Genomic DNA, 72,089 nt, shown 5'->3' on the forward strand with positions numbered 1-72,089 from the left:
CACAGCCACAAAGGGTCAGCCAGCAGTGGGTTTTTCGTCGCAGACGTCAACCCAACACAAAATGACCCATGGAGGCGGCATATCTTTGGTTAATCAGGCTTCACAGGCGCCACCGCTGATCTGGGCAGTTGATGATACAGTGGTTCACCCACCTCCTCCTGATCCAAGATATATAAGGAGAGAGGAGGTAGAAGCAATGATCAGGGCCGCGAACCAGAGGCCTAACCTGGAGGAGGCCTACCAGGGGCCCTTCCCACCGCATATTACACAGACACCTTATCCTAGGGGATATAAGAACATTACGTTCTCTACTTTCTCGGGAGAGGAAGTCGAAAATGCCGCGGCCCATTTGGTTAGGTTTCGAGTACAGTGTGGCCAATACCAGAACGATGACAATCTGAAGTGTAACATCTTCGCTACTTCTTTATCGGGGTCTGCCTTCACCTGGTTCACTAAGCTGCAACCGGGATCAGTTGCAAGTTGGCCCGCGATGGAGAAGCTGTTCAAGGAAACCTTCGGGACTATCGAGCCGGAAGTAGATCTGGCTTCACTCACTCAGATGGCTCAGCAGCCAACTGAATCCGCTGTCATGTACCTTCAGCGCTTTCAGATCCAGAAAGGAAAGTTGAACGTGATTCTACCGGAGAAAGAACTGGTAAAGTTGGCAATCAAAGGCTTAGAGCCCCGCCAACGCAAAAAACAGCATGGAAGCATGTTCAACTCTATGGGGGAACTGATCACAGAAGTAGAGAGCTTTGAGCATCTCCTCAGGGAAATGGACGCCATGAGAAACTCATCCAAAGGAACATACATGCCTGGGAAGCATAGAACTGTGGCTACGCTCAGCCATCAATCAAGTTCCTATGATCCTTACTATAGGAGCGAGGAATCCGGCCTGGCAGAGGCTGACGAGTCTGAAGAAGACGAGATAGCTGCGCTGGAACTCACCGGGAAAAAGGCTTCAACGTTAAAGCAACTGAAACTGTGCAAAGAGCCGGTGAAGCTCAAGTCGGTGGTTTTCACCAAACCAGAGTTTGCAAGTTATACTTACGACGCGAACAAAGCGCATGAAATCTTGGATGAAATGATCGCCGCAAGGATGGTGAAAACTGACTTCGGCCCATTTCCCAAACCAGAGCAGCTAAGGGGGAAGAAATACTGCAAACTCCATAATATGTGGAATCATAATACAGCCGATTGTGTTAAGCTGAAGGATCAGATCCAAATCTGGTTAAATAATGGTAGTTTGCAAGTAGAGGCACCGAAAACAGCAGCAGCGTTGGTGGACCTAGATCCCTTCCCAGATACCGGCATCAACATGGTGGACGTGGCATGGGGTGAAAAAGATCAGCAGAATCAAAGTCCAGACAATGCGGCTAAGGATTTGAAAAGGGTTGGAGACAAAGTCATGAAGCGGGAATCCAAGACTCGTTTACCCATCGTCCTATGCTCTCGGTGCAAGGAAGAATGTGACACTCAAGCCCTAGATGAGGAAACATCCCAGACTGTCCGCTTTGGATCTCTGCCGCTAATACGGTTAGTATCATCCTCTAGAAACTTCCAACCATGCAGCCCAAGAGTATACAGTGGTTCAGAAACTCTTTCTCCAAGGGACTCAAACTTATTCAAAAAGTTGAAGACCGCGAGGGAAGAAGAGCAAGTAGATAAGCGGCAAGGGGTTTTAACCAGACCTTACATTCCGCCAGTGTCGACGTCCTCCATCAAAGAAGGGAGATGGTATACACAGAAGAAGGGCAAGGCGGTGGAGATGAGCTCTTCAAGGAAGAGAAAACTCCAGCGAAGGTTTGGAGAAGCAAAGCGAACCTTGGAAGCACTAGATCAAGGACTGATCAAACCATCGCAATTACTAAAATCTCCAGAAGAGTATCAGAGACAATTGGAGACACTGGCCTCCAAGAGATTCGTTTCCCCGCGAGTTCAGAAACAGCAGCCCAAAGTATCGCGTGAAGAGCGAAAGCCACGGGCCCCCAAGAGCAGCGCTCAGGAGAAGTCCCTGGTTCCCGCAAGGCGGGAACCGCCGCCAGCTCGTAAAGTCAATGTTTGGCGGAGAATATCTCACGAAGGAAGAAATAGCGAGCCTTCAATCTTTGACAGGCTGGGGGGCAAAGACAATCGGTCCGCAACTGTGCAGTGGAGGCCTAAGAAAGTTCAAAGTTTGGTGGTCGCTCTCCCAGAGGAAGTGCCAACGGCGAAACAAATTTCAGAGTCGTTGAACCAGATTCCCATGGTACAGGAGCACGAACAAGCCAAGGCGGTAATCCCCGCAGAGGAATCATTGGTTGCTTTCATGGCTAAACAGTTCAACACCGAAATCTCAGCAGATAAACCCAAGCTCAATCTTGATGATGACATGGACGAGACAGAAATGGTGGATACCTCTTGCAATATGGTTTATGTGCTCCCTGCTAAATATGCTTTACCAGTCGCTGCGCAGGAATGTTTAGAAACTGACGCGATTGGAGAACAACAGTTGCAGATCACTTCAGCCGCAACAACGCAGGTGAAAAAAGCAGTGTTCCTTGAGACTGAAGATGCTAACAACAAGGGTTTGTTCATGAGCTTCACAAGACCCACACCTGCCATGGTGCAACACATGCGACCTTTGTATATCACAGCAGAAATGAATGGGACTAAGGTCAATAAGATAATGGTTGATACCGGCGCGGCTGTGAATGTCATTACTACCAGAACCATGCATCTACTAGGGATCAAGAAAGAGAAGATCCAATCCACTTCCCTTACGCTAAAGAACTTCGCGGGGACTGTGACCAAAACATTGGGTTTGATTTTCCTACGAGTCAAGGTGGGTCCAGCAGAAGGGGTTTACGCTTTCTTTGTTACAGATTGCTATGCGGCATATAGCGCAATTATGGGCCGCGACTGGATCCACAGGAGTTATTGTGTCCCATCCACCCTTCATCAGGAGCTGATCATATGGGACAGAGTCGCGGACAAGGCAGAAATTGTTAAAGCAGACCCGCGCCCTTTTTCGGTGTCCGCCAACTACTTGGACGCAAGGTATTACCTAGAACCAATCTCTCCTTTACAAGTCGTTGGTATTGATGATAAGGGCCGCCCCACAGGGGTGACGACCTCTGAATTGGCACAATGGGGGCTCGCGGTCGCAAAAAACGACCTCGAAAGGCCTGGATATGCGGTGCCATCTCCAAGTGCTGATTAATGGATCACAAACTCATGGAGGAAGAGTTGGAGGCCGTCCATTCCTTGTATGAGAGGCTATCCTCATACTTGTTGGAAAAAGAGGCCTTTGATCGAGTCGCGACTTTAGAAATTGTTAATGAAGAGTTCACGGACCAAGAAGAGGAGGAAGAAGAGATTCAGCTTGCTCCAGCGGCATTGGATGACACACCTCCGAAGGTTAGGGACCCTACTGAAAAGGTCAATCTGGGAACAACTGATGAGCCTATAGAAGTGGCTATCAGCACTTACTTAGAGCCTAGCGAGAAACAGAGGCTCGTCGAATTATTGCTGGAATTCAAGGACTGTTTCGCGGAAAAATACGAGGACATGCCAGGCCTATCACCAGACTTGGTATGCCACCAACTACCAACGCTGCCTGATAAGAGGCCTGTGAAGCAAGAGCCGCGAAGAATGAACTCGGAGACCCAAGTTCTGGTCAAAGAGGAAGTCGAAAAGATGTACAAGTCGGGCATTATTAGGGTAGCTAAGTACAATAAGTGGCTGTCCAATATAGTGCCTGTTCGCAAGAAGAATGGCAAGATGAGGATCTGCGTAGATTACAGAGATCTTAATTTGGCTACACCTAAAGACGTCTACCCCATGCCTGTTGCGGACATGTTGGTAGATGCAGTTGCAGGGCATGAACTATTGTCTTTCATGGATGGTACAGCGGGATATCACCAGATTCCGGTCATGGAAGAAGATAGACACAAGACCGCATTCCGCTGCCCTGGGTTTACAGGAGTTTTTGAATATGTGGTCATGCCTTTTGGACTGAAGAATGCGGGAGCAACATATCAGAGAGCCATGAACTTGATCTTCCACGACATACTTGGAAAGATCTTAGAGGTTTACATTGATGACGTCGTCGTCAAGTCTAAGAAAAGTGGAGATCATTTCACGGATCTCAGAAAAGTTTTCGAGCACATGCAGCTACACAAGCTCAAGATGAATCCCGCCAAGTGCGTTTTTGGAGTTCAGGCAGGAGATTTCCTGGGATTCATTGTCCATCAAAGAGGCATTGAGGTCCCTGAGGATAAAGCAAACGCGGTCATCAATGCATCTCCCCGGCGAACGAAGAAAGAGTTACAGCGACTACTGGGTAGGATCAACTTTTTGCGACGATTCATTTCTAACTCTTCAGGCAAAATCCATCCGTTTTCACCACTGTTGAAGTTGCAAGGACAGAATGAGTTTGTGTGGGAACCTAAACATCAAGAGGCTTTCGACAAAATCAAGGCCTATCTGGTGAGCCCGCCAGTGCTTGTTCCTCCTAGAGCAAGATTTCCATTAAAGTTGTATGTTTCAGCAGCTGAGGCTTCTATTGGCAGCCTCCTCGCTCAGGATGATGCAAATGGTGTTGAACATGCCATCTTTTACCTCAGTAGGACACTCACAGATTGCGAAACAAGGTACACTCCAATGGAAAAGCTGTGTCTTACATTATACTTCTCAGCATGCAAGTTGCGGCATTACATGTTGTCCTTTACTACTTGCATCATTGCTCAAACCGATCTAGTCAAGTATATGCTATCGCGACCTATCCTGAGAGGCCGTATTGGCAAGTGGGTGCTCGCCTTATCAGAATTCTCACTACAGTATGTCCCACAGAAAGCAGTAAAGGGGCAAGCCATCGCGGACTTTCTGGCACATCACCCTATGCTGGATGTCCCCGCGGTTAGAGATTTAGAGGTCGCTGCCACAACTTTAGATCGCCCAGATTTGGCGTGCGTACCAGAGTACGCTGTACTGCATCAAGGCACAGTCTCACTCCAGCCCTGGTTGTTATATTTTGACGGGTCAAGAACAGATACGCTAGCAGGAGCAGGGGTTGTCTTGGAAAACCCGGCCGGCGATCGATTTTCCTACTCTTTCCAGTTGGAGTTCCAGTGTACCAATAACCAAGCAGAGTATGAGGCCCTCATTATAGGCCTAGAAGTACTACTGGAAATGGGAATCGGAGATGTACAAATACTTGGCGATTCTCTCTTGGTTATCAATCAGTTGTGTAACGAGTTCAGATGCAATAGCTTCACGTTGGTTCCTTATTGGAATAGGGCATTAGACCTGTTGGACCAGTTTGATAACATACATCTTGAGCACATTCCTCGCGAGCGAAATTTTGCAGCGAACGAGTTGGCCCAGCTGGCAACAGGGGTAACATTGAGACATGGCGTGCGGGAGAGAATCCTTAAAGTCGAGCGTCGCACGCTTCCTTCATGGATGGCGAGAAGAGATCCTCCAGATCATACCTCAGTCGCGACCTTGGAATCCATTGACGTGGATTGGCGCATCCCTTTGATCAATTATCTCAAGCATCTTGATCAGGCCACGGATAGAAGGATTCGCTATCTTGCCCTCAACTACTTCCTCAGAGGTGATGAACTTCGCAGACGAGGAGAAGATAGCATGGATTTCAGATGTGTTTATGGCCACGAAGCGAAACAACTCATGCGTGAAGTTCATTCTGGCATTTGTGGCGCCCACCAAGCAGGTCCAAAGATGCGATGGTTGCTCAGACGACACGGATATTTTTGGCCCAGTATTTTGAAGGATTGTATCGCGTTCGCTAAAGGTTGTTTGGACTGCCAAGCTCATGGGCCGGTCCAGCATGTTCCTAATATTCCAATGCAGCCCATTATACAGCCTTGGCCCGCAAGAGGATGGGCGCTGGATTTAATTGGGATGATTCACCCACATTCGTCACTTCAACACAAGTTCATCATCGTCGCGACTGATTTCTTTACAAAGTGGGTTGAAGCAGAACCTTTGAAGGAAGCATCTGGTGGCACGTTGCGACAATTCCTATTCAGAAACATCATCTGCAGATTTGGGATCCCAGAAGTTTTTGTTTCGGACCGGGGGGCAGCTTTCATGGGTGGTGAAGTTGATAAACTGGCAAGAGAATGGGGAATACAGTTCATCCATTCCAGTCCATATTATGCTCAGTCTAACGGTCAAGCAGAGGCCAGCAACAAGATCATTATCAATTTGCTGAAGAAAATGTTGGAAGTTAATCCACGACAGTGGCATGAGACACTTTATGAAACTCTTTGGGCCTACCGCACCTCTAAGCGGAATCCCACCGCGACAACACCTTATGCTTTGATGTTTGGCCATGATGCAGTTCTGCCGTTGGAAGTCAACGTCCAATCATTACGAGTTCAAGAGCAACATCATCTCATTGGAGAAGACTACGTTCAGGCTATGTGGCAGGAACATGAAGACCTTAGCGAAAAGCGCTTGGAGGCTTTAGATAATTTGGTCATGGAAAAGCAACGAGTCACTCGCGCCTATGACAAACGGACGCAGGGAAGGAGTTACAGCGAAGGAGAGTTGGTTTGGAAAGCAGTTCTCCCGCTTGGCGAAAAATTAGATGGTCGCGGCAAATGGACTCCAAGATGGGAAGGCCCGTACATCATCTATAAAATCTTAGAGAAAGGAGCTTTTCATCTCAAGGACCTGGATGGAGATGTCCATCATAACCCTATCAATGGGAGATACTTGAAGAAATACTTTCCTAATGTCTGGGACTCGGAGGAGTCGTAGACAGTTTATTCGCATAAGACATGGGGGACAATTCTAGTGTTCCTACACTCGTAAAGCCCATTCATGAAGGCCTGTTTTTGAGGCCCATAATCATTTCTTCACTATGCCTACAACCTGCCCAAGTTTTGCCAGATCCATGGGGGGCAATAAAGTTGGCAAAGGAAGCGTCAGTTCATGACAAAGGCAATTCAATAGTAGCATTCAAGCTTTATGGCCTATTTAGAGGCCTATATGGAAACAGTCAAGCCAATACAAGTGGCTTTGGAACAACGACTTTGAAGCAACGACATTATAAGAGGAGTGCTGATTCAAGACCTCTTCAGTCAAGACGAGGACCTTTGACTTCGAGGTCTGGGGGGCAATGTTTGGACCCAAAATGAACATTTTGGCCTGATAAGGCACGTCTTGGAGAAATTGAGCCAATGTCAATGTCAGTGGCTCAAGCTATATATTGTCGACAAGCTCGAAATATATATTTAGAGGCTAAATAAAGCCTACTATGGAAGTATGACAAGTCAACTTTAGCATATTTTCCTACTTCGGCTAGAAAAAACCGAGCTAGACAAGGAAGGAGGGGTGGCAGACTGACCAAATGAACTTGAAATGATCTGAAACTCTGCAGATCCATTCTAGACAGCCCAAGGATAATTTCTTATGAAGAGTGCCAGAGATGTTTTTGAGTGGAAGGCCTTCAAACAATCAGTCCAATCTTTTGCAGAAGCAAAACTGGAAAACTGGACCTGTAAGAGGTCCAGCAGCGTTTTCGGCCCAACCACTATACCAAAAATTCTGAAATTTTGCCAGGGTGATCTACACTCATAATGGAACATTTCTTGTGAAGAGGTCATAGTGAAATTAGGAATGCTTGTTAGAGAAATAATTGAAGGAATAAAGGGGCAGAAACTGACCTAAAAACAGCTCAATATTCACATGTTCATGTTTCCTACCCACATGAAGAAAGCTAGATGCTTTTCTTCTTTTCCTTGGATATATTTTTCAAGACAATCTCTTTAATAGATCATCATCACTTCCATGTTGTTGCACCTTCATGCCTTGCTTTCATTTCATCATTTCTCTATCTTTTCCATATTTTACAAATCACTTTCATATTCCACTTTCATTATTTTTCTTCCACTCATCATTTCACTCTTCTTTTTCTTCCCTATATAAACACCTTCTCTTCTCATTCTAAAACACCCATTCACAACACAACAACAACATCTCTAAGATGATCTAAGTTCTCTCTAGAGCAAACCTCTCTAAGAGCAACTCCTCTCCCTCTCTTTCTCTTTCTCTTAGCGGTGATCACACTCCTAGTCCTAGTCTTCTCAGAAGCCGACTTTCAGTGCCACCAAACCCTCTGTCAACGTGCTTCGGTCCTAGTCTCCTCGGGAGCCGACGGTAGTGCCGCGACCACAACGGTTACAGAACCAGCCAAGCAAGGGTAACGCCCTAGCAACCCAGCCAAGCTAAAGTCACGCTTTAGCAAGATCTCAACATTTCCCGGTGATGTCGCTCTGCTTGATCTACAATATTGAGTATCGATTGTGTTAACAAGAAGAAAGCTCAGCAAAAGTCCTCGCCACGAGGCACAAAGAATCCCACGACGAGGTTGGTGCTCTCCTCGTCCACAATTGCTTGAAAGAAGTCAGGTCAAGGGACATCCCCGACGACCGCACCCGAACGGTGCTGGCACGCCCGCGCAACAAAAGAGACTGTTGACCAGCTGCAACAAAATTGGAGCCAAACACTTGGGGTCACCAAATCCTTCTTTACAAATTTCAAAGCCACTGACTGGCCTTGAAACATATATGAAGACCTTCAAATTGAATTGATTAATGAAGCCACAGATTGGCTTTTCAAGACCAAAACGTAATTGATAATCAAGTGGCCCATACCTTAATTGGTAATTAAGTGGACCACACTCTTGACCCTCTGCATGATGAGGACGTCCAGCAACCATATAACAACTTAATTCATAATTAAGTTGGTTGTGGCTTTGATTACCTTGGTCATGATGACGTCCAGTAGCAGAGTCATAAATAAATTGATTATGCACCTGCTTTTGGTTATCAAGGGGGTGAACCTGGGCAATATCTTGCCCCCCATGCATCTGATCAGTAGCCACATATTTGGCCTGATCAGTGGAGAAATCAAATATTTGTTCAGAGACAATTTTCTTGTCAGAAGAACACTCTTGTGGGCCATCTTCTCCATGCACAGCCTCTGTATAAGGCTTTGATTCACCAGTGAGGCATTTAGGTTTATCGCCACCTGTAGGCAATTCAACCTCAGAAACGACCTCTTTGCTTGCAGCTTCTTGATGTCCCAATTCGCCTTGATGCAACCTGACTTGAGCAGTCTTGTTTTGGCTTGCGATGGCCTCCACGACCTGCTTTTGTTGGTGAGTATGCTCCTCAGCGATTCTTCTGGCTTGCGCTCTAGACTCAATCGCTTCCTTTTTCGACTCGTCGGCCAGTTGGGCCATACGCTGGTTTATTTCGCGTAAGATCTTGTCAGTTTTCGCGTTTTCCCTTTCCAGATCAGCAGCCATCTTCTTGCGATGGTTTTCGATATTTTCCGAGATGACCGCGAATGCGACCTCGACGGTCGCTCCCTCTGGAATAGGCTTCTCAACGAAAGCCTCTCTTTCTGGACGTAATTGTTTGGACCCAAAATGAACATTTTGGCCTGACAAGGCACGTCTTGGAGAAATTGAGCCAATATCAGTGGCTCAAGCTATATATTGTCGACAAGCTCGAAATATATATTTAGAGGCTAAATAAAGCCTACTATGGAAGTATGACAAGTCAACTTTAGCATATTTTCCTACTTCGGCTAGGAAAAACCGAGCTAGACAAGGAATGAGGGGTGGCAGACTAACCAAATGAAATCGAAATGTGCTGAAACTTTCCAGATCCATTCTAGACAGCCCAATGATCATTTCTTATGAAGAGTGCAAGAGATTTTTTTGAGTGGAAGGCCTTCAAACAATCAGCCCAATTGTCTACAGAAGCAAAACTGGAAAACTGGACCTGTAAGAGGTCCAGCAGCATTTTCGGCCCAACCACATGGAATAAAAATCTGAAAATTTGTCAGGATGATCTACACTCATAGTGGAACATTTCATATGAAGAAGTCGAAGGAATATAATGAAGTATTGTTGGAGAAATAATTGAAGGAATAAAGGGGCAGAAACTGACCTAAAACCAGCTCAATATTCACATGTTCATGTTTCCTACCCACATGAAGAAAGCTAGATGCTTTTCTCTTTTTCCTTGGATATATTTTTCTTCTACAATCTCTTTAATAGATCATCACCACTTCCATGTTGCTGCACCTTCATGCTTTGCTTTCATTTGATCTTTTCTCTATCTTTTCCATATTTTACAAATCACTTTCATATTCCACTTTCATTATTTTTCTTCCACTCATCATTTCACTCTTCTTTTTCTTCCCTATATAAACACCTTCTCTTCTCATTCACAAACACACATTCACATTCAACAACAACATCTCTAAGATGATCTAAGTTCTCTCTAGAGCAAACTTCTCTAAGAGCAACTCCTCTCCCTCTCCTTCTCTTTCTCTTAGCGGTGATCTCACTCCTAGTCCTAGTCTTCTCAGAAGCCGACTTTCAGTGCCACCAAACCCTCTGTCAACGTGCTTCGGTCCTAGTCTCCTCGGGAGCCGACGGTAGTGCCGCGACCACAACGGTTACAGAACCAGCCAAGCAAGGGTAACGCCCTAGCAACCCAGCCAAGCTAAAGTCACGCTTTAGCAAGTTCTCCTCACTTCCCGGTGGTTCTCGCTCTGCTCGATCTACAACATCGAGTATCGATTTGGTAATTTTCAAGAAGCTCAGCAAAAGTCCTCGCCACGAGGCACAAAGAATCCCACGACGAGGTTGGTGCTCTCCTCGTCTACAATCGCTTGATAGAAGTCAGGTCAAGGGACACCCCCGACGACCGCACCCGAACGGTGCTGGCAAGCCCACGCAAGAAAAGAGACTGTTGACCAGCTGCAGCAAAATTGGAGCCAAACATTTTGGCACGCCCAGTGGGACAAGGTTAGAATTTTTTTTCTCTTGAAGACATTCAACCACCGGGCTTCAAAACAAACATTTTGGCACGCCCAGTGGGACTAAACTAGAGTCTTTTTGTATTCACCATCATTGGGATGCCAGAGGAAAATCTTTACCAAAAGAAATTCCTGAAATCATGCCTGTCTTCGTGCGCATACCTGTCCCGGAGAATGCGAGCATAGAGGAGCGACTTGCTATCTTTCAACAGAACACTGCTTCGTATTATGCGAATTTGAAAAAGGTCCTGGCGGCACAGCAGAAGAGGATGGATGAACTTTTCCAATCGGCCCAACAAGGGCCGTGGCAGACTTGGGAGCAGCTGGCCGACGTGACCCAACCAGCCCAAGAAAACCACCAACAGTCGATGAATGTCGTCGCGACCCAGCACAAACAGACCTCATCAGAGTCCGCGACCATGCACAAGAATGACGCCAATCTGACTGCAACTCATGTGGATTAACAACATGGGGAGGTTGACGCCATCAACACAAAGCAAGAGAGCTCCTTGAAAAGTCAAGAAGCGGCGCGCGAAGATGGTGTTACCAAAATTGAATTTCCTATAAGAGGCGATCAATTTAAAAGCAAAAACCTTCCTCTCGACCAGCCCGTCGCAGAAGAAGAAAGTAGCTTGCCCATTGTTGAATCACAGCCTTACATAGAGGCTGCTTATGGAGAAGATGGTCCACAAGATTGTTCTTCTGACAAGAAAATTGTCTCTGAACAAATATGTGATTTCTCCACTGATCAAGCCAAATACGTGGCCACTGATCAGATGCATGGGGGGCAAGATATGGCCCATGAGCATCCCTTTGATCAAAAGAAGCAAGTTCATGATCATTTTAATTGTGACTCTGCTACTGGACGTCATGGGGAAGGTGATCAAAATCAGGACCAACTTAATTATCAATTAAGTTGTGGCCTACAGAAGCCAATCTATGGCTTTATTAATCAATTCAACTTGAAGTTCTTCATATATTCTTCAAGGCCAAGCGGTGGCTTTGATATATGTGGAGGGCACATCTACAACCCACGTTGCATGAATGGCCAGAACAATTATTCTAGTGGCCAAGTTGTCCTTCGCAACTGTAAGTTTGAGTATCATCAATACAAGTTAACTCTTGTTTATAATTATCCAACAAGTGAAGCTCTTGATGTGGAGAATTCAGACCAGCAAGTGGTCGTCTATAATGGCCAATCTGTGGCTAATCCTGAAGACACCATGTTCTATGACATGGTAGTTGGCGACAAAGCCGATCTTGGGACACCGTCATCTTCCAAATTACAATTGGAGATCATGTCTCGTCAACCAACAAAGATACTTGGGGGGCAAGATTACCCCTCTCTCGAGCCAAATTCCTCCAAATTCTTCAAGGAGAAGTATCTTTGTTCTTTTCCTACAAGCTCTCACAAGAGGGATTTTTACCCTACAAATTTTGATACATCGGAGCTTGGAGTGAAGCATAGATGGCTTTCCCCGTAGCCTTCTGGAGGTTAGCCAAATATAGTGCTGCTAACTTCTTTCTTTGTTTTTAAATTTCCTGTCAATTTTCAGTTTTCATTTTTATTTTCGTCATTTGTGAATCATAACGGAATAGGTGAAGTCTCTTTTGTTAATATTGGCCTAAACTCCTTATTGGTGCCTAGTTCAGGTCCCTTAAGGTTAAGGGCGGCTTTTATTAACACTTGTTGAACTGTCTTCACACTTATGACCTTTCTCATCTTAGTAAGTATAGCCTATGTGAAATGGTGTCTAGAAAGGGGACAACGTTCATGACAGGTTCTTGAATCCAGAAGTGCGTGCAAATGGGCCTAAACCACTATGTGGGAGTAGCTCATGCCAAAATGGATTCTGCCTCTCTTGTTCGCCCTCCCCCACCTGGCCATTTCAGTAAGGTTGCCCAAAGGATTTGAAAGAAAATTTGTGTCTAGACGACTATACTTGGGCCGCATGTCTAAACCTTGATTCACAATGTCTTATTAAAATTTAAAAAAAAAAAAAAAAAAAATACAAAAATACAAAAAGAGTTTCAAATTTGTGCGTCGCGGAGGATGCAAAAAATTGTGTTCTTGCCTAATAGTGGCTGGAACTTGCTAATATACTTAAGAGGTCATTGGTATTGGTCTGGGCACATATACAAGAGGCATTTAATATGCCTAGTATGGTGTTAGCAGTGGAGGAGGTCAAATCAATATTTTTGCCAATAATTGTGGCGAAAGCTGGGTTACGAATTGTTGGCAGCAAAGTGGTTTTAATTACATGGTCTCGCAAAGGATGGTTCGCGAAGGAAGACTGGCGATTAATATATGTATGCTCACTATGTATAATTAAGAGGGAGAGAGGCTACTGTTCAAGTAATTTTAGTCAAGCCAATACAAGTGGCTTTGGAGCAACGACATTATAAGAGCAGTGCTGATTCAAGACCTCTTCAGTCAAGACGAAGACCTTTTGACTTCGAGATCTGGAGGGCAATGTTTGGACCCAAAATGAACATTTTGGCCTGACAAGGCACGTCTTGGAGAAATTGAGCCAATATCAGTGGCTCAAGCTATATATTGTCGACAAGCTCGAAATATATATTTAGAGGCTAAATAAAGCCTACTATGGAAGTATGACAAGTCAACTTTAGCATATTTTCCTACTTCGGCTAGGAAAAACCGAGCTAGACAAGGAATGAGGGGTGGCAGACTAACCAAATGAAATCGAAATGTGCTGAAACTTTCCAGATCCATTCTAGACAGCCCAATGATCATTTCTTATGAAGAGTGCAAGAGATTTTTTTGAGTGGAAGGCCTTCAAACAATCAGCCCAATTGTCTACAGAAGCAAAACTGGAAAACTGGACCTGTAAGAGGTCCAGCAGCATTTTCGGCCCAACCACATGGAATAAAAATCTGAAAATTTGTCAGGATGATCTACACTCATAGTGGAACATTTCATATGAAGAAGTCGAAGGAATATAATGAAGTATTGTTGGAGAAATAATTGAAGGAACAAAGGGGCAGAAACTGACCTAAAACCAGCTCAATATTCACATGTTCATGTTTCCTACCCACATGAAGAAAGCTAGATGCTTTTCTCTTTTTCCTTGGATATATTTTTCTTCTACAATCTCTTTAATAGATCATCACCACTTCCATGTTGCTGCACCTTCATGCTTTGCTTTCATTTCATCTTTTCTCTATCTTTTCCATATTTTACAAGTGAACTTAGATCTACTTTCATTATTTTTTTTCCACTCATCATTTCACTCTTCTTTTTCTTCCCTATATAAACACCTTCTCTTCTCATTCACAAACACACATTCACATTCAACAACAACATCTCTAAGATGATCTAAGTTCTCTCTAGAGCAAACCTCTCTAAGAGCAACTCCTCTCCCTCTCCTTCTCTTTCTCTTAGCGGTGATCTCACTCCTAGTCCTAGTCTTCTCAGAAGCCGACTTTCAGTGCCACCAAACCCTCTGTCAACGTGCTTCGGTCCTAGTCTCCTCGGGAGCCGACGGTAGTGCCGCGACCACAACGGTTACAGAACCAGCCAAGCAAGGGTAACGCCCTAGCAACCCAGCCAAGCTAAAGTCACGCTTTAGCAAGTTCTCCTCACTTCCCGGTGGTTCTCGCTCTGCTCGATCTACAACATCGAGTATTGATTTGGTGATTTTCAAGAAGCTCAGCAAAAGTCCTCGCCACGAGGCACAAAGAATCCCACGACGAGGTTGGTGCTCTCCTCGTCCACAATCGCTCAACAGAAGTCAGGTCAAGGGACACCCCCGACGACCGCACCCGATCGGTGCTGGCACGCCCGCGCAGAAAAGAGACTGTTGACCAGCTGCAGCAAAATTGGAGCCAAACAGTAATCTTTCTCTTGGTCGCGAGCTATTGGATATGCATGTATATATATTCATATATATCTTCGCGAGGTATCTTCGTGAGGACTCCCGTAGCTTGCGGCATGCAATTACATCACCCCTTATTTACTGCAATTAAGCATGATTGCATGCTTCTTGAATTGTACCACGTCCATGAATCCTTATTTGCATGAAAAGCATTGATTGCTTGCTTGCATGCATATGTATATATGTAGCCCACGTAATGAGCCATGCAGCTTGCATAGTTAACTTGTACATATACATATCTTCTGTTGATTGCCATCAAGAATGATTATGCCCCTCCTTAATTGCTCCACCGCAAGACATTGCATGGGCAATTATATTATATATATATATATATATATATATATCTCCCTTGATATTTGCGATTAAGGTGGTTGAATACTTCCCAAACTTGTTTGCGTCCTTGCAGAGTCTTGATAATCAAGCAAACAATTACCATTAACTATCAAATACTTGATAATTAATAATAAATCAATGAATATCCAGATTTGCTTCAAGATTGTTTGGCCTCCAAGTAGGCTTTATTTAACCTCTAAACAATATATTCCGAACTTGTCGAAAATATATAGCCTGGGCCACGGATATTGGCCCGGTTTCCTTCGAATCCCCTTTGTCGGGAAAAAATGTTATTTTGGGTTCAAACAACTATACAACTTTTGGACTCTTAAATGATGCGACAACATTTCATTTATAACAAGCCGCCATTTTTACGTGCCACATCAGTTAGCATCCAAAAGTTTGGATAAGAGTCGATGCCTGCAAGGGTACCAACTCAAAATAGGACGCAAATGTATAGTAACCAAGAATTTCATTATTCGTAAAGTGTTTCAAGAACTGTCTTGAAGCGCCTGATAAAATCACCAGCTAGCTCCTCTACCTTTTCCCCATTTTGATAGAAATGAAACATTGGCTGCAAAGAAAACATGCACGCAAAAATTAAACAAATCTTCTATTTTCCAGACGAAAGCAAAAGCTAAAATATACTCAGCTTGAACAAGCTAGTTTTCACCCGTTAAGTATAGGTAGGTTAGCTTTTCTGAATTAAAATTGGTGCAATATACAGGTAAATTTTTTATTGTATCATAAAACCAAAGATTAAGCAAAAAGAGCACTTGGTTATGACATTGCATCCAAAAAAGAAAAAAGAAAAAAAGTCTTTTACCAGACTTGAAATGTTCAACACTGTCATTGTGAAATCATCAGATAAATCCTACAGAGAGAGCAAAAATATTGTTAAATATTGAAAAGAAAGAATATCATAACTCTTCTGCAAGCAGGCAGTGTGGGAGATAGCAACTGAAGCACTAATGAAGAGTACATGCATTTACCAACTACACCGAGTTATCTTATTCATAACACAGTTTTATCAACTAAACCAATAAGTTATCTTACAGTTATCTCATTCATAACACACAGTTTTACCCATAAGTTATCCCTTCCCTGGAACATATCTAAACAAAACATTGGGTTCCCTGATACTCCAACTTATACCTAAGTACTAGTTTCAAATCAAAGACAGAAGGAAGTTTAACACAAATTTAATGAACTGTTCTGAACATTTACTCTCGATCCCTAAATTGTCATTATAATACTACAAATCAGTGAATCAGACAGTACACTTTTCTGGCTCCAAGGAAAAAGTAGAAGATAAAAACAATTAAAAAAAAAAAAAAAAGAATACGTAATTGACTATTCTTAAGACTCACTGTTTTCAACTTAATCTTAAGATGTGTTACTGAAAATTTACAACGAATGGGTTCCAAGTTCCAACAATGATCCAAAGTAACAAAAGATGAGATTACAATGCCATACCTCATCATTGTCTTCAATGACAAAATGAAATGCTTTTACAGAAGGGAATTGGTCCACCAGCCTTTGAATGATTGGAGGTGCGTACCTAGTGCCTGCAGAAGAAGAGAACCAGATATAAACAAGGTTTATAATATCATGCATGTAAAGTTATGATTACTTACTAAAGCCACTCGTGCCATAGAAGCAGCAGACTGCTTGCAAAGATGTATCTATCCAAAGAATCACAACAATGTAGTCAAAAGCAGATCATGTTTTATCATTTCATCAAACAACTGCAAGTAATTTTAGTAAATTTCCGTGGACTAGAGCAGTCCATAATCTAAACTGAGAATATTACTTCGAATTTTATCGAATGTCAAATCCCCTGAATGTCCGTAAATGGGTTGCAATGGAATCAATGAGGCGAGGCGCCTCAAATCCTTGGCTCTAGAATCTCGGCCAGCGACGGCTAAAGTGCGGAGGGGTCTGTAAGATGATTGGGAGGTTGGGATTGAAGTTCCAGCAAGCAGCTTACGAATGCCAACCAAAACCCTCGAGGCCATTTGCGTCTCTCTCGCTTCTCTTCCCGTCCGTCGCCTCTAGTTTTAAGGGAATTACGAAATGGGCCGATTCAATCATTGGGCCTGCTAAGTAATTTTCAACAACTTACCAACAACCATCATTTGACATAAAATCTGAAGGTTCCTCCTCCTCCTCATTTTTTTGTTTTTTTTTCCTTTCTTGAAAGGAGGGTTCCTTCTTAATTACTGCCAAGTGAACATTATTATTCATGTTTAATGCGTGAATAGCAGGGTGCGTGTGTTTGGAGGGTTATGGCTTTCAAATTTTTTTTTTTCCTTCTCTTTTTCTTTTTGAATTGGGGTTTGGAACCGCTCTTTTTGAATTGGAGTTTGGAACCACTTCAAGTTGAGAGGCTCAACCTAATGAGAGCAATATTTGCTATTTTTTTAATGTTATACTCTCTACATTTTACTTAATTATTTCCTTAAGAGTATCATTTCTAACTTAGTTTTCGTTTTTAGGTATTTTTGAGTCTATAAATGGAAGGCAAGGAGTTACAAGCGTAGAAATGACAAGAAATGAATAAATAAAGTTTTCCCAATCCTACTAGGAAAAGGAATCCCAGCTGAAGTAGGAATCCTGAGTCAACTAGGACTCTAGGAGTGAGCTCGTGAACCGGGTTCTTCTGTATCATGGCTGTCTCTCCGCTGAATTCTAATGCACTAGAAATTAGTTGCTTCTTGCAGATGAGAGAGGTGACGCGGGGGGCATGTTCATACAAATACGAAGCACCATATCATGAACACTCCCCGTGTGATTAATTTAGCTCCCAGATGTATTTTCAGGTTCATTGTCTTGGTTATTTACTTATTATTGTCACAACTCTACTGGGTATTTTGAATGATTCATGTATCAATGGCCTTCTATAGAAGGGCTATTATATAAGCATTGACGAATGAGTTCTGAATGTTGGTGGAAATTCTTTGTTCACATTGATTCTTTTGTCCTGCGTATGCTTAGTAGTTTATCTCGTTATATGACGTGCAACCAGGAGCGGATCCAGGATTCAATTGTTGTCTAGGCTAATTAGAAGTGCACAATTTTTTTTTTTTTGAGGTTTGGAACCCAGTGGGAGGCTCATCCTCACGCCTTTATTATTTTCAATCAAAACATATAACGGAGGGGACATAAAACCAAACCCCGTAAATTACAAACTACAAGTATACATTTGTTGTAAAACAACAATAAATTAACTAAATCATACCCTCCGAGGCCCACTCACTTCAAACATTTACAAAAGCTCATTCACTTATTGTTTCTTGATTTTTTCTTCTTTTATTTTAGCCAGTAATTTATCATCAAAGACATCAGTCATTCTGCATTCAGTGATTTCAGTCGGTAATTCTAACTAAAAATCAACATGCCCGAAAATGGGATGCCAAAACAGAATATAAGGATTACAAAACCAGTTTGAGTTCAGGACCACTGCTGATATCATCTAAGCCAGCTGTCGCATATAGAACTACTGGATCCTGCTTTGGGCTACTCGTTCTACATTCAATTGGGCTAACAAAGTAAAAAGGTCTAGCTAGGATTGGGATTAATCCTATCATGCTCAATGCGAGATTGTTGTTTTACGGTTTTGATCCCCACGATTCCTAATTGAAAGAAGCAAGTGCAGAAAATCTCTACTGTTACTTGGTCAAGATTTATCACTAAAGTTTACAACAGAATCTGTGACTTTTCTCTGTCTCTGATGACATCTTCTGGCACCTCTTGCTCTTGTTTGTGTCCTAGAAATAGACTAGAAGAGCAACAAGTTTGCATTTCAGTTGGTCCAAATACTAATAAATAATAAGTAATAACCAAAGTTTGAATTTTCTCTGTATATATAATTATATATCAGCAAAAAAGGCCTATGTTGTATGAAACTAGAATTCAAGCTTTTCAACCGCACACACTTTAGTTTTGGAGCAGAAACTGAGTTACCGAAATTCCGAGACCGACCAGGCGACCATGATCAAGAATTCAAGATCCTCACTTCCTCAGTTCGGCAGTTCCTCACTCCTCAGCGGCTCAGCTAACATGGAATCTTTGTCTCTCTGTCTCTGTCTTTGTCTCTCTCCGCCACTGGTAGCACCGTAACAAACAGAATCGGCGACGGCGAGACTCTCAATCTGGGCTGACTGGGCAAGACTGCGAGAGGAGATCTGGGAATCTGGGAAAAACAGAGCAGGAAGAACTAAGAAGAACAGACTCACAGAGATGTTAAGATGTATCAAAAATTCAAGCCCAAGAGAGATCGATAGAGCTTCATACCTCGTTTACGAGAAGGAGAAAGGTGTGAGCTGCTGTGACTGTGAGTCAGTGAGTGTGACTGTGTGAGGCACTGAGGCTGCGAGCGGTGAGGAGCTGCTGTGATGGATAATTTTTTTTTTTCTTTGGGCTGGGTATGGGCTGAAAGGTATATATATATACCTAAGGGTTTTTAGCCCAAAATCTTGTCTAGGCTCAAGCCCATAGAGCCTTCCATGTTAGTCCGCCCCTGCGTGCAACAGTTTTTGCCTTTTTCTTTTAGGGTTAGTTACATATAAGTGCATATTTGAATGTTCTTTTAGCCATAAGGCCACCAACTAGTTTTTTTCCCTCATAAGGCCACTTGATTAAAAAATGTGTTATATTTTGGATATTAAAAACCAATATATTTACATAAATGCCACTAGAGTACAAAATCAACATTTATTCTCTCTCTCCTCTCCGGCGAGGTCTCCGGACAACTCTGGCAGGTCTTTGGCCGACCTCCGGCGAACTCCGGCCAACTTCCGGCGGGTCTCCGGCGACCACAAAAGCTAGTGTCACTGACACCAAAAGGTACTGTGGCTAGCAACAAAAGCTACTCTGATGAGATTTCCGGCAACCTCCGGCGAGGTCACAAAAGCTACTATCACTGGCATCACTGGCAATAAAAGCTACTATCACTAGCAACAAAAGCTACGCTGGTGAGATTTCTGGCGAGGTCACAAATAAAAGCTAAGCCGGTGAGATTTCCAACGAAAAGCTACTGTCACCAGTAACAAAAACTACTGTCACCAATAAAAGATACGCTCTCAAAAATCAAAAGCTACTGTCTCTAGCAACAAAAGCTATAGAAATGTAAAGAATACAACCAAAGTAAAAATACTACTGCAATAGAGAAAATAAAACATATTAGATGATACAAAAAGTATGCAGGGTTTAACAATGATATAATTATGTAAAAAGCTACTTTCATAATTGTAAAAAGTCAGTACCATAGTTATGAAAATTTATTACAATAGTTGAATAATGCTACTGTCATTTTTCAATCCTCACACTCTAAACCGATGGGCATAATTTTGCCACCTTCAACACGAGACTTCATTTCAACATTTCTTGGTAGCTGAATGATCTGTTGGTCAATGAAGGCTTCAATATCCAAATTCACATGATTTTCAAAATCTACTACTACAAATGCAAAAGGGAAGAATTCTGCAAGAACAAAGATACAACAAAATATTAGTATTTAAAATGAAAACTAAAAATAGCAATGTACAATAAAAAAACAAGCAATCTAAAATACTACTGACATAGGTATAAAAATCTACTATAACACACGTACAAAATTACAGAATTAGTAATAAAAAACTACTGACATAGGTACAAAAAACTACTATAAAACATGTACAAAGCTATTGGACCAATAATAAAAAATATTGACATAGGTCTATAAAGTTACTGTAACACATGTACAAAATTACTAAACCAGTAATAAAATGCTACTGACATAGGTACATAAAACTACTATAACACATGTACAAAGCTACTTGACCAGTAATAAAAAGCTACTGACATAAATACTGATTGCACAAAACCAACTAATTATACATGTTGATAGTGTAACACAAATTCCAACAAGAAATGCTAGAGATACGAAATCACAATAAGAACTAGGTTCAAAATATGTAAACTACATAGAACATATTGTCATAATTATCGAAAAGTTTAAAGCAATCTTAAAACCTATTGCTAATGTTGTAAAAAAGTACTACTGATAGTGTATAAAGGTACTACCAAAAATGTAGAAAACTACTGTAGAAGCTATGAAAGAAAAACCTACTGTCGATAATTCCAAATGATTTGAAAAGCTACACTCAATGTTGTAAAAAGCTACTTCAACTTCTGTAAAAAGATACTTCAACTTCTGTAAAAAGATACTCCGATTGTTGAACTGCTATTGTCAATTTTCAGATCGGTGTCGTATATGTTTTCTTGTTGTGATGCCTCACCTCACCACAATGATCACACTTGATAGGAATGGTCTTTCCATCGCCACCAGCAAACTTCATTCAAATACTTATTGGCCTGCCAAATGGCCTCATGGTCAATGGAGGCTTCACAATAGGAGTTGAACTTAACAGATACTTATAGTATTTAGATGGAAACAGCAACATGCCGCTGCACCGTGAACTTACCACTCTATCAACTAGAAAATAGAAAACACGACCTTATATGTCAAAATGCAAAAGATAATGACAATAGCTTCAAAAGCTACTGAGATAGTTATGATAAGCTACTATGGCAGTTATATAAAGTATAGTTAGTTAGTTACTGACTGCAATAAAAAAACACACCTTGAATTATAGAGAAAAAATGATTAGCTCACAAATAATGCAAAGTATATATGTTTGCTTAACAGCTATAGTAGCTTTATTGAAGTGTGGTGTAAACTTTTCTAAATACATGAGTAGCTTTCTCTAAACTATATCAGTTGTCCACAAACCAATATAAGCTTCGATTGAAAGTTGTATAGCATTGAATTTTGTTTCAGAGACAGACCCAAAACAAAATGAAAACACACTTTAGTTTCCATTAGCACAAATTAAACATGTATTCATCAAACTTTCTCTTCAAATGAGCAACATCTGTAAGTGAATAATGAAACTTGTGCCATACTATTGCAGCACGAAGCAACCAATCTATTCAGTAATGTCATTGTTCTTACCAGCTGGGCGATGGCAACAACACTGAGTAATAGTAGTCCAGGGCGTTCTAAAAAGGACCAGCTTCGTGACCGAGTGACAAAAATAAGAGTCTGGCTCACAATTTTGACAGGTACAAGGCAACCATTAGATCCTCATGACCATCTCTTATAGATCTGAAACCAAAATCTTCCTACAGAAAAAGCATATTGCCAATATTAAACAACACTGAAGAAAAGTTTCTGCACAATATAAGTACTCATAAACATAGCAACCTGTAATTTACATCAACCATGATTAACGATCATCAATGCCAAATAACCTACGAGCACAATCCCAGTAGCAAATATCTCTTTCAATTTCCAGCCACCAGCTATCCCACATATTCCTGTAAACCCATCACTAATCCCATAATTACAAATCCAAACTAACATAATCTTCAAGTAATAACTCCATGACTCCATCACAAATTCACTTAAATCTTGAACATCAAACTTAACTATTCCAATCACTCTAAACAATTTGTAATCATGTAGAGGTTTCTCAATTCTTACAGCAGATCAAACTCAAGAAATTCGGAATCCAAATACTCAGTAAATCAAACTTAAGAATTCCATAAGCTCCGAATGTTCAAAAATCAAATAATCCTAGGCTGAATTAGCTCGGAGATGTGATCTGGAAACATAAGGTAAACCTGAAGCTCGACGACGATGACGAATTAGGGCCGATTGTGCTCGGGCCCGACGACGAAGAACGCGATCTAGAATCCGCTCAGGCTGAATTAGAGGACATCGACGACCTCGTATCTCGACGAGGAGCGTAAGGTCGCCGGAGTTGAGCGACGCGGGGGTATCGAAGACGCCGATCAGACTAGATCAGCTTCACCTTCATCCTTCTCGCCTTGCACTGCGGGATCGTGAGATAGCCGGATTGGTGTTAGAGGCGGTGGATTTAGGGACCTCGATGACCCATTTTCTGACGACGTTGTCCTCGTGCGCGGAGATGGTGAGAATCTACTCCGGCTCTTCTCCGTTCGGGTCCGCTTTGACTGAGAAAGGTAATGGAGATGGAATCGGCGATGGCGTTGAGGAAGGGTGCCGCCGGAGCCGAGCGAGATGGTGAGGAAAGGAGCTGTCGGAGCTGAGCAAGATGGTGAGGAAGGGTTTTCTAGTCGGGGAGAGAGAGAGAGAGAGAGAGAGAATTTCTTTCGTTTTGGCGAGAGACTGATCAATGGAGTCAGTTTTCTTCCACGAAGGGCAAAATCGTCAGGAAGGAAATAACTTTAAGATAAAAGTGGCCTTATGTACTTTAGTCGCCTTATGGCTAATTTAAGTTTCAAAATGACACTTGTGTGTAATTTTCTATTTCTTTTAAGCGGAAATGACAGTTTCATTAGTGGAGCACATAAACTACTCAGTGGTTAGAGCACCCACTACCTATGTACGAAGTCATGGGTTCGAGTCATCATGGAGGCAGGAGTGAAATCCTTTGATCCTCTTTTAGGAGTGAAATCAATAGGTAAAAGCCGAGTCTTGAATGAGACATGACCACAACTGACCAGCCAAGTGAGCCAGTGAACAGCACACTCAACCTGAATAACCCGGATCCCACAGCATTTGCTGCTAGCAATGGAACATATTATTTGAGAAAGATGAAGGACGCAGTCCTGTCTCTTTGCCCAGTAAAGATGAAGATCCTATATCTATTTGAAGAAGATGAAGCGTTTCAATAGGTGAGGACCAATTGAAAGAAGCTGGATATTTAAAGTTTTAAACAGATGAAAAAATCCAAAAACAAAGCATACAACCATCATGCAATACAAACACAAGGTAACTATATTTTAGATCCAAAACCAAAGAGTTTAAAACATAATACCTACAACGTCATGCAGAGTCCATTTCAGTTTTTAATACAAGCTTGAGGACCAAATCTTTCACATTAAGAGCCTATTTCTGGTCAATTTAATCTCACACAACATACTTGCAGATCACCACAATTCGCAACCAGGCTGAAGCCGAAGTATTAGTCCACCAGGCCAATCATTTGTTCCTCCTTGTTCCTTCCTCCAACAATGCCTTCACTCATCACATTTTCCTTGGCTTTTGTGCCAACTTTTTTAGGGCTACAAAATGCGAAATATACGATAAGGATCAGTACACAATGTAGCATTATTTCTTATTAACTATAGGGGTCCTAGACCCTTATACAATTAGTCCATATATCAAAAGGAATTTAAAGAACAAATAAAAAAAAATTTAAAAAAAAAGTACATATAATTTATGTTCCTAACCATACAACTTTTGGAAAAAAAATGAGTACATATAATTATGTTCCTAATTATACAACTTTTGGACTCTTAAATGATGCGACAACATTTCATTTATAACAAGAAGCCGCCATTTTTATGTGCCACATCAGTTAGCATCCAAAAGTTTGGATAAGAGTCGATGCCTGCAAGGATACCAACTCAAAATAGGACGCAAATGTAAAGTAACCAAGAATTTAATTACTTGTAAAGTTTTTCAAGAACTGTTTTGAAGCGCCTGATAAAATCACCAGCTAGCTCCTCTACCTTTTCCCCATTTTGATAGAAATGAAACATTGGCTGCGAAGAAAACATGCACGCAAAAATTAAACAAATCTTCTATTTTCCAGACGAAAGCAAAAGCTAAAATATACTAAGCTTGAACAAGCTAGTTTTTACCCGTTAAGTATAGGTATGTTAGCTTTTCTGAATTAAAATTGGTGCAATATACGGGTAAAATTTTTATTGTATCGTAAAACCAAAGATTAAGCAAAAGAGCACTTGGTTATGACATTGCATAAAAAAAAAAAATCTTTTACCAGACTTGAAATGTTCAACGCTGTCATTGTGAAATCATCAGATAAATCCTACAGAGAGAGCAAAAATATTGTTAAATATTGAAAAGAAAGAATATCATAACTCTTCTGCGAGCAGGCAGTGTGGGAGATAGCAACTGAAGCAGAAATGAAGAGTACATTAACCAACTACACCGAGTTATCTTATTAATAACACAGTTTTATCAACTAAACCAATAAGTTATCTTCACTGAGTTATCTCATTCATAACACACAGTTTTATCTACTGAACCCATAAGTTATCCTTACCCTGGAACATATCTAAACAAAAGCAGAAGGAGATGTTAAAATCAGAAGGAGATTATATCATGTTTTAGCATTTCATCAAACAACTACAAGTAAATTGGAGATGTTAACCCTGATACTCCAACTTATACCTAAGTACTAGTTTCAAATCAAAGACAGAACGAAGTTTAACACAAATTTAATGAACTGTTCTGAACATTTACTCTCGATCCCTAAATTGTCATTATAATACTACAAATCAGTGAATCAGACAGTACACTTTTCTGGCTCCAAGGAAAAAGTAGAAGATAAAAACAATTAAAGAAAGAAAAAAACCAAAAAAAAAAGAAAAAAGAATACGTAATTGACTATTCTTAAGACTCATTGTTTTCAACTTAATCTTAAGATGTGTTACTGAAAATTTACAACGAATGGGTTCCAAGTTCCAACAATGATCCAAAGTAATAAAAGATGAGATTACAATGCCATACCTCATCATTGTCGTCTTCAATGACAAAATGAAATGCTTTTACAGGAGGGAATTGGTCCACTAGCCTTTGAATGATTGGAGGTGCGTACCTATACCCTGCAGAAGAAGAGAAGCAGATATAAACAAGGTTTATAATATCATGCATGTAAAGTTATGAGTACTTACTAAAGTCATTCGCGCTATAGAAGCAGCAGACTGCTTGCAAAGATGTATCTATCCAAAGAATCAAAACAATGTAGTCAAAAGTCAAAAGCAGAAGGAGATTATATCATGTTTTAGCATTTCATCAAACAACTACAAGTAATTTTAGGGATGGGAAAGGTAGAATATTTCGGTGGACTAGAGCAGTCCATAATCTAGTCCAGAAAATAAGGGCCCATAATCTGAACTGAGAATATTACCTCGAATTTTACGGAATGTCAAATCCCCTGAATGTCCGTAAATGGGTTGCAATGGAACCATTGAGGAGAGGCGCCTCAAATCCTTGGTTGTAGAAGCTCCGCTATCGACGGCTAAAGTGGAGAAGGGTCTGTACGATGATTGGGAGGTTGGGATTGAAGTTCCAGCAAGCAGCTTACGAATGCCAACCAAAACCCTCGAGGCCATTTGTGTCTCTCTCTCTCTCGCTTCTCTTCCCGTCCGTCGCCTCTAGTTTTAAGGGAATTACGAAATGGGCCGATTCAATCATTGGCCCTGCTAATCCATCCATTTATCATAGTTACCAATAACCATCATTTGACCAATAGATTTTAATATCCGAAGGTTCCTCCTCCTCCTCATTTATTTATTTATCGTTTCTTTTTTCCTTTCTCGAAAGGAGGGGTTCCTTCTTAATTACTGCCAAGTGAACATTATTATTCATGTTTAATGTGTGAATAGTAGGGTGCGTGTGTTTGGAGGGTTAGCAATACTGGCTTTCAAATTTTTTTTTCCTTCTCTTTTTCTTTTTGAACCACTTCAAGTTGAGAAGCTCAACCTGATGAGAGCAATATTTGCCATTTTTTTAATGTTATACTCTCTACATTTTACTTAGTTATTTCCTTAACAGTATCATTTCTAACTTAGTTTTCATTTTTAGGTATTTTTGAGTCTATAAATGGAAGGCAAGGAGTTACAAGCGCAGAAATGACAAGAAATGGAGAAATGAAGTTTTCCCAATCCAACTAGGAAAAGGAATCTCAGCCGAAGTAGGAATCCTGAGTCAACTAGGAGTAAGCTCGTGGAAATGATGATCAAAAATGAGAAATAACAGAGTCCCAGTTGGACTAGAAAACCTGTTTGCATTAGGACTCCTGATGATACTAGGATACCTGAGAAGGCTAGGAGATGTTGTGGCTTCAAGATGACTCAAGAATGTTCTAGAAGACCAAAAATGCCGTCACATTTAAAGATGGGCTTCGAAATTGTCCAATTTGAGAAGTCTGGCCCAAAGATTAAAGCATGTGACTCGCACATGAGTTTCTAGAACGATCATTGACATCAAGAGGAGTTTGCGTCCCATAAATATTGCTTGTTGACATGTAAAATAAAATGATATATTTAGAAGATTTCGGCAATGTATCAAAAATGGAGAGTTTTGGAGAATATCTACTTCGTGTGAATTATGGAAAAGAAAATAAAGAGAATAAATATTGATTAATTTAGGCTTCCTGATTTCATACGAGTTGAATGAAGACCATTTTGAGGGAAGATACGTAGTAATTTCAGCAAAGAAGATATTCATGAAGATTCAAGATTGTTCTCTACTTCTCAAGGAATATTTTGATTGGTTGAATGACATCATTGAAGTATATTGTTTGGACCCAAAATGAACATTTTGGCCTGACAAGGCGTGTCTTGAAAAAATTGAGCCAATGTTAGTGGCTCAAGCTATATATTGTCGACAAGCTCGAAATATATATTTAGAGGCTAAATAAAGCCTACTATGGAAGTATGACAAGTCAACTTTAGCATATTTTCCTACTTCGGCTAGGAAAAACCGAGCTAGACAAGGAAGGAGGGGTGGCAGACTAACCAAATGAAATCGAAATGTGCTGAAACTTTCCGGATCCATTCTAGACAGCCCAAGGATCATTTCTTATGAAGAGTGCAAGAGCTTTTTTTGAGTGGAAGGCCTTCAAACAATCAGCCCAATTTTCTACAGAAGCAAAACTGGAAAACTGGACCTGTAAGAGATCCAGCAGCATTTTCGGCCCAACCACATGGAAGAAAGCTCTGAAATTTGGTCAGCATGATCTAGATTCATAGTGGAACATTTTTTATGAAGACATCATGGCCAGAATCTGAATTTCTGATGGAGATATACATGAAGGAATAAAGGAGCCGAAAGTGCTTCCTTATCTCCCAAATTCATCATTCCTATTAGTGCTCCACCTCATCTCCACCTCCCTTATCTCCCAAATTCATCATTCCTATTAGTGCTCCACCTACACCTCCACCTCCCTTATCTCCAATTAGTGCTCCACTTTCATTTGTTTAATGCCAAAGTAGTTGGCATGGTAGCCTATAAATAGAGGTTACATTGAAACACAATAGACACATTCACATTCAACAACAACATCTCTAAGATGATCTAAGTTCTCTCTAGAGCAAACCTCTCTAAGAGCAACTCCTCTCCCTCTCCTTCTCTTTCTCTTAGCGGTGATCTCACTCCTAGTCCTAGTCTTCTCAGAAGCCGACTTTCAGTGCCACCAAACCCTCTGTCAACGTGCTTCGGTCCTAGTCTCCTCGGGAGCCGACGGTAGTACCGCGACCACAACGGTTACAGAACCAGCCAAGCAAGGGTAACGCCCTAGCAACCCAGCCAAGCTAAAGTCACGCTTTAGCAAGATCTCAACATTTCCTGGTGATGTCGCTCTGCTCGATCTACAATATTGAGTATCGATTGTGTTAATAAGAAGCTCAGCAAAAGTCCTCGCCACGAGGCACAAAGAATCCCACGACGAGGTTGGTGCTCTCCTCGTCCACAATTGCTTGAAAGAAGTCAGGTCAAGGGACACCCCCGACGACCGCACCCGAACGGTGCTGGCACGCCCGCGCAGAAAAGAGACTGTTGACCAGCTGCAACAAAATTGGAGCCAAACATATATTTCGACCTTGATACCTAAGGTAGCCTTACATTATATATAGGGAGGCTTTGTGAAGACGTAAAACACACCACAAAATTCAGAATCAAAACACACAAACTCGTCCCCTTCTCCTCTCATAGTTTCGGCAACTTCATCAATCTTCAAAGTTCAAGATAGTGAAACATCTCCATCTCCATTCAAGCATCCTTGCCGTGATCCTCATCCATGCCACCACCTCTGAAGCTTTTTGCATCCTTAAAGAATTCAAAAGTGTAACCATGAACACCTTATTTTGTTTTCTGTTTTACTTTGTAAAACAATTTGGATTTCAAACCCTAAATCAATTTCGATCTCGACTCTTGTAATTGTTTGATGATTTGTGATTTCATGTTAGGATGAAGTGTTGATTTTAGATATGTAGTTTTTGAATCCTATGAAGCATGTTTTTGGTTTTAGGTTTTCAAGGTTGTTAATTGCGATTCTAAAGTGTTTAAGCATGTTTGTTAATTTTGTGCTTCAATCCCACCGTTTATGTGTTAATTGATCTTAAGATGCATACTTAGATTGATGAGCATGTAATCGAATCTATATTAAGATTGCTAGCGTTCTAGGCCTTAATAATTAAAGTGGAAAACCTACAATTCCTTAGGTAAATTAACAATGATTCTTGCATGCTTGATTAGCGTTCTAACTTGTGCTCTTGGCTTGAATTGATCAAACTTCCATTGTGCTTAATTCGTTGATTGTGTTCTTGTTAGTGGTTAGCTGCCACTAGTAATTGCATGCTTAATAGGGTTAACTATGGTGCGTTCATCTAGTTAATTTAATCAAGGGAAGTAAAAAGGACTTTGTATGCGTTCATCTTTGTTCTTGATCGATTCCTTGCTATAACATATTTTGATTTGTGATTGATACTTTGAAACCTTGCCAACGTGTTAATAGTAGCTAACTCAATCTATTTTCGTTCCATTCATATAAATCTATTTGATTCTGTGTTTTGATGTGTCACATGTATATAATTAATTAGTTGTTAATTTAGAATTAAAATCCAAAAACCACCAATCATTGTAATTTTCATAAATAGTGTATATAATCTTTGTTTTGTTATGTCTAACGTTTTATTTTGCAGGAATTAATAAGTTTCTAATCCCCGGTTGAGAACAATCCCTGCTTATTCTTACTACATTGATAGGGTTTTAAATTGAGCACTAACTTTTTTGTAGGTCAATTTTTGGTGCCGTTGCCGGGGATTAAATTCTTATTTATTTCTTGTAAATGGCGTTGGAAACTGTGAATTGTATATAAAATATTTTTTGTAATTTGTGTTTGACTGTGATTTGTGGGAGTTTGAGTTGAATTATGAGTTTGAAATTATAACGGAATAGGTGAAGGATTCTCTTATTAACGTTGGCTTCCCCCTCATTTTTCTTTCAAGTAGGCGCACCTTAGTATCACATGGTGTCTAGGTTGATTGGATATGAGAAGTGTTAGCAAAGGGTCTCATCCCCTGCTAAACAAGTGAGCTGAGCTCCACCAAAATCATTCCTCTACTACCTGGCCATATGTGAAAAGAGTTATCAAAAGATTGAGAAAGGCGTCTGATGTTAATACTAGAACCCTTGGGCGGAAAATTCTAAACCTTGATGAAGACTTGTGGTTGAATTTGAATTCTTATAAGTTGCTTGATTCACACTTTACACCCTAAAAAAAAATATAAAAACACGTTTTATACATACACCCTATACTTGTACAATTTTCATTGTACACTTATACATGGCGTCATATTCTTTTTATACTTATACAAATATAGTTGTGTTTCTTGTCTGAAAAACTTTACCTTATACTTGTATATATATTAACTTGTATTTCGTTTATTGTATAGTTTACTGACTTAGTTTAATTTTCGATTTCTTTAGGAACTTATGAATGTCCGAGCCTTCTAAGATCCCTAGTGCACAAGAGATCCAAGCATGACTTGAACATTTAAAGAATCCTCCAAAACTCGAGCATAGAAGACCTTCTTCTCATTTGAAGTTTAAACCGTACACATTCAACACTCAAGGGAAGATGATCTTGAACGAATAAGAGGAATCCACATCACCTACACCAACTGTTGAAACGGAAAAAATTCACGTGCCCAATTACAACGAGGCTCGTCCACCATAGGAAAATGTGAGTGCTTTATTTAAAATTAAAAGCCTCTAATTTAAAAGAAAAAGAAAAGAAAGAATGGACGAGATTGATAGCTATTGGAACTCTAAGCAAAAGAAAAAGCTTAGAGTCATCAAGCTGGCCTATATTGGGTTTTACAAAAAACGTGTTAAGACTCCTAGCTTTGTCAAGAGTCTAGATAAAAATGCAATTGCAAAGATAAGAGTTGTAGCCTTCACGGGTTCTTGGAACACAAGTTCCCAAACTACTTCAATTTGAGTGGAATTCCAAAACCCTCCAAGTTGATTAAAAGTCAAACGTATCACCAGTACATTATATAAGTGCTACATGAAAAGAAAACAGGGGAGGACACAACGGAGCACAGCAGCGGTGGAAAAGCAGAAGGAGAAATCAGCAAAGGAGCTTGGAAGACAAAAGGTTCAGACCTCATTCCATAGCTCTCCACCACCTTTTCTTTTCTATTGCAGACCCTCCCCACAATGGCACCTCCGGGTGTCAATGATGTCAAAGACAACATGCCGGAGCAGCATCTCCGATGAACATGCCGGGCAGCGTCCCGATGAACCATGCCGGACAGCGTCCCAATGACCATGTCGGGCAGTGTCCCGATGAACATATCGGAGCGGCGCCTCCAGTGTAGGCCTTGCGCTTTCAAATCCTAGCCAGGCCTTCCCATATCGTAGCAGCTCTCAAATGGGTCAAATCCTAGCGGCGTTCTTGCTTTCTCTCAAATGGCCCTCCAAATACCAGTGATGCAGTCCTTGTTCTCTTAAAAATCCAGCGGCATTCTTGCTTTCTCTCTTGAGTTCCAGTAGCATGATTCTTACTCTCTCAAGTTTTCAGCAACGCGTCAAAGATGCTTGGCTCCAAATTTGGTCTAACCTCATATGCATGATTCTAAACAAAGTGCAACAAATGAATTAAAAAAAAAAAATTAAAGTTGTCAAGAACAACAAGAAGTGTCACTGCAAAGATGAAACAGAGAGTAAAGAAACTGAGGACACTTAATGGACGACGAACAAAAGCCTTTGTCTTACTAAATAATATGATGAAAGATTAAAGCTTTTGTTTGCTTACTTTACGATCATGGTATTGTAGACCACACATGGAGATATAATTAATAGGATTAAATATTGTTTACTCCCTATACTTATAGGGTTTCATCGTTTCAGTCCCTGACCTTCGAATTTCACCTAAAAAGTCTTTGAACTCTCAATTTCCTCCCAATTGGTCCCTGCTGTCAAAATTTTCTGTTAAAGTTGCCAAAAATGTCTATTATGCCCTCACTTACTTTGTTTTTTTTTTAAATTTATTTTTTCTCTCTCTTTTATTTCTTTTTTGCATTTCACCTCTTGAAGGTCTGTGGATTGGAACCATCTTGATGAGGTGATGAACAAAAGGAGGCGAGAGAGCCGGAAGAAGAAGAAGAGGGAAAAAGAAAAAAAAAATAAAAAAAGAGAGGAAGAGAAATATTTTTATTTTTATTTATTTTTAAGTAAATGAGGGTATAATGGACTTTTTAGGGGAAGATAACGGAGTTTTTGACAGATGTTTGACTGCAGAGACCAATTGGGAGGAAATTGGGAGTTCAATGACTTTTTAGGTGAAATTCGAAGGTCAGGGACTGAAACGATGAAACCCTATAAGTATAGGGAGTAAGCAGTATTTAACCCTAATTAATACATGCACAAGACAACAAAGTCAAAGGCTTGAACTTGCCGCCATAGAAAAGCTAAAGAAAAGAAGTTTGGCGATGGCTTTCCAGCTTAAACATGAAAGTCTAATCAAGGTGAATGAGACAAAATGGGTAAAACTAAAATATGAAGGCATGAGTTTTGTTCAATCAGTGTGTTGCGGCAAAGGGTGAAACCAGAAGCAATTGACAAATGACAAAAGCTATTTGCTAAAAGATAAATAAAGATAAAAGCTTTTCTTAGCTCCTTGTGGTGGTGGTACTGCAGACAATGTGTAGACTTATGCATAAGCCAAATCGATATTGACTTGTTGTCAAGAGGTTCTGGACTCTTGAAATATGATGCCTCAAGCCATTAAAGAAGAATATAAGGCTGGGTTCAATTAATCCTTGTTCGTGGAATCAAGAAAGGAATAAGCAAAAGTCAATGAGACAAAGCTCGTCAAGACTACCTCTGCCAAAATGTAGCAGAAAAAAAAATGCTACAGAGATTGTCTTTGCCTTTCATCGAACAGGTGGTGGGCGTTATGTTATTGTTCTAAAAATAAAAAGAAAGAGAACGCACACTCCCAGACCAAGACTCCAAATTGCTCTTTACTTGGTTGGATGATATGTTTACTCTAAGAATAAAAAGAAGTCATCTTTAGAGTAAAGATCATGAAGTCTAGAGCTTGCTGCTACTCACTACTAACTGAAGGAGTCGAAACATGTCATTGAAGGGAACATGGCACCGCTTCAGCCGAGTTTGAAAAAACGTGTAGTGAATTTGACGTGGGCCTGAGAAAAAAAAATAACATCTAAGAAGTGTAGTCTTCTAATCTGCTGCCACCCAAGTCACGTACATGAGATTTGGCTTTCTTCATCAGACAAGTCTCCCAAAAACTTCTCCGGACGAAATTTAAAATGTGCAACTCGGAGTTTACTCAACATTACGGGTGCCCATATCAAATTTGGGGCCCAAAAGCCTTGATTGGTATAGACCAAGCAACATAACTCACAAGCAAAGCCTACCTCAAAATTTCGACCCATTTGAAGAATTCGGCAAAGCATGACGCTACGTGTTTCCATTTTAGAATTCCCAAGCATTGGTTTCGTGAAAAAATGCTTCGACACCCAAAGTGAAATTGCTTTCGGTACAAAACCAAGAAAGCTCAAAACAAATTTATGAACTACAATGGTTTGATCCCTTCATAGGGTATGTAGGCAATCTAGCGACCCACTAGATGCAACCACGAATTCAAATCGAATCCCTGACTCCACCAGTCAAATTCAGCCAATCTAAATCTCTGACTCAACCAATCAAATTCACCCAAACACCAGAAAAATCAAATCATTCCCAAATTACCCAAAAACAAATTCAAGGGCTCTAAACCCTCACAAATATCTCAAACACAAATCCAAAAATAAATGGGTCATCTACCCATTTAAATCCCAAATACTGGAACTACATGTGGTTTGATCCCGCAAGGGTATGTAGGCAATCTGGAATTAAATAATCTAGATTCAACCGCATCCCAAACACTATTCCTATTCCAAAAATCCAAGCCTTCCAATGGGTCATTCACTCATTAGAACTCTTGAACTACGAGTGGCTTGATCCCTTCCCGGGTATGTAGGCAACCCATTCCAAAATTCGGGTGCAGCTGCAAAGACAAACAATCAGACACTGGTTTCTTTATAAATGGAATCAAAGGGTGTTTCCCTTGTGACAAGGGATTGTAATTAAGAGACACATTCTGTCTTGAATGGGTCGAACCCGAAATAATTAAAACTCTATTCTGTTAATGAATACGAGTGAAATTACGTTGGGTGACATTTTACACTTTTAACTCAACAAACTCCATCACCACCCTCTTACGCCATCACCCTTTGTTTTGTCCAACTCATCATCACCTCAAATCACACCACTCTTTCGCCAACACTACCTCAAATCACTAAGTGAAGGAAGTCTTTCTAAACTCTGATATTAATGCTTGTTTGGACAAACTTACTTCTCTTGTGTCTCTGGTTTTAACTCCAAAGGTTTAAGGAGTAGCTAAAGCTTGTGGGGTGTGCTCTACTCAAGGGCACGTGACTGATCAATGTCCCCAATTGATAGAGAATGGTGGATGGGAAAGCGCCAACTGCTTAAGGTTTCAGAACCAGAATCAAGGGCAAGCACGTCTAAGGAATGACCCTTTCTCCAACACCTATAACCCATGATGGAGGGATCAACCCAACTTTAGGTGGGGGGACAATGATAATGTCCAAAACTCCAATCAGAATACCAACAACAGAGGACCGCAGGGAGCATTCTTTCAGAAACCTCAGGCCCCTCCTCAAAACCAAGGTACGTCCCCTAACTATGATAAGATTATTAAGACACTAAACTCTTGAACGCAGGCCTTGATTCAAGGGCAACAAAATCGTGGAAATGACATAGCGGACCTCAAGAAGCAAATGGGACAAGTGGTGGACTTCATGACCAAGTTCCATGAACAAGGTGTCACGCCCCGGATTTTGAATGATAAATTCAAATCCGAAACCTGAATAATTACAATTACAAAAAAACCAAATCTCGAAACTTCGAGTTCATTATTACAATTCACTCTCACAATATATTATAAAGCTCAAATGAGCATAACACACCTCACAACTTACAATTGTTGTAAAACTCTAACAATTGCTCTAACCGCACGATCACCGTCCTGGTTCTCCTGTCCTGTAGGATTACCCGCTACACAATTTGAATAGTGTACCGGGAGTTGCAACAACACAAAACCCGGTAAGCTTTTTACAGCCAGTATGAGTAAACAAGAAAGAACTGTTGATTTATTAGATTTCAAGACTACCACAAACCCACGTTACTTTCTCACTCTCATATATATATGTAGACACTTATGAGTTACTCTCAATTTAGCTCATAAGATCACTCACTCTCGTATATATATATAGACACTTATGAGTTACTCTCAATTTAGCTCATAAGATCACTCACTCTCATATATATATATAGACACTTATGAGTTACTCTCAAATTCGTTCATAAGATTTCCCAACATTTGGTAGACAGACTCATATATATATATAGACCCTTATGAGTTACTCTCAATTTCCCTCATCAGGTTACCATATATATATTGACACTTATGAGTTACTCTCAATTTCACTCATAAGGTCACTCCACATTTGGCAGACAGACTAGAGCTCTAACTGAACGTAACCACTCGTCCGGCCACAGACGTGATTACGATTTAATACTATTAATAACCACCAGCCCGGTACGAGAGCGTGATTCACTAATAGATGCCATGGTCACCTCGTGACCTAGTGATCTCCACAGATCACAACAATTTATTGTTCCTCAACAATAAAACTCAACACCTCTCACAATATATTGTTTCTCAACAATAAACTCAATATCTCTCACAATATATTGTTTCTCAACAATAACTCAACACAACTCCAACAATACATATTATTTCACGTAATAATATATATACAGACATTCACACAGGAATGTCTAGTAACACCAACAATAGTTCATATGATTGCAACAAAATAAAGCAATTAATTGTATTGGGTTCGTAATATGAACCACGTGAGGTTTACTCACCTCGATAATCCCGCTGCGTCTTCAATTCAGCTCAAAATACGATCCACAATCGTCCACCAACTCAAACCGTCAATCACCTAGTCCAATAATGATCTTGACTTAGCAATCATTCATAAACCACACATATACGGAAATCCAACGGTCGGATTCTCACAAATCGCATTCCGAATCATTACTTCCCAATTTCAATCCAATTCAACCCAACTTTTCCTGGTTTGACCAGGATTGACCAATTTTGACCAATCGAGACTAATTCGATAATTAACTCAAATTACCGAACAATTTCTTAAAATTGTGATATCGATTTGACATATTAGGTGCACTACAATTTACTAAGGCCACCCAATATATATAAACCTTTCTTTTCTTTACTCACTAACATTTTTACAAAATGTTTATGCAGACCATTGTTATCACAATTTCTCAACTCCACGAACTAATTCAACTCCGTCGACAATTTAACTAACAACAATAATTTTCTACACACAAAGGCCATTTCATGCTTGTCCATAAATAACTAATTTTTCAACAATTAGTCAGTTAATATAACTAACTTGAATTCCTAATTTATAAGGATAGGATTCTCACCTTATCCCGAATCTTGCCAAGGTCATGAACTCGATGATTGCTGCACCTCATGGCCCTCATGCTCATGTAACTCAATCTGTCATCATGCCAAAATGAGTTTGCATCCAATTCCGGCAGCACAAGGGTAGCATCCATTTACATTATTACCATCATCACCACCCACATCATCATCATCATCACCTACATCATCATCACATTAACATCAAAATCTGCAAGCTCCACCGAACTCTCACTCCCTCACTCTCATTTCTCAACTCCACAGATCCGAAGTCCTCCCAAAAATGCAGAACTCCTCAGCCACATCCAAATCAATAGCTTCCAAAGCAGCCAAAGCATTACTCTATAACTGGATTGGACCTCTGAACTGTCCCTCACTCACCCACAGTACTCAAACCCTTCTCAAACACCAAAACCTCAAATCTTTTACAAACAGGTCGACGAACTTCGAATCGGATCCTTCGAGCACGGACTGGAGCTCCTTGCTCTGGAGGACGAGGAAGTGAGTCAACTCGGTGGCCGACTAGACCGAGCAAGCAATCTCAGTGGAGAGAGAAGAGAATGGAGAAGGAAGAGAAGACAGGAAGGTGGTAGTGCGATCTGTATCGAGTGGTGCCGGTGCCTCAAGAATGGCCATAATTGTTTTCTTGCAAAAGTGACCTTCTGGGTAAGTCTCATCGCAATTAAAGCAAAGACTCTTTGCTCTTCTCTTTCTTTATTCTGCGGTAGACAACGCCTAATGGGCTGCTTGTTGCTGCTGCCCCCATGGAATCCAAGAAGAAGAAGCAGAAAAGTGATGAAAGGATGATTGCCACCGACACCCACTAACTCAAAATCAAATACCAAGTAATAAATATTGGATATTATTCTAGTGTTGCATGAACTGATGGATGAGAGAGTGAGAGGTAGTGCGCACCATGGGGAGAAAAGGAAAAGAAAGAAAAGAAAGAGGAGGGACCGGGGAAAGGGAAAGGAAAAGAAAAAAGAAAGAAGAAAATATAATTTTCTATTTCAAAAAGAATCCCTAATTTCAAATAATCGTAACTTAATCATACGAGCTCCGAAAATTGCATTCCACATATGCACGCGATCGTATCGACGAGCTCTACAACTTTCATGAAGGAAGTTTTCCAAAATTCCGTACGTAGAAAAGTCGATTTTTCTTGAATCGCACAATCCGAGCTTTTGTTAAAAAGAAAAGTTTCGGGACTTCGATAATTCAAAAAGATGAATTAATTAGAGTAATATTCGTGCAAAATCACTTTAATCATTTCGTACTAATTCATGAAACGAAAATGAAAATTGCGGGTATTACAATCTACCCTCCTTAAAGAAATTTCGTCCCGAAATTTGAGCGTAAGTCAATTCCTCTCGATTAAGGTTGACCTAACCATAGAATCTCCATCTTTTCCAAATCTGTAGTAATCTACAAAGCCTCAGCCCTTTGTATAAAAATACATTTCTATGGCCACTAAATCCTTTCATCACAATGTAAATTCACAAAACAACTGCTCAACATCACTCCACATCAATTACACAAAATCATCACATGGATCATCTCATAGATCCTCACATAGATCTTCACATAGATCTTCACATAGATCATCACATAGATCTTCACATAGATCATCACATAGATCTTCACATAGATCATCACATAGATCTTCACATAGATCATCACTCTGTACTGGCATACAAGCACAGTAATCACTCCCACAAAGTGTTTCGCTACTCAATTAGCATCACGGTAAATCTCCATAGTAAAACTTAAGCATGCACCACTCTTCACAACCATAGAGATGCATCACTCAAAACAAATCATCCCCAAAAGCACGCCAATAAATTATGTCACCCAATGATGATGACTTGGGCTTGCTCAATCCTTGGGCTAAGCACTAGGGCTGGCCAATTGGGCCTGAAGAAATCGGACCATCCACATTTCGAACCGGCCCAAACCACTTTGGGTTTAACATTTGGGCCTACTATTCGGGCCGAACAATTGGGCTTACCATTTGGGCCTACCATTTGGGCTTACTATTTGGGCTTACTATTTGGGCCTACCAATCGGCCCACCAACTTCCAGCTCGGCTACGGTATGAAATTGTACATACCGTATATACGTATACATACCATACAGACCGTATATACGTATGCATACCGTACAACTGTATATACGTATGCATACCGTACAGACCGTATATACTTATGTATACCGTACATACCGTATATACGTCCGTATATCAAGCATATACGAGATCCAAAAATATTTGTAAGAGGTAAGGTTCGAACTCCCGACCTCGAACACGAAGGTTTTGCTCCCAACCACTGAAGCAAGAGCTGCCTTCATTAATATATGCTCACGTGTTATATTTATTATGTCATAAGTGACATAAATAAAATAACGGGGAAGGCAAGGTTCGAAACCTCAACCTGCCGCACGAAACCTTTGTCCCCCAACCACTGGAGCACAAGCTGTGCTTAATATAATGTGTACAAATTTTATACTTATTATGTCATAAACGAACATAATAAAAATAAACGAGAGGCGAGGTTCGAACCTCAGACCTCTTGTACACGAACTGTACACTCAACCACTCGAGCACGGCTGCTCACGTTATTATCCATACCAATCCTTTTATTTAAACCAACTGTTTCAACTGTTTCAACAATTCGGCCCAACTCATCCAAAACTGTTTCAGAAACTCGGCCCATCATGTCCAAAACTGTTTCTGAAACTCGGCCCATCAGGCCTCCACCCACAGCTACAGTGATGCCTTGATCCGAGACAGGCCCAAGTACGGCCCACTTGTGTCACGGCTTATCCCTTCCGTGATTTACGGCAGTCAAATCTGCTTTCGGCTAAAGCTGTCTGCCACAGCATCTCGAGGTTCGGCCTGTCCCCTTACACGCTCTCCACGCGCCAACAACTTTTCCGGGTTTTCGGATGACTTTAATCCAACGCGTGGATTCAAATTCTGAGATCGTTCATCCAACGGTGGAGATCTGCTCACCTTGTTCTATAAATAGGTGCATTCTGGGGAAAAACTGTTCACTCCAAAAGAAAAGAAATTTTCTTCCGAGCTCAAGCCTTTCTCTCTCAACTCTTCAGCCTTTCTCTTCTCAAATCCCCAGTTTTTCACTCTCAGATCTTCAATCTTTTCCTCCAAATCCTTAATCCTTCTTTCTCAGATCTTTTCTTCCCTTTGAAGATTCGATCTCATCTTTCCTCTGAGAATCTCAGATCTCCAATCACCAGTTCAACAACTCCAATCCTTCTAACAAAATCTCCCTCAAACACTAAACCATGTATTCCTCGATTTCCACATCCTCTCACCCCATGACCCAAGAGCCACGAACTCTGCAACTAATGGAGCTCCAAACCCCGCAACAAATGGAACCACAACAACAGCAACCAACAGAGGAGGGAGGAAACACCCAAGCAGCTGGAAGTAGTGCCAACATGGATTTCTGGCGAAGCCGTACCAGGTGGATTCCTACTCCAGAACAAATAAGAATCCTCAAGGATCTTTACTATGTTAAGGGATTTAAGTGCCCAACTACAGAGCAGATTCACGAGATCTGTCTCCAGCTGAACCAGTATGGGTATGTTGAGGGTAAGAACATTTACTTTTGGTTCCAGAACGTCAGGGCTCGAGAGAAGCAGATGAATAGGTGTAATCAGGCTGCTCCAGTGCCCATGAGAACTAGTTCTCTTGGTACTGGTAGATCCATTGATCTCAATTTTGGGTCCACTGGTTCTACTGGTGCTGGTGGATCCATCGACATCAATTTTGGGCCAGCTGGTGGATCCATTGACATCAATTTTGGGTCCACTAGTTCTACTGATGATGGTAGATCCATTGATCTCAACTTTGGTTCCACCTATTCTACTGGTAATGAAGGATTTCTTGATTTAAATTTTGTTTCATATTCTTCCTCACACTTCAACACTAATACCAGTCCAACTCTTTTGGCACAACAGGAGGACAAACATCCCTGCAACAACGAGGAGGAGATCACCAGGAGGTTCAAACTCTTCCTCTGTTCCCCGTGCACGGCGAGGACGTCTTTGGTAACCTGAAGGCTACTTCCGAGGAAGGTAGCGCTTTTGGTTACTATTCTGGTGGCTCAGGCGGTTACCACAGTGGCTCAAACGTTTCTCTTGAGCTCAGCCTCAACCCATCCGGAGCTGCTGACTAGGCTTAGTATAGCATAGTCCTCGCTTTTTTTTTCTTTTTTTTTTTCTTTTTTTTTTTGTAATATAAACTCAATAAGATGGTGTGCATGTTTTCTTTCCTGTTTGTTTAACCAACAACAACACCAAGGATCGAACCTTGGTCACCCAATACTGTTTTCAAAACCATAAACAACTCTACTGCACACATCTTTCATAATGATGCAATAAAAACAATCACTCAAAAAGAATCCAACAATCAATTAAGTCGCATCGAGGTCTAGCTAGTATCCTCTGAGTCAAACCAAACACAACAATTTCATCGATAGGATTAGGGATTTATAAAGCTAAACACATCCTGAGTTAGCTAGGAAAAACCCACGTTTTTAGAGTTACTCTTACAACTCTTATAGAATCTCGATAATTCCATCTATCAATTGCTTCAACAAAAACTCACCACAATTCGATCCCTAACATTTAGCGATTCAGAAATCGAATCAAACTCCATATCACATAGTAATTCACTTGAACCACTATGGATACCTAACAAAGTCACTAAAATCAATATCTGAAATTGCGTTTAACTATATCACCTAAAATCAATCACCAAAGGCAAACCCTTGCCTGACTCTAACATGTCCTCCATGCTTCTTCCTGCACCATACATAGGCCTCAAAATTCAATTTCATTCACTTGAACAAAACTATATTCACAAGTCTGCTATAGACATCAGGGAAAAACCCATACTTTTACTCATAACTTTTCCTTCTAAAAGTTCATCACGTAGTGTATATAAAATCACCACACAACCTTCTTAGTCTACACTAAGAATTCAATCTCACACAAGGTCAGCATAATTGCCTCAGAGTCACTTTAATCACGTATCACATGTCAATTACCAAAACTCCACTAAGACGTCTCTTTATAAAACAAGATATCTAATCCTTGATACGTACACCTCATCTAAACATCTGTACGTCCAACTTAAGAAGACAAAATTTATAACAATTCATACTCGTATCCACACTAGGTACGTGCATAGGTCCACACCATGTCTTCAACCAAACACTTCAACAATCAAAAGAACCTCATTTCCATAAAACAATCCTCGTTGACTTAACAGAGTTGAATCAAGAGGTTCCTATTCCTCAAGGATTGTAACTCGCGGCCACTGAACTTATTCCAATACGAACCTACAAGACAACTGTAAGGTTCTAAGTACAACCCCTTCGAATCTCCATCACCTAAGGAGTATAGTATGCTTGGCTAAGACATGTATAACACTTAAAACACAGTATAAGTCAAATACAAATTCATATTAACCAAGTCAATACTATAGGGAAGGTATTCACGTTCCCTAAACGACCTAGCGGCCTAAACAACTCCCAACACTCACGCATACCCAATGACTTAGCCAATACCGAAGAGCACACGATGGGGATCCGCTGCAGACGGGCCATCACTCGGAAGGTATTGACACATCACCAAATATGCACCTTACGCTCTGATACCAAACTGTCACGCCCCGGATTTTGAATGATAAATTCAAATCCGAAACCTGAATAATTACAATTACAAAAAAACCAAATCTCGAAACTTCGAGTTCATTATTACAATTCACTCTCACAATATATTATAAAGCTCAAATGAGCATAACACACCTCACAACTTACAATTGTTGTAAAACTCTAACAATTGCTCTAACCGCACGATCACCGTCCTGGTTCTCCTGTCCTGTAGGATTACCCGCTACACAATTTGAATAGTGTACCGGGAGTTGCAACAACACAAAACCCGGTAAGCTTTTTACAGCCAGTATGAGTAAACAAGAAAGAACTGTTGATTTATTAGATTTCAAGACTACCACAAACCCACGTTACTTTCTCACTCTCATATATATATGTAGACACTTATGAGTTACTCTCAATTTAGCTCATAAGATCACTCACTCTCGTATATATATATAGACACTTATGAGTTACTCTCAATTTAGCTCATAAGATCACTCACTCTCATATATATATATAGACACTTATGAGTTACTCTCAAATTCGTTCATAAGATTTCCCAACATTTGGTAGACAGACTCATATATATATATAGACCCTTATGAGTTACTCTCAATTTCCCTCATCAGGTTACCATATATATATTGACACTTATGAGTTACTCTCAATTTCACTCATAAGGTCACTCCACATTTGGCAGACAGACTAGAGCTCTAACTGAACGTAACCACTCGTCCGGCCACAGACGTGATTACGATTTAATACTATTAATAACCACCAGCCCGGTACGAGAGCGTGATTCACTAATAGATGCCATGGTCACCTCGTGACCTAGTGATCTCCACAGATCACAACAATTTATTGTTCCTCAACAATAAAACTCAACACCTCTCACAATATATTGTTTCTCAACAATAAACTCAATATCTCTCACAATATATTGTTTCTCAACAATAACTCAACACAACTCCAACAATACATATTATTTCACGTAATAATATATATACAGACATTCACACAGGAATGTCTAGTAACACCAACAATAGTTCATATGATTGCAACAAAATAAAGCAATTAATTGTATTGGGTTCGTAATATGAACCACGTGAGGTTTACTCACCTCGATAATCCCGCTGCGTCTTCAATTCAGCTCAAAATACGATCCACAATCGTCCACCAACTCAAACCGTCAATCACCTAGTCCAATAATGATCTTGACTTAGCAATCATTCATAAACCACACATATACGGAAATCCAACGGTCGGATTCTCACAAATCGCATTCCGAATCATTACTTCCCAATTTCAATCCAATTCAACCCAACTTTTCCTGGTTTGACCAGGATTGACCAATTTTGACCAATCGAGACTAATTCGATAATTAACTCAAATTACCGAACAATTTCTTAAAATTGTGATATCGATTTGACATATTAGGTGCACTACAATTTACTAAGGCCACCCAATATATATAAACCTTTCTTTTCTTTACTCACTAACATTTTTACAAAATGTTTATGCAGACCATTGTTATCACAATTTCTCAACTCCACGAACTAATTCAACTCCGTCGACAATTTAACTAACAACAATAATTTTCTACACACAAAGGCCATTTCATGCTTGTCCATAAATAACTAATTTTTCAACAATTAGTCAGTTAATATAACTAACTTGAATTCCTAATTTATAAGGATAGGATTCTCACCTTATCCCGAATCTTGCCAAGGTCATGAACTCGATGATTGCTGCACCTCATGGCCCTCATGCTCATGTAACTCAATCTGTCATCATGCCAAAATGAGTTTGCATCCAATTCCGGCAGCACAAGGGTAGCATCCATTTACATTATTACCATCATCACCACCCACATCATCATCATCATCACCTACATCATCATCACATTAACATCAAAATCTGCAAGCTCCACCGAACTCTCACTCCCTCACTCTCATTTCTCAACTCCACAGATCCGAAGTCCTCCCAAAAATGCAGAACTCCTCAGCCACATCCAAATCAATAGCTTCCAAAGCAGCCAAAGCATTACTCTATAACTGGATTGGACCTCTGAACTGTCCCTCACTCACCCACAGTACTCAAACCCTTCTCAAACACCAAAACCTCAAATCTTTTACAAACAGGTCGACGAACTTCGAATCGGATCCTTCGAGCACGGACTGGAGCTCCTTGCTCTGGAGGACGAGGAAGTGAGTCAACTCGGTGGCCGACTAGACCGAGCAAGCAATCTCAGTGGAGAGAGAAGAGAATGGAGAAGGAAGAGAAGACAGGAAGGTGGTAGTGCGATCTGTATCGAGTGGTGCCGGTGCCTCAAGAATGGCCATAATTGTTTTCTTGCAAAAGTGACCTTCTGGGTAAGTCTCATCGCAATTAAAGCAAAGACTCTTTGCTCTTCTCTTTCTTTATTCTGCGGTAGACAACGCCTAATGGGCTGCTTGTTGCTGCTGCCCCCATGGAATCCAAGAAGAAGAAGCAGAAAAGTGATGAAAGGATGATTGCCACCGACACCCACTAACTCAAAATCAAATACCAAGTAATAAATATTGGATATTATTCTAGTGTTGCATGAACTGATGGATGAGAGAGTGAGAGGTAGTGCGCACCATGGGGAGAAAAGGAAAAGAAAGAAAAGAAAGAGGAGGGACCGGGGAAAGGGAAAGGAAAAGAAAAAAGAAAGAAGAAAATATAATTTTCTATTTCAAAAAGAATCCCTAATTTCAAATAATCGTAACTTAATCATACGAGCTCCGAAAATTGCATTCCACATATGCACGCGATCGTATCGACGAGCTCTACAACTTTCATGAAGGAAGTTTTCCAAAATTCCGTACGTAGAAAAGTCGATTTTTCTTGAATCGCACAATCCGAGCTTTTGTTAAAAAGAAAAGTTTCGGGACTTCGATAATTCAAAAAGATGAATTAATTAGAGTAATATTCGTGCAAAATCACTTTAATCATTTCGTACTAATTCATGAAACGAAAATGAAAATTGCGGGTATTACAATCTACCCTCCTTAAAGAAATTTCGTCCCGAAATTTGAGCGTAAGTCAATTCCTCTCGATTAAGGTTGACCTAACCATAGAATCTCCATCTTTTCCAAATCTGTAGTAATCTACAAAGCCTCAGCCCTTTGTATAAAAATACATTTCTATGGCCACTAAATCCTTTCATCACAATGTAAATTCACAAAACAACTGCTCAACATCACTCCACATCAATTACACAAAATCATCACATGGATCATCTCATAGATCCTCACATAGATCTTCACATAGATCTTCACATAGATCATCACATAGATCTTCACATAGATCATCACATAGATCTTCACATAGATCATCACTCTGTACTGGCATACAAGCACAGTAATCACTCCCACAAAGTGTTTCGCTACTCAATTAGCATCACGGTAAATCTCCATAGTAAAACTTAAGCATGCACCACTCTTCACAACCATAGAGATGCATCACTCAAAACAAATCATCCCCAAAAGCACGCCAATAAATTATGTCACCCAATGATGATGACTTGGGCTTGCTCAATCCTTGGGCTAAGCACTAGGGCTGGCCAATTGGGCCTGAAGAAATCGGACCATCCACATTTCGAACCGGCCCAAACCACTTTGGGTTTAACATTTGGGCCTACTATTCGGGCCGAACAATTGGGCTTACCATTTGGGCCTACCATTTGGGCTTACTATTTGGGCTTACTATTTGGGCCTACCAATCGGCCCACCAACTTCCAGCTCGGCTACGGTATGAAATTGTACATACCGTATATACGTATACATACCATACAGACCGTATATACGTATGCATACCGTACAACTGTATATACGTATGCATACCGTACAGACCGTATATACTTATGTATACCGTACATACCGTATATACGTCCGTATATCAAGCATATACGAGATCCAAAAATATTTGTAAGAGGTAAGGTTCGAACTCCCGACCTCGAACACGAAGGTTTTGCTCCCAACCACTGAAGCAAGAGCTGCCTTCATTAATATATGCTCACGTGTTATATTTATTATGTCATAAGTGACATAAATAAAATAACGGGGAAGGCAAGGTTCGAAACCTCAACCTGCCGCACGAAACCTTTGTCCCCCAACCACTGGAGCACAAGCTGTGCTTAATATAATGTGTACAAATTTTATACTTATTATGTCATAAACGAACATAATAAAAATAAACGAGAGGCGAGGTTCGAACCTCAGACCTCTTGTACACGAACTGTACACTCAACCACTCGAGCACGGCTGCTCACGTTATTATCCATACCAATCCTTTTATTTAAACCAACTGTTTCAACTGTTTCAACAATTCGGCCCAACTCATCCAAAACTGTTTCAGAAACTCGGCCCATCATGTCCAAAACTGTTTCTGAAACTCGGCCCATCAGGCCTCCACCCACAGCTACAGTGATGCCTTGATCCGAGACAGGCCCAAGTACGGCCCACTTGTGTCACGGCTTATCCCTTCCGTGATTTACGGCAGTCAAATCTGCTTTCGGCTAAAGCTGTCTGCCACAGCATCTCGAGGTTCGGCCTGTCCCCTTACACGCTCTCCACGCGCCAACAACTTTTCCGGGTTTTCGGATGACTTTAATCCAACGCGTGGATTCAAATTCTGAGATCGTTCATCCAACGGTGGAGATCTGCTCACCTTGTTCTATAAATAGGTGCATTCTGGGGAAAAACTGTTCACTCCAAAAGAAAAGAAATTTTCTTCCGAGCTCAAGCCTTTCTCTCTCAACTCTTCAGCCTTTCTCTTCTCAAATCCCCAGTTTTTCACTCTCAGATCTTCAATCTTTTCCTCCAAATCCTTAATCCTTCTTTCTCAGATCTTTTCTTCCCTTTGAAGATTCGATCTCATCTTTCCTCTGAGAATCTCAGATCTCCAATCACCAGTTCAACAACTCCAATCCTTCTAACAAAATCTCCCTCAAACACTAAACCATGTATTCCTCGATTTCCACATCCTCTCACCCCATGACCCAAGAGCCACGAACTCTGCAACTAATGGAGCTCCAAACCCCGCAACAAATGGAACCACAACAACAGCAACCAACAGAGGAGGGAGGAAACACCCAAGCAGCTGGAAGTAGTGCCAACATGGATTTCTGGCGAAGCCGTACCAGGTGGATTCCTACTCCAGAACAAATAAGAATCCTCAAGGATCTTTACTATGTTAAGGGATTTAAGTGCCCAACTACAGAGCAGATTCACGAGATCTGTCTCCAGCTGAACCAGTATGGGTATGTTGAGGGTAAGAACATTTACTTTTGGTTCCAGAACGTCAGGGCTCGAGAGAAGCAGATGAATAGGTGTAATCAGGCTGCTCCAGTGCCCATGAGAACTAGTTCTCTTGGTACTGGTAGATCCATTGATCTCAATTTTGGGTCCACTGGTTCTACTGGTGCTGGTGGATCCATCGACATCAATTTTGGGCCAGCTGGTGGATCCATTGACATCAATTTTGGGTCCACTAGTTCTACTGATGATGGTAGATCCATTGATCTCAACTTTGGTTCCACCTATTCTACTGGTAATGAAGGATTTCTTGATTTAAATTTTGTTTCATATTCTTCCTCACACTTCAACACTAATACCAGTCCAACTCTTTTGGCACAACAGGAGGACAAACATCCCTGCAACAACGAGGAGGAGATCACCAGGAGGTTCAAACTCTTCCTCTGTTCCCCGTGCACGGCGAGGACGTCTTTGGTAACCTGAAGGCTACTTCCGAGGAAGGTAGCGCTTTTGGTTACTATTCTGGTGGCTCAGGCGGTTACCACAGTGGCTCAAACGTTTCTCTTGAGCTCAGCCTCAACCCATCCGGAGCTGCTGACTAGGCTTAGTATAGCATAGTCCTCGCTTTTTTTTTCTTTTTTTTTTTCTTTTTTTTTTTGTAATATAAACTCAATAAGATGGTGTGCATGTTTTCTTTCCTGTTTGTTTAACCAACAACAACACCAAGGATCGAACCTTGGTCACCCAATACTGTTTTCAAAACCATAAACAACTCTACTGCACACATCTTTCATAATGATGCAATAAAAACAATCACTCAAAAAGAATCCAACAATCAATTAAGTCGCATCGAGGTCTAGCTAGTATCCTCTGAGTCAAACCAAACACAACAATTTCATCGATAGGATTAGGGATTTATAAAGCTAAACACATCCTGAGTTAGCTAGGAAAAACCCACGTTTTTAGAGTTACTCTTACAACTCTTATAGAATCTCGATAATTCCATCTATCAATTGCTTCAACAAAAACTCACCACAATTCGATCCCTAACATTTAGCGATTCAGAAATCGAATCAAACTCCATATCACATAGTAATTCACTTGAACCACTATGGATACCTAACAAAGTCACTAAAATCAATATCTGAAATTGCGTTTAACTATATCACCTAAAATCAATCACCAAAGGCAAACCCTTGCCTGACTCTAACATGTCCTCCATGCTTCTTCCTGCACCATACATAGGCCTCAAAATTCAATTTCATTCACTTGAACAAAACTATATTCACAAGTCTGCTATAGACATCAGGGAAAAACCCATACTTTTACTCATAACTTTTCCTTCTAAAAGTTCATCACGTAGTGTATATAAAATCACCACACAACCTTCTTAGTCTACACTAAGAATTCAATCTCACACAAGGTCAGCATAATTGCCTCAGAGTCACTTTAATCACGTATCACATGTCAATTACCAAAACTCCACTAAGACGTCTCTTTATAAAACAAGATATCTAATCCTTGATACGTACACCTCATCTAAACATCTGTACGTCCAACTTAAGAAGACAAAATTTATAACAATTCATACTCGTATCCACACTAGGTACGTGCATAGGTCCACACCATGTCTTCAACCAAACACTTCAACAATCAAAAGAACCTCATTTCCATAAAACAATCCTCGTTGACTTAACAGAGTTGAATCAAGAGGTTCCTATTCCTCAAGGATTGTAACTCGCGGCCACTGAACTTATTCCAATACGAACCTACAAGACAACTGTAAGGTTCTAAGTACAACCCCTTCGAATCTCCATCACCTAAGGAGTATAGTATGCTTGGCTAAGACATGTATAACACTTAAAACACAGTATAAGTCAAATACAAATTCATATTAACCAAGTCAATACTATAGGGAAGGTATTCACGTTCCCTAAACGACCTAGCGGCCTAAACAACTCCCAACACTCACGCATACCCAATGACTTAGCCAATACCGAAGAGCACACGATGGGGATCCGCTGCAGACGGGCCATCACTCGGAAGGTATTGACACATCACCAAATATGCACCTTACGCTCTGATACCAAACTGTCACGCCCCGGATTTTGAATGATAAATTCAAATCCGAAACCTGAATAATTACAATTACAAAAAAACCAAATCTCGAAACTTCGAGTTCATTATTACAATTCACTCTCACAATATATTATAAAGCTCAAATGAGCATAACACACCTCACAACTTACAATTGTTGTAAAACTCTAACAATTGCTCTAACCGCACGATCACCGTCCTGGTTCTCCTGTCCTGTAGGATTACCCGCTACACAATTTGAATAGTGTACCGGGAGTTGCAACAACACAAAACCCGGTAAGCTTTTTACAGCCAGTATGAGTAAACAAGAAAGAACTGTTGATTTATTAGATTTCAAGACTACCACAAACCCACGTTACTTTCTCACTCTCATATATATATGTAGACACTTATGAGTTACTCTCAATTTAGCTCATAAGATCACTCACTCTCGTATATATATATAGACACTTATGAGTTACTCTCAATTTAGCTCATAAGATCACTCACTCTCATATATATATATAGACACTTATGAGTTACTCTCAAATTCGTTCATAAGATTTCCCAACATTTGGTAGACAGACTCATATATATATATAGACCCTTATGAGTTACTCTCAATTTCCCTCATCAGGTTACCATATATATATTGACACTTATGAGTTACTCTCAATTTCACTCATAAGGTCACTCCACATTTGGCAGACAGACTAGAGCTCTAACTGAACGTAACCACTCGTCCGGCCACAGACGTGATTACGATTTAATACTATTAATAACCACCAGCCCGGTACGAGAGCGTGATTCACTAATAGATGCCATGGTCACCTCGTGACCTAGTGATCTCCACAGATCACAACAATTTATTGTTCCTCAACAATAAAACTCAACACCTCTCACAATATATTGTTTCTCAACAATAAACTCAATATCTCTCACAATATATTGTTTCTCAACAATAACTCAACACAACTCCAACAATACATATTATTTCACGTAATAATATATATACAGACATTCACACAGGAATGTCTAGTAACACCAACAATAGTTCATATGATTGCAACAAAATAAAGCAATTAATTGTATTGGGTTCGTAATATGAACCACGTGAGGTTTACTCACCTCGATAATCCCGCTGCGTCTTCAATTCAGCTCAAAATACGATCCACAATCGTCCACCAACTCAAACCGTCAATCACCTAGTCCAATAATGATCTTGACTTAGCAATCATTCATAAACCACACATATACGGAAATCCAACGGTCGGATTCTCACAAATCGCATTCCGAATCATTACTTCCCAATTTCAATCCAATTCAACCCAACTTTTCCTGGTTTGACCAGGATTGACCAATTTTGACCAATCGAGACTAATTCGATAATTAACTCAAATTACCGAACAATTTCTTAAAATTGTGATATCGATTTGACATATTAGGTGCACTACAATTTACTAAGGCCACCCAATATATATAAACCTTTCTTTTCTTTACTCACTAACATTTTTACAAAATGTTTATGCAGACCATTGTTATCACAATTTCTCAACTCCACGAACTAATTCAACTCCGTCGACAATTTAACTAACAACAATAATTTTCTACACACAAAGGCCATTTCATGCTTGTCCATAAATAACTAATTTTTCAACAATTAGTCAGTTAATATAACTAACTTGAATTCCTAATTTATAAGGATAGGATTCTCACCTTATCCCGAATCTTGCCAAGGTCATGAACTCGATGATTGCTGCACCTCATGGCCCTCATGCTCATGTAACTCAATCTGTCATCATGCCAAAATGAGTTTGCATCCAATTCCGGCAGCACAAGGGTAGCATCCATTTACATTATTACCATCATCACCACCCACATCATCATCATCATCACCTACATCATCATCACATTAACATCAAAATCTGCAAGCTCCACCGAACTCTCACTCCCTCACTCTCATTTCTCAACTCCACAGATCCGAAGTCCTCCCAAAAATGCAGAACTCCTCAGCCACATCCAAATCAATAGCTTCCAAAGCAGCCAAAGCATTACTCTATAACTGGATTGGACCTCTGAACTGTCCCTCACTCACCCACAGTACTCAAACCCTTCTCAAACACCAAAACCTCAAATCTTTTACAAACAGGTCGACGAACTTCGAATCGGATCCTTCGAGCACGGACTGGAGCTCCTTGCTCTGGAGGACGAGGAAGTGAGTCAACTCGGTGGCCGACTAGACCGAGCAAGCAATCTCAGTGGAGAGAGAAGAGAATGGAGAAGGAAGAGAAGACAGGAAGGTGGTAGTGCGATCTGTATCGAGTGGTGCCGGTGCCTCAAGAATGGCCATAATTGTTTTCTTGCAAAAGTGACCTTCTGGGTAAGTCTCATCGCAATTAAAGCAAAGACTCTTTGCTCTTCTCTTTCTTTATTCTGCGGTAGACAACGCCTAATGGGCTGCTTGTTGCTGCTGCCCCCATGGAATCCAAGAAGAAGAAGCAGAAAAGTGATGAAAGGATGATTGCCACCGACACCCACTAACTCAAAATCAAATACCAAGTAATAAATATTGGATATTATTCTAGTGTTGCATGAACTGATGGATGAGAGAGTGAGAGGTAGTGCGCACCATGGGGAGAAAAGGAAAAGAAAGAAAAGAAAGAGGAGGGACCGGGGAAAGGGAAAGGAAAAGAAAAAAGAAAGAAGAAAATATAATTTTCTATTTCAAAAAGAATCCCTAATTTCAAATAATCGTAACTTAATCATACGAGCTCCGAAAATTGCATTCCACATATGCACGCGATCGTATCGACGAGCTCTACAACTTTCATGAAGGAAGTTTTCCAAAATTCCGTACGTAGAAAAGTCGATTTTTCTTGAATCGCACAATCCGAGCTTTTGTTAAAAAGAAAAGTTTCGGGACTTCGATAATTCAAAAAGATGAATTAATTAGAGTAATATTCGTGCAAAATCACTTTAATCATTTCGTACTAATTCATGAAACGAAAATGAAAATTGCGGGTATTACACAAGGTAAGCTAGCTTCCAAGCAACACCATTCCAAATCCAAAGGGTGGCTTTGAAGACGCCAACAATTGACAAGCAAAGGAGCTGTATCTAGGCTGAAAGATGTTAAACAATAAGTGCTACATAGGAGGCAACCCATATCAGAAAGGACCTGTGGAGGAGTTATCAACACATATTTGCTTTCTTGACCTTCTCTACTCTTTATGTTTTCGTTGGTTTTTAATTTTGGACAATTAATTTTAATTTCGGTTTTCATTTTTGGTTTTTGGTTTATGGTTTGCATTAACTATCCCTATATGCTTATTTTGTGCTTTGCATGCTATGGGTTGTTTTACATTGAGGACAATGTATGATTTAAGTGTGGGGGGAATGATTAACATTACACTTTGTTTTCAGGTTGTTAGTTTTGTGGTTGAAAATATAAAAAAATTGAAAAAGGAAAAAAAAATCAGAAAATGTCGAAAAAGAAAAATTTTTGTGTTAATTTTTTGTCTTATTTTCTTTTTTGTTTGTTGAGTCAAAAATTGTTTCGAGCAAATATCTTCTTCAAACTAGGTCCATCTGAGTAGGATGTGATGTCTAAGGTGTGGTTTGGATACGAGAAGTGCTAGCAAAGGGTCTCGTCCCTGCTAATCAAGTAAGCTGAGCTCCGCCAAAATAGTTCCTCTCTTCACCAGGTCATGTCTCAAAGGAGTTACCGAAAGAAGAAGAGAAAAAGCCCAAGTCCAAAATTGTTTTTGTGTCTCATTGCCTCATTTTTTTTTTTGTTTTTGATTTTTAAGTCTTACGATCGCCCTTTCGACTATCTAGGATGTGCTTATATCTCTGAAATCATGGCTAAAAGATTATCTCTGTTAAAGGAAAAACACATTATGTGCCTTTGTCAAAGTGATTGACGGAGAGGGAATCAAGGAATTAGCGATTACCATCAATCAGCAAAGATTACGGATCAATCAGCATTTAATGTCATCATTGTAATTGATATTTCCGTTGTAATTCTCTCCCTATATAAAGGGACTATGAAATGAAATGAGTAGACCAATTCTAATTCTCATTTTACTTTTACAATCTCAAAATTAAGATAGAAATTTATTTTTCTTTAGTTAAATACGACTTATATGTGATATATAACTGTGTTGTGGATATGAATTTGAGAACATGGTACAAATTATGAGCATGCTAAAATGAGTTTTTATTCAAAATAGCCCATGTGAGAATTCGAGCCATATACCTTTTTTCTTCTGAGTGATTAACGTCATATATACTTTATGTATATTCTTATTTTCTTGGCGATGCTTGGTTGATCTCATTATCTTTCATTTGATTGATTACATGTCATAGCTCTTTAATAGACTATAGAATGCTATAATTCACTTTTATACTTGTCAAAACTTTTATCAATATATATCCCTGATTTTGGAAAGGATTAAAGGCACCTTAGGATTTTATCACCATTGCCAAATAAGCCTGTGTCCCCATTTGTGTACACATGTTGTGCACTAATTGATGTGCTCATATTTTCCTATATTTCTTTGCCTCTTAATCTTAGTATTTATGCTTAGTCCTCCTTATTTCGAGTCATTTATGTTGTTATAGTGTTTTTGTAGGTTTGTCTCATAAAGAGAAGAAAAGAAGCTAAAATGAGCTAACTAGGATTAAAAGACGCCCAGGTTCCAGAATCTGTCTATGCAGAACATCCAACTTCGCCAAATTACTGGGAAATGCTCAGATCGAATCAGACAATGAACCTTATATCATTGGAAATCTACGGATGTCTACTTTCTGTAGAATTTTACGGATCTCGATTTCGATACTTCTGGAGAAAGTTATGATTATTTTAGTGAAGATAGGTCGGACATGAAATCTGCTCAGGATTTTACACACATTCATGGAGAACTCAAGTTTTGCGATGCAAGATTGTCAATCCTAATGTTTCAAGGAAGTTAATTCAGTTGAGGATTCAATGAGAAACTTATTCCTACTTTTACAAGAGATATTTCAAGCTTTTCCCATTCCAAATGAAGAAAGGAATCTAAATCCAAGTTTTACAAGGAAACATGAGGCCAAAGATGAGCAAAAATCTTCCCTATATAAGGGAGCACGAATTTACATGAGAAAGGAGTCTCGGAGCACAATGTAGACGCCTAAGGAGCAGAGATGACTCATCCATCTTCCCTTTCTTTTCCCTTCCATTCTTTTTATGTTTTTCCTATGTTTTATTTAGTTATATTTTGCTAAACCTTTTTCTAGGGTTAGAATGATGCCCTAGCATGATTGTTTATGTACTTTGATGATTTATTGATGGATTTATAGTTTCTTTATGATGAATTCTTAGTCACTATTTGAATTAATGCTTTATGTTTAAGTTCTTTGATTGATCACCTTAGGGCTTTGCATCTAGTAATTAGAAGATGAATTTGAGGCGTACCTGCAATATAATTCAAATTAGCTTCTTGTGATTAAGAGTTGTGAATTACATTATTGTCGTACCTGAAGTAATGGTTTGCATGATTCTCTTGTTTTCTAAAACATAATGAGTCCTATGTGTTAAATTTATGCCGTACCTGGATAAATTGCATGTTAGGATATACGACCTCTGCCGTACCTGGACTTAGATACGGGAATTGTCATCAAAAGGAACAAAAGAATCTGTTAATTACATTGAAACATAAATAGGATTGTTAGTGGTTGATTTCGAAACCCTAGGTTTTATCATTAGTTGTTTGATTCTTTAATTCTCAAATTATTTGTTTATTGAAAAAACCTTAAAACCATATCTTCTTTAGTTTGATTGTTTATGTGTTTTTGTGTTTGGATTAATTAGGTTAGGATTTAAATTAATTATCAATCCTCAGTTGGAACGACCTCGTACTTGCACACTATACTAACGACGATTCGTGCGCTTGCGAGTTTTAATTAAAATTTTCACAACAAGTTTTTGGCGCCGTTGCCGGGGATTTATCTAGGGGGTGTACATCTTTGTGCACACAAATAGGGACACAAGCTTATTTGGCAATGGTGGTAATTTCCTAGGGTGCCTTTATCCTTTCCAAGGTCTAAGCATATATTGATAAAAGTCTCAACGAGTATAAGAGTGAATTCTAGCATTCTATAGTCCATTAAACTTAATCTATGGCAAGTAATCAATCAAAATGAAAGAATAATGAGATCAACAAAATCATCGCCAAGAAAATAAGATGACATATATATATTTTTTTTCATTTAACACTCAACAAAGAAAAGGCAAATAGGCTCAAATATCTCACATAGGTATGTATGAATCAAAAACTTGTCTTAACATGCTATTTTCTGTACCATGTAAGCAAGGCCACATCCACTACACATACATATGACAATCATACATCTTTATTAACCAAAGAATAAAGTCAAACATCATCTCAATTTTATGATCCTCTTAAGCCATGATTTCTGAAATATATACTCATCAAAATGACAGAGGAATTTCAACATTCATCACATACTCAGTGCATATCTTCAGTACGTTACCATTAAGTCTTTTATTTTTCTTTCCGCTATTGTACAGTTTATGCCCTTTGTTGATAAACTTCAGTCCTCATGATATCTAGTTGACGTTATGTAAAATTCTTTCATGTTCATTTAATTGTTAAAGTTTTTGTTCATTTTCATAATCACTACATGTCATAGCCTTTTTTATTCTAGATACGTGGGTTCTACATGAGCATGATTGTTATGAGTTTGATTATTATTCTATACAGGTAAGCACACCTCAAGTAGAGAACGGTGTAATGAATACTCCAATTAGGAGAGTTGAACAATTAGAAGCACCATACTTAGGGATGCTTTTTGAAACAATAGAAGAAGCCAGAAAGTATTATGAAGATTATGGTCGGCAACAAGGCTATTGGATTCGAACTCAATCTTCAAGTAAGACAAGATCACATTCGGACGAGGTGACTAGTTGTCATTTTGTTTGTGCACATCAAGGAAAATATATATGGAAGAAAAAGATTAATGAGGAGTGGAAAAAAAATCAGCAGAGAGAGACTTGTGAGAATGAGAATGAAATTGGAGATGAGAATGGGAATGAGAATGTTGATAAAGGCAGAGATATGAATATAAAGAAAGTAGGTAAAAATTGTTCTACAGCGAAATGTGGGTGCAAAGCTAGTATGTGAGTCATTCATGAGAAGTGGTCGAACAAATGGAGAGTATCTGTTTTTAGGGACTTTCACAATCACAAAGTAGTTACTCCAGCAAGAAGAATGAAGATGAAGTCAAATAAACATATGCCTAAAGCAGCGAGGAGTATGACTGAAATATTCCATAAAGAAAATTTGCAGATTGCAAAAGTTCATTCAATCCTTGGTGGTGCTCAAATTGGTTTTAACAAAAGAGATTGTTATAACCACTTAAGAAATGTTCATCATAGACAATTGGATGGAGGAGATGCTCAGTCAGTCCTCACTTACTTCAGGAAAAAGCAAGCTGAGAATCCCCAATTTTTTTATGCAATCCAATGCGACGAAGATGGAAGAGCAACTAATTTCTTTTGGGTCGACTCTCGATCACGGACAGCTTATGAATATTTTGGAGATGTGGTCACATTCGACACAACTTATAGGACAAACAAGTATGATATGTCGTTTGCGCCATTCACAGGAGTAAACCACCACTGGCAATCAATACAATTCGGCTGTGCACTTCTACAAGATGAGACGGAGGCTACCTTTTTGTGGTTATTTGAGACATGGCTACAAGCAATGGGAGGTCGTCATCCAATTTCCATTATTACTGACCAAGACTTGGCAATGAAGGGAGCAATTGCCAAGATATTTCCAAATACTCGCCATCGTTTATGCCTTTGGCATATCAAGAAGAAGTTTGTTGAGAAGCTGTCCCATGTGTACTATAAGAAATCGAAATTCAAGAAGGAGATGAAGAAATGTATTCAATTAACATACAAGATTGAAGATTTTGAAGAAAAATGGAAGACTTTGATGACAGAAAATGGATTGGAAGAAAATGAATGGTTAAATAATCTTTATGAGATACGTACTTCTTGGGTGCCGGTTTATCATCGTGGAACATTTTTTGCAGGAATCAAGTGAGGGAATTAATTCATTTTTCGATGGATTTGTTACTTCAACAACAAATCTTAGAGAATTTGTTGTTAAATATGATCAAGCACTAAAGAGGATTATAGATAATGAAAGTGATGAAGACTTTGAAACAGAACACAAGTTTCGTATCGTGAATGATGATGAATTCCTTTTGAAAGATGCAGCAAAGTTGTATACCAGAAATGTTTTCAACAAATTCAAGGTACAATGGATTCAAATTAAGCACTACAAGGTTGAAGAAAGGGAATGCGACAATGAATGGCACTCATACCTGGTGAAAAAAAGACTTGGAGAACATGAGCAAGATTTTATGGTGAAGATAGATTTGACAACATACAAGGGTTCTTGTGAGTGCCAAAACTTTGAGTTTGTTGGAATACTTTGTCGGCACTTGTTAAAAGTATTTTCACGTCTGGATATTGAAACAATACCAGCACATTTTATTCTTCCAAGATGGAGACAAGAAGCAAACAAATTTAGGATAATGGATTCTGAAGATTTGGTGAAAAGTGTTGGTAAAGAAGAATCAGAAGCTGTAAGACTTAGCCATATGTATCACCAAGCAACTAAATTGGCATGTATTGCTGCACCTTCAAAGGAGGGATACACAATATTAATGGATGCTTTAAATGAAGTATCAAGAAAATTGCCAAAAATTTCAGATCAGCCTGCTATCATTAGGGAAATGAGTGTTCCTCTAAACCAAGATGATCATACTACCATGGAAACTAGTGCTTCCCCAAATAGAGATGATCCATGTACTAATATTCTTTCTTCCCAGTCATTGCTCTTGGACACAAATATCTCTAAGACCAAAGGCAAGAAGAAAGAAACTAAGAGTTCTGGCAGAATAAAGAGTGGTGTTGAGTTGGCCATGGAGACAGGGAAAAGAAGGTCTACATTATGCTCCAAGTCAGAACACAACAAACAAACTTGTTCTTTGAATTCACAAAGAAGAAAGATTCAATGACCTGCAACTTGTAAGTAATTACATCTTTCAGTGTTACATGTCTGAGCCATTATTTTGGTTTTGTGTTCATATTGCGATTGAACATAGCAATTGCAAAATTTTACATGCTTTAAACTGAAAAAGGACAAAAAAAAAAAAAAACTATCCATGAATTAATAGATTCATGTGAATGTTATGTTAGCAGAACAACTAAGTATATTTTATAGACTTGAATTGTGTTAGAGACAACTTGGTATACTTTGTTGAGGACTAACGCGGTTTACTGTTTTTGTAGGGATGGTTAAGATCTTTGGAAGTGACCAAAGTTGCTTGGAGAGTCGAGTGATTGATTTTGGAGCTACATCACTATTTAACTTTTGAAGTTGAAGATCAAGTGGTTTTGAAATTGTTAGCTTGAACTAGGTTTTTTTTTTCCCTCTCTATCTCTCTCTCTCTCTGACTTTGTATGACTTGGTGAGCAATTTCAATTTATTTTGACTTTGCATGACTTGAGTATGATGATACGACCAATATGTGCACATAATGCTTTCTTTATAGGTTTACAAAGGAAACAGGGTGAAAAAGTTGGTAATTGAAGTATAATTGGCGTATTTTGTTCAATTGGATTATACCATGGAAAGAGAAAACGTTGAAGAAGAGGAAAGAATTCCTCTGAAGATTGTCTTTCCTTATTTTTCTTTAATTAATGAGTTTTAGTTAGGATTAAATTAATTCAATGAGAGAGAAAAAAAAAATGAAAAATGAAAAATTCAAATTTAATATCATCCATTGATAGTCTTTTAATCTAATGGTTGATAATTGAAGTATAATTTTGACTATAATTTGTGATGCCACGGATCCGTCCCCATGAATAAATATGGGAAATGACTTTTTGATGTTTTCATTGTTTCCTGGAAACAACCTGTCAATTAGAGAAAGTGATTTTTTTTTTTTTTTTTACTTTTAAGCACATAGATCCACAAACTCTTCTCCTCTATTTTGATCTTTCTCTCTTTCTTTCTCACAATTTCCATTGAGACTTATCATCTCTTCTCATGATCTCATCTACTTTATTTGCTGTTTGAACTTTCTTCTTCCCTGTCTTTTTCAATCAATTGAAACTTGCAGAATCATGCAGTAAAGAATAATGAAGGATTTAGAAAATCTCTCTTTCATGTGTCAGATCTAATTTATACGGATGATTCAGGGTGAAAGGTTCGGTATTTTATGGTTCAATATAATTGGATTATCTCATGGGCAAGAGGAATTAACAACTAAGGTTGAGACATTTGATTGAATTATTTTTTTGAGGGATTTGATTATTCTTGTTCAATCCCCTTCACAATACTGTGTCTCTTTTCTCATAACAACCAATAAAGGATTCATAATCAATACAAACAAAATAGTCAATCTTTAGTTGAGTTTACTTGAGGACTTGGAAATTTCGACCTTTATTAAAGCACACAAGAAAACAAAGATCGTTGCTGAAAAGAGAAAAAGAAAACAAGGATAGTTTGGACCAGACCCTAGCATTCAGATACAGTATACAAAGAGATCGAAACAAACTGTCAACATTAAGAAAGAGCGTTATTAAAAGCCACAAAGCTGCGCTGGTGTAATACTGTGAGAGCTTGATGTTCCGTCCGGCGACACGTCCTTGGGGCGTTGTCGTCGGACGGGTCTGCGAGGTTTCTGTGAATACTAGAGGGGCTCTCTGGCTTAGGCATGGTCTAGGAAAGGCGGATGTGCAATGGATGGTGGTTTGGGCAGATCTGTTCCGATCTGACCTTCTCTGGTCGTGGGCGAGCACGGGTGCAGAGTGGCGTGGGGGTTTTGCTGGCAGGCATCAGGTTCTGAGGTCACCGAAGCGGATCGGATCAGAGCCGTGGATGGGGCGTCGATCTCCTGGCAATGGCAATCCGGAATGGATCTGTAATACCTTGAGTTGGCCTCTGATATCAGCCACGATCTATGGTCGGCAGCGGGTTGCTGCAGGGTCGATGGCGCCGGTTTGGTGGTGGGATTGCATGGTTGCTGCTCGTTGGTGGCGGAGTTGGTGGAGGAGGGACTGGATTTCTGCAGATTCGGCGTTCCATGGGGAGATTGGAGGTTGGGCTGGGCTTAGCGAGTTGGGCCCTTTCTGGTGGGCTGTTGACTTTAGTTTTATACATAATTGTTCTTCTTTTATAGTTTGTTGTCTGTTTATAATAAGTCTCTACCCTAGGTTGGTAGGACGAGATGGGCTTTGTGCCGGTTTATGCACTTTGTGTGCCTCGTCTGCTCTAGGTAGGGGGCGAGTTCCTTGCATTTGCAAATGGTCGCAACCTCCTAGTGGCAGTAACGTGTCTGCTCTAGGTAGGCGACGAATTTCTTGCTTTGTCAAATGGTCGCTACCTCCTAGTGGCAGGGTGAAACTTGGTGTCACTGGATGTATTTTCCAGTGGCAACATGGTGGGAAAGCTGTGAGAATGGATATTATGCTATGCTGTCTTCGAGTTGTAGACCGAGTTATCTTTCCGTTGTGTCACCGCTGGGGAGCAAATAGAGCCGTCTGGAGCGCGTTCTTTGCTAGCTGGTGTGTATTTGAATACAATTGTTTAGTAGAGACTCAGGATATTATTTCAGGATGTACTCTAGGTGCCTATTGTAATCAGGGGTTTAGGCTCATTGTCCCCCCCTTGTATTCGACGGTTTCATTAATCAAGGCTTGAGGGCAGCCGCACCAGCCCTTTATTAAAAAAAAAAAATAGTCAATCTTTCATGATTACTGAGGAGAAAAACTAAACTAAGTGCTATAGATATATTTTTTTTTTTTTTTAAATGATAGATATGTTTTTAATATTTCAAGTTTCGAAATACTTGTACCGAACATGTATTTACATCTTAAAAACTTGTAGTTTAATTCCCCGTTTTCATTCTACAATCCAGTATGACAAAAATAGTTTCATAAAACGTTATAGGACACACCCTTAATTTTCTCAAATTTTCAAATATTCTGTTGTTTGTAATCTTGTAATTTGCAAATTTGGGCTATTAGTCGACTTATTCTTATTCTCAACTTCTCACAATAAGTTCATGAATTTCACCTTGAAACCAACAAAAAATGATATAAAAGAAAAAATAAAGCTAAAAAAATTGGTTATTATTTGATAGATTTTTTTTAATATTTTGCTAAATAAGAAATTGGGTTGATATGTATAGAAAATATAAATTAAAAAGAAGATAGTAAAGACAATTAAAAACGGACCTTCGCTAGAAGAAAAAAAAAAACCATTAAAATGACCTGAAACGGAATTGGGCTAACCCGAAAAATAGGCCCAATCTAAAATTCGGCTCAATCATTTTTAAGTCGATTGTTGATTTGGACTTTGAGCCTAATTGACTGTTTCGGGTCGAAGTCGGTTTGGGCCTGAAACCGACCTGTACCGACATATACAGGAGCACCGTTTCATCATGTAGAGCGCACCTGTAAGTCGGGGGAAAACCTCCACCGCGCCGCCCAGTCACCTGTGACCAGAACAACACACGGGGAAGAGTCTACCATATGCGAATAGGCCGTCGCAGCAACCATCGACCCGATCCAGACCCATGCCTCTAAACAATCCAAGAGCATTAGCAAAAGACATCGCCAGAGGAACAACCTCCTACTTCGAAGCTATAGCCCCCGACGGCCCGACCCGACACTAATATATCCAACCAAAAACCCATTGAAACCACGGATGTTCACCAAAGAACCAATCAAAAAACCATGATCGGTGAAACAAAACTCAGAAAAGAAACAAACTTGCCAGGACCCAAAATAAAACATTCCTTCTCCTGGCAAAGAACGTTGCCGCATCCTCCATGCTCATTTCAACCAAAAGACCCACAAGTATACGAGGGAAGAACCCGATACACCGTTGAAAGGTCGAAAGCCCTCTCCAACCTGGTGGTCTTTAGAAAAATCCTAGCAGAGCTTCTCATAGGACATTTTGTCAATCTAGAGAAAGCGATATTTATTTCTTTTTTACTGTGCACATACATAGAATTAGAAAAGGTATCGCATACAATTTGTAGTTTAATAGTTGATGACAATACATGGAAGGATAGCATCTGTAACTCCTCTGGACATTACGAATGGAAAATCAGACACAGTGAGATCAGTAACTACAGACCCCTAGAACTAGGTACATCAATCCACTGCAATTGGAGTTCCACTTCCCCGCACTCGACATTTCTGAGTCTGAGAACCATGTTCTGTACAAGTTTGCCTTCGGAGTAAATAATGCAGCTCTCTTCAGCTAGACAGTTTTGCTTGTTCATCTGCACTTTAGAAATTATGGCTCCATCTTCAAGGCCTTGGAAACCCATCTTCAAGGCTTTAATGAATGGACCAATCTCAAACTCTGCATCCCCCATTTTGTCATCAAAACTAAATGTATCCTTGTCATACACAGAGACCAGGATTGGAAGATTTGGATCAGCAATTGAAAGAGTCAATTGTTCATTCCACTCAGGATTCACGCTCTTCTTCACTACACGAGTCTTTAGCTTCTGCATTACAAAGGAATCTCTATTAGCTATGAGTTAAAAACTACAAGATGAGGATTGGAACTTTAGAATTTCCATATTTACCGAGACCGATGTTGTTTTCAATTTTTATATTTCTATTAGATGTTCTTAATTTATTGATTGTCATATAGTGCTTTCGATTGACCGCTATGTCATGCTCAATGAAAAAGTCAAGGGCCGAGAGAAAATAAAAACAAACCATAGGATCAGATTAGAAGGTTAAAATGCAAAACAAAATACAAGTCCAATCAAGGAAAAAAAAAAAAAAAAAAATCCAAGTGCCTGATCAACACCAGAAGAAAATAGTTTACAATCTATAAGTCCAAGCAGTTTTTTGTAAGGATCAGGATTATCAGTGACCGGTTGCTTGGTTGAAGATATTAAAGGCCTATTGCAAGCTATTCCGGATACTATTTAAATTCATATAGCAATCTACAATTTAGTAGAACGTTCTGCCATAAATTTGTGACAGCGGAAAAGTAGATATATAATTCCCAAACCCAGAAATGGAAGAAAAAAAGCAGAAAAGAAATGAAAGTACCTGCTTGCCCATTCTGACAATGAGATAAGGGTCGCTGCTTCTCATGTCTCTGACGGCAAGGTTCACTCCTCTTTGGACATGAATTCTCAGCAGACCCAACATGTTCTCCATTGCTAGTTAGCTTCAATGTACAGTACGACCAGATTTAATCTCGCACCACAAACAAATTAGTAGGAGAAGGATGAAGGGCTTAGTAGTATGGATGCGATCTCGATCTGTGAACTGTGAAGTTGTTGAGAAAGGAGGAGGTAGCTAGCTAGTTTGATGATTTATATACACTAAACCCACGACTGTGTCTTGCTTTATATAATGTCTGAAAGTGTTTGCGTTAGCTAGAAGAAGCCACTATAATAATATTACTGTGTATGTTCAACGCGACGAATCTTTCCATAAAGAATTACTTCACATGGATCACGCGCTCGTTTTCTTCTAGACTCCATCACTCGTTTTGTGTTTTTAATTATATTTGTTTTCATATGAATTAGGGTTGTCTACAAAGTTTGACTTACAGGGAGAGGGATTGACCATGACGGGCGCGTTAGTCCCACTGATGCTTTACCACTACAGTAAGTAGCCATGTCAATGCCGGCATGCATTACTTGTCTGACTCGATCATATCGGCTCCAATTAACAGGAATACGAAGAAGAAGATTATAACGGTGTTGCAGCAGGCTTACAGCTAGCTAGTTAATTAGATTAATGTTAATTAGGTGTTTCTTAATCATGATTCTCTCGCACCGAGCGCGCACACGGTGTTACAGTTAAGCATTTCTGTTAGAGCATAATGAGACAAAGACTAAACAGCCGTTAGCAGGGATCTAACGATGTGCATATGCCAGATACTAGTCTTTAGTTACAATAAGATGACTCTTTTTGATTTATCAAACATTATTATACACATAGTCAAAGTCTCTCCCTTTGAAAGCTTTATGATTGTCTTATCAGAAAATGATACAGTGCTATGCGTCTTCATTCAGAGAATTAAGAATTATGCTTTAATAAATTGATTTTGAAAGAAACTTCCATCAATAATTTTACAAAAAAATAACCATACATTACAAATTCACTGTAAACGTGCTACAAACATTGACCTTCGGGTGAGTTTTATATAAAGGTTCCTTCCTGCATGAGTTTCTAAATCAGTATATTTTACCTTGGGGGGTTCTATAATCAACTCATTTTTGGAGTTGGACTGGAAAAATTCATTACGGAATGGAACGAGCGTCACCTCAAGTCTGCCTTACTATATAAAATGGCAGTTGATCGAGTAAAATTCTTGTTACAATTATCATAAATTTTGATTGATTTAATCAAGTTGCGGGGTTAAAGTTTGAGTACTGAGCAAGATATAGTTTATCCTCTACATAGACTTGGAGAAAATTGTTTGCCACAGATATAATGCTATCATCAAGCAATAAATGGGATGTAATTAGGAAGAGGATTCTCGATCCTAGAGTCATCATGAAGCAGAAATAGAAGGTTCGTTTCGTCGAAACTACCTAGAACTTATAGGCCTTTGCCTTAGTAAGAGGATTCTCGATCCTAGAGTCATCATGAAGCAGAAATAGAAGGTTCTTTTCGTCGAAACTACCTAGAACTTATAGGCCTTTGCCTTAGTAAGAGTTTGCCTATGTTTTCCTTTGAGAAAAATGCACCATCACTGCCTCAACTCTTGTGCACCGGCCAAGTTGATACCCACACTCTCAGTGCTACCAATGTGATACATGAACCCATATTTTGCTATAAAAGAGGTACTTCCGTCAGATTTCACTGACGGCTCTGTTAAAAAAGTCACATGCCAAGCACGTGGGCCTAAAAAAAAGGGCAAATGACCTGAATGACCCTTTGCTTCTCCCAACAACTGATTCCCTCCAAAATTCATTTGCCATACAACTTTCCCTCCAAATTAACTTTAGTAACATAATATCACATCAGTCCATTTTCTTTGGAATCTGATCAAATGGGTTAAGTACCTGCATCATCTCCTTCAACAAGTTGATCCCAAGTACACCTCTCCCATTAAATGCATACCCCGAAATTAAAGAGTTCTAGGAAACAACATCCTTCCGGGTCATTCGTTCAAAAACACTAGATGCAACATCCAAATCTCCACGTTTACAGTAAAAACTCACAAGTGAGTTCCCCACAGACACAACTTCTTGCAGAACCCTTTAGAATCTGCATAAGAGTGTATCCATTTCCCATCATCAACATCTCCAAACCGAACGCAAGAAGACAAAACCGACACCACAGTAGCCTCATCCGGTTCAAAACCCTGCTCCCATGTCTCATTAAAAAAACCCCAAAGCTTCACTGTCCCTCCCACACTGCGCTAAGCACGAAATCATCGAGTTCCACAAAACAACATTCCTCTCACCCATCTGCCTAAACAAACACAACCCAGTATCGACATTGCCACTCTTGCAAAACCCACGAATCATCAAATTCCAAACAATCACATCTCTTTTAGACATTTCATCGAACACCTTCTGTGCATCACCCACCCTCCCACAAGTCACATACAGCTCAATGATCCCAACCCTAACTGAACCAAACCAAAACCAAATCTGGAAAACAATATATTTTCCAATCAATTGGCATTTGACATCATTCAAAATCAAAAAACCATTTGTAAACATAGACTCAAGCTTTATGCTTTCTTTCCTTACGAGCTAGATCAAAAACCCATTAATCAATGCTTGCCCAGAAATCACTTACGGAAGAAAATTTTCCAATTTGAGAGAAACCCATTGATTCAAACCCACATTAAAAGCTTCAAGCTTTAACATAAGAGTAGAGGAACAACCGAACAAACCGAGATCCAGAGGTGCCGAGGGTGCCGCTTGAAATTGAATCCAAGATCGGGAGGTGCGAAGAGGGATGGGGCACCGAGGCCGAGTTTGGTGCCAATGCTGAGACCAAGAGGTTGACATGACTAATACCCTCGCTGGGTTCCGATACCGAGAGGAGATTGGGCGTTGGTCACCGAGAAGAGCTTCTGTGTTGACTGCCAGGATGCACGGCCGGGATTTGATGATCAGAGAGAAATAAGAACTCTGCTCTCTCTCTCTCTCTTCCATACACGAACCCAGAATAATTGGTGGGTTTTGCAGAAGCGATTGGGTCGAAGGAAAGACTGGTTTTTAACTGCGTCGGAGGGAGGAGAGGTCCTGAGATCCATTTTGTTTCCCCTTGGGTATTGGATTTGATGGAGACTTGGTTGCGCCTGTGTTGTGGATTTGCAGGTGTAGCCGACTGGAGAAAAAAGGCAGGGTCATGGGTTGAAGATATAGGCATCCGGGGTCTCCTTCCAGTCGATTCGGGTATGGGCGAAGGAAGAAATGTGTCGCCGGCAGTGGAGGAGGAGTTGACGAGAGAGCCTATGCCGAGAATTAGTTGCTTTGGATGATTCTGAGAATGGAGGAAAAGTGGAGGTTTTGATCGGGGAGAAAGAGAGAGAGAGAGAGTGAGAACAAAGTTCGTACTTCAACAGCTTTAGAGTGTGGGTAAAAATACTTGTTTGCCCTTTTTTTTGGGCCCACGTGCTTTGCACGTGACTTTTTTAACGCAGCCGTCAGCGAAATCTGACGGAAGTACCTCGTCGATAGCGAAATATGTGTTCAGGTATCACATTGATACAATTGAGAGTGTGGGTATCAAATTGGCCGGTGCACAAGAGTTGAGGCACTGATGGTACATTTTTCTCTTTTCCTTTCTTCGTTGGTTGTTTTGGTTGAGAAGGTATGGCTTTGTCTAGGATTTGTCGACAACGACTCTGGGGTAGGGAGAATAGACTGGGTGCAACTGCTGCTTGTAGACGATGGTTGGGCGATCCTTGATGGAGGGGAGGTTCCTTTCTTCTAATGACTTTGGCACACGGCCCTCATTTAGGTGGTGGATTCAGGTAGGTCCAATTTGGAAGAACTTAACTTCAAATATAAGTAGCTGTGACTTTTAGCTTATGAAAGCTGTATTTTATCAATTTCTATAAGCAGCAACTTAATAGTGTAACTTTTGAGATAAATTACTTTTTAAAATTTTACCAAACATGTTTACCTATTTAACTTATAAGTTAAGCAGCTTTTGACACACTGTAAGCTTGGGCCGTAGTGTGGTTTTTGCATACGTGACAAATGAGCATGGCGATGGTGGCGTTTTGAGCACTGACCAGGACTTGCCTAGTGAATGGCTTTGTGATATTGCGCTGATGTGTGCCGGGTCCCCTAGGGTAATGTTAGGAGTTGACCAAGAAATATAAGTCATTAAGTATTCACCACCAAACCCAATTAGTTAAAAAAAAAAAATAATAATAATAATAAAAACACAATTAGTTTGGTGCATGATGGTAAAAGTATGGACCTATGGTTTTTAGGTTGTGATGTTGGTTCCAGACAATTGTGCGGCGGCTGATATGTTGGACCTTTTATGTGGAGGTTGATTGTGATACAAGAATTATCTTTCTGATTTTTTTTTTGGTAGTTCTATGATTCTATGGTTTGTATATTTTGATATGTGAAATTACTTAGGTAGTGATTAATTTTATCGCAATCCTAAAAATAATTCATTGTGTAATTTTTGTTTCAAAACTACTTTATTAAATTAAATTTTACCAACACATTTTATTACGATAACTTATAAGTTAAAAAACTTTTTATGCCTATGTCAAAATTTATTAAAAAAAAAAAAAAAAAAGCTATGTCAAAATGGGCCTGTGTTTAACTGTTTATTAACTTTCTTAACTAAATTCTTAAAGGTGTCGTCGGAAAGCCACATGGCTTCAAATATGAAAGGTTTTGAAGATGTTATTCTTTGGGTATGGATTGAGACAGATAGAGACATGGGTAAAAGTTCAAACTAGTAACTATTGGAAAGTGTGCTCTCTCTCTCTCCCCCAAATCCGGCAATTCTCAAATTAATAAATGAGCTATTTATCAATAGCATTAGCTATTCTGCTTAAAAATCAAATAAACGCTTATTCTGTTTTCTTAACCCAAAGTAAAAACCTTGGGAATATTAATATCAACAAACTTTGAAAGTATTTTCTATATAAACGTAAGAGGGGAAAAATGGAAGTATTTTGTTTAAAAAAATAAATAAATAAGAGGACAAAAATGAAAGTAGTGTTTAAGGAAATCTCGATTATGTGTCTGGCCCAAACTCTAGGTTACTTGACTTAGTGGTAATAGGGTTGAATTAGAAGGATCTAGATTCCTATTCAATGTACGATTACTTTCCTTGTATGATTGAGATTCTATACATTGTAATCATCTATATAAAGAGGCCTCTATTATCAATGAGAACACACAACAATTTCCTCTCAATTTTAGTTTCTCTACAACACGTTATCAGCACGAGCCCTAACCCTAGCTTTAGAAACCAAAACCCCAGAAATTGATCAAGCTCCACCGGATTAGCCTTGCCTGCGCTACTACTGCCCTCGCAACCCCCGTGTCGCAACTCAACGCTAACCCTACCAGGTTAGCCTCGCTGCCCATGCAGCGCCCGCAAGCCCTGCTTGCCTTCTGCCCTCGCTCGCTCGCCTGCCCTAGCGACTGCGACTCACCAGCGACCTCGCGATATCCCCGCAGCATCCTCGCGGCATCCCTGCAGCATCCTCGCGGCATCCCTGCAGCATCCTCGCGGCCCTGCATTCTCGCAACACCGCGACCTTGCGACACAGTCCACATTCGCAACCCCGCGACACGCCCACGATACCGCGACCCCCGCGACACCGCGACCTCGTGCCCTCACGACTCCGCGATTCCGCAACCCTCGCGTCTTCGCTACCACGCTGCAATCCTACAAGTCTGCTTACTTGCACTAGGACTGAAGCTCGTCTCCAATCCTACGACAAGGACCATATGTGTTCTGCAATCCTAAGAGGTAAACTTTTCTAAAAGTTCCTGTTTTTGAAATTTTTCATTCTTTTCTTCTTTTCTCGGGGACTTGCAACCTCCCCTCTTCTACCCCCCTTTCTTCTTCATAGGGGAGACCAATAGCCGAACTGTGGGGGTTCGTGCTCACTCCAAGCTTGGAGTTTGTAGAGTCCTCCAAACTTAGAGTTTGTTGAGAAGAAAGCGATCGACCACATACATCATTGTTTCGATCGAATCCAACCCCTCTTGGAATCGAATTTCTTGGAAGCGACTACGCTCGGAAATTCCTAATTTCTTGGAAGCGATTACGCTCAGAAATTTTATATGTTTTCGTGGTAGCCTATTTCGCTCCAAAACTAACCCTAATTTCTTGTTCTCTTTCAGGATGAGTAACCTGAACAAATTGGACTTTGCTCCATTGGGAACAACTGGCTCTGGATATCACAGGTGGGTTCGTGATGTCCGCCAGCATCTCAAGGCCGATGGAATCCTGGATATGATTCTCGAGCCTAGCCAGGACGTGCTAACTGTTGAGCAAGCTCAAGCTTCGGAAGCAAATTGAGCAGCCTTAGAGGCAGATAAGGTGAAAGCAATATCCTAATGACTCGTCATATGGATGATTCGCTCCAGTACGAGTGTATGAATGAAGAAGACCCCATAAGGCTGTGGGTCTCACTCGAAGATAGATTTGGCAACGTCCGTGACTCCCTGCTTCCTGACCTAGAAGTGAGATGGCATAGCCTCCACCTCTGTGATTTCAAGTCAATTCTTGACTACAACTCGGAAGTACTTCGCATTAAATCCTTAATGGAATTCTGTGGTAAAGAGATCACACATGCGATGTTGATTGAGAAGACTCTCTCCACTTTCCCCGTCTCTGCATTGATGGTTGCTAAGAACTATCGAATCGATGTTAATGCAAGACGAATCACAAGGTTTCATGAGCTCATTGGAGCTATGAATGTCGCTGAAAAGCATGACAACATCCTTGTGAAGAACTATAATTCGAGATCCGTGGAAATAGAGCATATTCCGGAATCCAATTATAGTCGCACCTCGAAAAGAGGGCTCCAAGAGCGAAACCCTAATCTTAGGGATACTTCTGGACGTTCTGGTCCATATAATCGCTCTACTTGGGAAGGTAATCACCAAAATAGGCGAACACGGAACCGAAGAGGTCAACGTGGAAAGAGAGAGGGAGGCAACGCCTCTGGCCATGTTGGTGGTGCCACCAACACTAAGAGCCATCTAAATGACGCTTTCAAAGCGCCTCAATCAATGGAGTTTGAGCAAAGAGATGTATGTTCTCGATATGAAGTGTCTGATCATTGGGCACACATTTGTAGAGCTCGTGAAGAACTTGTCACCGCCTACAAAGCATATTGTGAAGCAAGAGAAGCTCACTATGTGGAACAAGAAGATCAAGAAGATGATCTAGAGTGAAGGGTTGAAGACTACAAATCTGGCTGGGATCAATAGATTGCCAATTCTGTTTGTCTTTATTTTTCCAAGAGATGTAATAGGCAATTGCCATATAATTTTTGTAGTAGATGCCAATGTTTTTGTCTTTCTTCAAAGTAGGCGTACTCAACGTAAATGTAATGTCTAGGAAGGTTTTGAGATTAGTGGTACTTAAGCGAGCCTTGCTCCACCGACATCTCTCTACTCACCTGGTCACATTTATTTTGGAATTACGGAAAGAAGTTAGACGACTACCATTGTTTTGCATTAGCTAGCATTTGGATTAGATTCTCCTAATGATTAAGAGACAATGATGTACTCCGTTGGCTTATGAATAAAATTTTGAGTTCTTTTCATTATGACTCCATTTTGATTCATGAGCATGTTACTTTGTGACTACGATGGCTGGGCCATCAAGGATTAATTCAAGGACATGGAATAGCCCAAGTTCCCCTTGCCAAATGGCACCTTGATTACTGTCACAGATACTCTCTACGCTCCTAGGGCAAATCGTACCTATGAATAGCCAACGGATTCCATGCGAAAACGCATGTAGAGAACAGAAATGAGTTCCTTTGCAATGCCTCTAATGATTGCGAACGAAGGCGCATCTTAGAGAAGTTTATGTGTCTCTCTAGTGGACTCTATGTCACTATTCGAGCTATTAAATCCAATAAAGTTATGAGAGAAGATCTCTTGGATTTAGACACATATTGGCTTTGTCTCGACAGGATAAGTCACCCTGGTCATGATATGATGATCCGTCTACTAAAGACTTCACAT

At 40.0% G+C, this 72,089-nt stretch overlaps 3 protein-coding genes and 4 long non-coding RNA genes across 10 annotated transcripts; 1 reads left to right on the plus strand and 6 right to left on the minus strand.

The window, feature by feature from the left end:
- Positions 1 to 15,528: 15,528 nt before the first annotated feature.
- Positions 15,529 to 26,347, minus strand: LOC133722379 (thioredoxin O1, mitochondrial-like). 2 transcript variants are annotated; one of them, XM_062149267.1, is made up of 6 exons: positions 26,051 to 26,346; positions 25,815 to 25,862; positions 25,651 to 25,745; positions 24,899 to 24,946; positions 24,565 to 24,659; positions 23,867 to 24,176 (listed from the first exon to the last, which is right to left on the minus strand). In XM_062149267.1, the coding sequence occupies exons 1-6, from the start codon at positions 26,253 to 26,255 to the stop codon at positions 24,077 to 24,079; spliced, it is 591 nt and encodes a 196-aa protein (XP_062005251.1). In that variant the 5' UTR covers positions 26,256 to 26,346; the 3' UTR covers positions 23,867 to 24,076. The 2 variants fall into 2 exon arrangements, with proteins under 2 accessions (XP_062005252.1, XP_062005251.1); XM_062149268.1 differs by lacking the exons at positions 23,867 to 24,176; positions 24,565 to 24,659; positions 24,899 to 24,946 and adding exons at positions 15,529 to 15,654; positions 15,907 to 15,954 and having other exon boundaries at positions 26,051 to 26,347.
- LOC133722037 (uncharacterized) lies at positions 20,247 to 23,273 on the minus strand. 3 transcript variants are annotated; one of them, XR_009852432.1, is made up of 5 exons: positions 22,749 to 23,273; positions 22,330 to 22,442; positions 22,078 to 22,247; positions 21,193 to 21,437; positions 20,247 to 20,564 (listed from the first exon to the last, which is right to left on the minus strand). It is a non-coding gene; the product is annotated as an uncharacterized LOC133722037 (long non-coding RNA). The 3 variants fall into 3 exon arrangements; XR_009852431.1 differs by lacking the exon at positions 22,330 to 22,442; XR_009852433.1 differs by lacking the exon at positions 22,330 to 22,442 and having other exon boundaries at positions 21,193 to 21,558.
- Positions 26,348 to 35,156: 8,809 nt separating the features above from the next.
- LOC133720152 (uncharacterized) lies at positions 35,157 to 40,249 on the minus strand. The gene is made up of 3 exons (XR_009851713.1): positions 36,766 to 40,249; positions 36,178 to 36,254; positions 35,157 to 35,298 (listed from the first exon to the last, which is right to left on the minus strand). It is a non-coding gene; the product is annotated as an uncharacterized LOC133720152 (long non-coding RNA).
- A 2,294-nt stretch (positions 40,250 to 42,543) lies between these two features.
- LOC133720151 (uncharacterized) lies at positions 42,544 to 47,612 on the minus strand. The gene is made up of 3 exons (XR_009851712.1): positions 44,153 to 47,612; positions 43,565 to 43,641; positions 42,544 to 42,685 (listed from the first exon to the last, which is right to left on the minus strand). It is a non-coding gene; the product is annotated as an uncharacterized LOC133720151 (long non-coding RNA).
- Positions 47,613 to 49,906: 2,294 nt separating this feature from the next.
- LOC133722373 (uncharacterized) lies at positions 49,907 to 52,773 on the minus strand. The gene is made up of 3 exons (XR_009852650.1): positions 51,516 to 52,773; positions 50,928 to 51,004; positions 49,907 to 50,048 (listed from the first exon to the last, which is right to left on the minus strand). It is a non-coding gene; the product is annotated as an uncharacterized LOC133722373 (long non-coding RNA).
- Positions 52,774 to 57,115: 4,342 nt separating this feature from the next.
- LOC133723199 (protein FAR1-RELATED SEQUENCE 5-like) lies at positions 57,116 to 59,011 on the plus strand. Its single transcript, XM_062150017.1, has 3 exons — positions 57,116 to 57,709; positions 57,906 to 58,822; positions 58,930 to 59,011. Exons 1-3 carry the CDS (start codon positions 57,116 to 57,118, stop codon positions 59,009 to 59,011), a joined length of 1,593 nt encoding a protein of 530 aa, XP_062006001.1.
- A 3,846-nt stretch (positions 59,012 to 62,857) lies between these two features.
- LOC133721822 (protein C2-DOMAIN ABA-RELATED 1-like) lies at positions 62,858 to 64,247 on the minus strand. The gene is made up of 2 exons (XM_062148557.1): positions 63,970 to 64,247; positions 62,858 to 63,410 (listed from the first exon to the last, which is right to left on the minus strand). Exons 1-2 carry the CDS (start codon positions 64,078 to 64,080, stop codon positions 63,024 to 63,026), a joined length of 498 nt encoding a protein of 165 aa, XP_062004541.1. The 5' UTR covers positions 64,081 to 64,247; the 3' UTR covers positions 62,858 to 63,023.
- Between the last annotated feature and the right edge of the window lie 7,842 nt (positions 64,248 to 72,089).

This window comes from Rosa rugosa, chromosome 7 (genome assembly GCF_958449725.1).
Source record: "Rosa rugosa chromosome 7, drRosRugo1.1, whole genome shotgun sequence".
In the NCBI taxonomy this organism is placed as follows: domain Eukaryota; kingdom Viridiplantae; phylum Streptophyta; class Magnoliopsida; order Rosales; family Rosaceae; genus Rosa; species Rosa rugosa.

Excerpts from the sequence above, each read along its gene's own strand:
- LOC133722379 (XM_062149267.1), bottom strand. The coding sequence starts at position 26,255 with ATGGCCTCGAGGGTTTTGGTTGGCATTCGTAAGCTGCTTGCTGGAACT. Across the intron at positions 25,746-25,814 it reads CTATAGCGCGAATGACTTTA|GGTATAGGTACGCACCTCCA; the intron begins GTAAGTACTCAT and ends CTTCTTCTGCAG. Across the intron at positions 24,177-24,564 it reads GTTCTTGAAAAACTTTACAA|CCCTAAAAAAGTTGGCACAA; the intron begins GTAATTAAATTC and ends CGCATTTTGTAG.
- LOC133721822 (XM_062148557.1), bottom strand. The coding sequence starts at position 64,080 with ATGGAGAACATGTTGGGTCTGCTGAGAATTCATGTCCAAAGAGGAGTG. Across the intron at positions 63,411-63,969 it reads TTGTCAGAATGGGCAAGCAG|AAGCTAAAGACTCGTGTAGT; the intron begins GTACTTTCATTT and ends TTTGTAATGCAG.
- LOC133723199 (XM_062150017.1), top strand. The coding sequence starts at position 57,116 with ATGACTGAAATATTCCATAAAGAAAATTTGCAGATTGCAAAAGTTCAT. Across the intron at positions 57,710-57,905 it reads TTGTTGAGAAGCTGTCCCAT|GAATCAAGTGAGGGAATTAA; the intron begins GTGTACTATAAG and ends CATTTTTTGCAG. Across the intron at positions 58,823-58,929 it reads ATGGAGACAGGGAAAAGAAG|TGTTACATGTCTGAGCCATT; the intron begins GTCTACATTATG and ends TACATCTTTCAG.